This window comes from Dromiciops gliroides, chromosome 4, assembly GCF_019393635.1.
Source record: "Dromiciops gliroides isolate mDroGli1 chromosome 4, mDroGli1.pri, whole genome shotgun sequence".
NCBI lineage: Eukaryota > Metazoa > Chordata > Mammalia > Microbiotheria > Microbiotheriidae > Dromiciops > Dromiciops gliroides.
The window spans coordinates 196,832,390-196,899,046 of record NC_057864.1 but is presented as its reverse complement, the minus strand read 5'-3'; the positions used below and the strand labels follow the sequence as shown (position 1 = coordinate 196,899,046).

The 66,657-nt window shown below is 44.4% G+C and overlaps 2 protein-coding genes across 2 annotated transcripts; one reads left to right on the top strand and one right to left on the bottom strand.

Moving 5' to 3' along the window:
- Positions 1-6,815: 6,815 nt before the first annotated feature.
- Positions 6,816-9,614, top strand: AANAT (aralkylamine N-acetyltransferase). The gene is made up of 3 exons (XM_043964024.1): positions 6,816-7,023; positions 8,553-8,707; positions 9,309-9,614. The coding sequence occupies exons 1-3, from the start codon at positions 6,816-6,818 to the stop codon at positions 9,612-9,614; spliced, it is 669 nt and encodes a 222-aa protein (XP_043819959.1).
- Positions 9,615-10,692: 1,078 nt separating this feature from the next.
- Positions 10,693-37,703, bottom strand: RHBDF2 (rhomboid 5 homolog 2). The gene is made up of 19 exons (XM_044004201.1): positions 37,610-37,703; positions 28,612-28,743; positions 26,426-26,612; positions 25,793-25,920; positions 25,077-25,272; positions 23,383-23,589; positions 22,264-22,392; positions 21,745-21,872; positions 20,952-21,146; positions 19,162-19,273; positions 18,816-18,890; positions 17,921-18,082; positions 17,192-17,301; positions 16,926-16,989; positions 16,587-16,681; positions 16,121-16,196; positions 15,505-15,605; positions 12,947-13,100; positions 10,693-12,265 (listed from the first exon to the last, which is right to left on the bottom strand). The coding sequence occupies exons 3-19, from the start codon at positions 26,567-26,569 to the stop codon at positions 11,846-11,848; spliced, it is 2,496 nt and encodes an 831-aa protein (XP_043860136.1). The 5' UTR covers positions 26,570-26,612; positions 28,612-28,743; positions 37,610-37,703; the 3' UTR covers positions 10,693-11,845.
- Between the last annotated feature and the right edge of the window lie 28,954 nt (positions 37,704-66,657).

Genomic DNA, 66,657 nt, shown 5'->3' with positions numbered 1-66,657 from the left:
CCAAACTGGCTTTTTGGATATTCCTCAGTCATACAAAAACAAACCCAAACTATCCAAACATTAAAAGGAAATTAAGTTTTGATGCTATCCATTAAACAGAACCAGGTAAAGAAGAATGGATTTACATTGAAAATTTCTGTTGAATTGAAATCAGAAACAATTTACTTTTGCTTGTTTTTATGCTAAGTATGGTGAATATCTATATGCAGAGAAAGATGACTCCTTCTGAAAAGCTGTTATTTTCTCTATTATGACTTCTTATCTATAAATTAAAATAATATATAGTTAATGAAATACTTTAAAATGCTTTACCCAAATTCGCTTGCTTGGTTAGCTACATTGATCAAATTTACTAAAGTTACTAAAAACAATTATTATTTACTAATCTGCCCTATGCTTCACGACATCCACAGATTTTGGGGGGGGGACATAATGAAGCATATTCAGTCATATTATTCTGTAGAAAAAAGGTTTTTGTACAATTAATGGAATAAATTTAAAATGTTTCATCTTTATCTCATACTTTTAAACTCCTATTTTGTGTATGTTTTGTAATATACCTGGCATGCTAGTATAATAGTATGTGCTTATTATTTATGAATAAACAAATATATACATGTTAGGAGTATATGCTCAAACATTTTTTACTAAGAGCATGATCTAAACAACTTGGAAGCCGCTGCTCTATAAGACAAGCTGCTTATGGGAGTTCAGAGGAAGAAGAGACCATCTGGATATGGTGATCAGCGAGAGCTTACATGTCACCTCACTGGTAAAAACCAAAAAAATTTTTTTTGCCTTTGTTTTTGTTTTTGTTTTGCAAGGCAATGAGGGCTAAGTAACTTGCCCAGGGTCACACAGCTAGTAAGTGTCAAGTGTCTGAGGCAAGATTTGAACTCAGGTCCTCCTGAATCCAGGGCCAGTGCTTTATCTACTGTGCTACCTTGCTGCCCCCCAAAACCAAAAATTTCAAGCAACTTTATACCTTAATCAATCAACAAGTATTATTTACTATTTATTAAGTATTATTTTAAATTAAGTATTATCATTCGGTCATTTTTTTTAGTTGTGTCTGACTCTTCATGACCCCATTTGGGATTTTCTTGGCAAAGATACTGGAGTGGTTGGCCATTTCCTTCTCCTCATTTTATAGATGAGGAAACTAAGGAAAACACAGTTAAGTGACTTGCCCTGGGTCACACAGCTAGTAAGTGTCTGAATCCAGATTTGAACTCAGGAAGATGAGTCTTCATGACTTCAGGCCCAGCATTCTATCTGCTAAACCACCTAGCTGTCTGTGCTAAGCAATAGGAATATGAAGAAAAATTGAAAATGGTCCCTGCCCTCAGGGAGTTTTCAATATAATGGGGGAGACAACATGTATACATAGATATATATTATATATGTATGCATATATATGCATACATGTGTATCTATGTGAAATACAAGATACATAAAGAGTAGATACCAGGTAACCTTAAAGTTTCTAGAGGAACTCTGAGAATTACAAAAGGCATCCCAAAGAAAGTAGTGTTTGAGCTGAATCTTAAACAAAGCCAAGAGAATGAAGAACACATTCCGGCATGGGAGATAGCCAGGATAAAGGCTCAAAGTTGGGAGATGGGGAGCTCTCGAACTCATGACACGATCGCTCCAAAAACCATCCAAATAACACCATAGGAAAATGCCCAGAGCAGCAAAACTCAGAAGAATGTGCTGAAATCACCTTCTAATCAAAGTTGGGAGATGGGTCATCTTGTATGAGGCCCAGCTAAGCCGTCCATTCTGGACGACAGAGTGTGTGGTAGTGGATTCAAATTATTGAAGAAATGCCCAGTGAATTTCCTAGTAGGGATAGTAGCACCTTGCCCTTTAGCACCTGCCATAAATATCACTGTTACTTTGCGGTTCTTCCCCAGAGAAAATGTAAGCTCTTTGAGGCCAGGGACTGTTTCATTTTTGTCTCTGTATCCCCAGCATTATAAATGCTTGTTGATTGATTTGTTCTGCAGCTTAGAATGCCTTCCTCATCCCTCTACCTCCAATATACCACCTTTAGGGAATTGACTGTAGTCTCCTCTTGCTGAAAGTGAAAGAGGAATCCTGGCAGTATCATTGCTCTGTCCTCCTTCCTAGTCAATGCTCCTTTCTTTCTTTTTTTTTTTTTTTTGGCGGGGCAATGGGGGTTAAGTGACTTGCCCAGGGTCACACAGCTAGTAAGTATCAAGTATCTGAGGCAGGATTTGAACTCAGGTCCTCCTGAATCCAGGGCCAGTGCTTTATCCACTGTTCTACCTAGCTGCCCCCAATGCTCCTTTCTTATCCATTGATCACCCAATCAGCAAGTCTTTATCATGTGCCTACTATGTGCCAGGGACTGGGGATACAAATGCAACAAATGAAATAATCCTTATTCTCCAGGAATTTACGTTCTACTTATTGGAAGAAACAATAAAGACATATACTACATAAGTATTTTTGTTTGGTTGTTTTTTCCTTGTGTCTGACTCTCCGTGATCCCATTGGGGTTTTTTTTCCTTTCTTTTTCTTTCTTTTTTATTTTTGGCAGGGCAATGAGGGTTAAGTGACTTGCCCAGGGTCACTCTGCTAGGAAGTGTCAAGTGTCTGAGACCACATTTGAACTCAGGTCCTCCTGAATCCAGGGCTGGTGCTTTATACACTATACCACCTAGCTGCCCCCATTTTGGGGTTTTCTTGACAAAGATACTGGAATGGTTGCCTCAGTTTCCTCATCTGTAAAATAAGCTGGAGAATGAAATGGCAAAACAGGGTGAAGTGACTTGTACAGGGTCATACAGCTGGTATCTGAGGCTGGATATGAACTCAGGAAGATAAGTCTTCTTGACTCCAGGCCTCTGCCACCTAGCAGCCTGCTTGTGTAAGTAGAAATATACATAGAATAAATATTTTTTAAAAGGTAAAAGGTCAATGGAAATTCTAGAGGGAGGGCACTAGCAGTTGGATAGATGAGGAAATACTTCATGTAAAGGGTAATGCACTGAACCTCAAAGGATTTTAAGAGCGGGTGGAGAGGAGGCAGTGCATTCTAGGCAAGGTCCACGCAAAGGCTATAGTGGTGGGAGATGAAGTATCATGAATGAGAACCAGAAGGAAAATCACTTTGGCAGCAGCATGTAGGATTGACTAGAGTGTTGAGAGATACAAGCCCAAGAGACCAATCAAGAGGCTGTTGCAACAATCTAACAAAGAGGTGGTGACAGCCTGAACTAAGGTGGTAGCTGTGAGAGTAGATGGTAGGGGTCAGATACAAGAGATATTCTGAAGGTAGAAACAGCAAGATTTAGCACTTGGTTGGATACTTCTGATAAAGAAGAGGGAGGGGCCAAGGATAATGCTGAGATTATGGACATGGATGGATGTTTGGAATGATGTTGGTGCCTTTGAAAGAAAGGGAGAAATCTGAAAGGGGAGAATTTGGAGTCAATTTTAACGAGTTGAGTTTTGAGTATGTAGAGTTTAAGGACAGTGGCACAGTGGATAGAGTGCTGGGCATGGAGTCAGGAAGATGTAACTTCCTGAGTTCATATCTGGTCTCAGACACTGACTAGCTGTGTAACCCTGGGCAAGTCACTGTTTGCCTCAGTTCCTTATCTGTAAAGCAAGCCGTAAAATGATCCGGTATTTTTGCCAAGAAAACCCCAAGTGGCATCATGAAGAATCAGATACGACTGAAATGACAATGTTGAATTTGGGATGTCTAACTGAAATTGCCAACAAACAATTGGTGATGTGGAACAGGAGCTAATGAGAGAGACTACGTCTGGAAAGATAGATCTCGGAGGCATCTGAATGGAGATAATAATTGAACCCACGGGAGTTGTGATCATCCAGGGAAAGTGTGTGAACAAGGACTCTGCATCCAAATAGGTAGGACTTAACCAGGGAAAAGAACACAAATGAATGTTCAATCTAAATCCCTCACAAGTGAGTTAAAACCTCTCTCTTTTTCCCTATTATTAGGTTCTTCTCCCCAAGGCTAAAGGATTGCTAATTCCCTCTGATTCTATTCACCTCTGAGTGGAGATTTTAGGAAATGAGAGGAGGATGGACACTGTACCTTCCAGGGAATTACCTCACACTCAACGATTATTACATATAATGGAAAGAGTCTACATATCCCATATCATCCCAATTTCTACTCTAGACACCACTATCTTCCTTTCCCTTACTTCCTCTCTATCCTTCCCTTTCTTAAACCTCCACTTGGAATATTAAAGTCATGTGTTAAGCATTTTCATGGACTTAGAGAACTTTAGCTGGGGAAGAAAAGATCATGTGATCTAAGGTTCTTTTTTTTGTGTGTGTGAGGCAATTGGGGTTAAGTGACTTGCCTAGGGTCACACAGCTAGTAAGTGTTAAGTGTCTGAGGCTGGATTTGAACTCAGGTCCTTCTGACTCTAGGGCCAGTGCTCTATCCAGTGCGCCATCTAGCTGCTCCATGATCTAAGGTTCTTAACCTGGGGTCCTTGAACTTGTTTTTGAAAAATATTGAGTGCTGTATTCCAGTAGTTCGTTTTCTTTGCAATCTTATGCATTTTGTGCATTTAAAGCATTATTCTGAGAAGGGGTCTGTAGGCTTCATCAGACTGCCAAATAGATCTGACACAAAGAAAGGCTAGGAACCCTTGATTCAGTCCAAATACCTAATTTTACAGATGAGGAAATTCAGTCTTAGGGGAAGTGATTTATCAGGACTAGAATGTGGGCCTTCTGAGTTCGGTCTAGCACTAAATTAAGCTGTCCCACTTTAGAATATTCTAACATCCCTTTCTGTGCTCTGAGGAAATAATCACATAAGAAGGTTTTATTCTTCAGCAGGACCTGGCAACGGAAATAAAACCTGTCAGAGCACTTGACTGGAATAACTGGTGTGATGAAAGAAGGCATGGAGGGCAATGAGAATTAAAAACTCATAAAGGGGCAACTGGGTGGCGCAGTAGATAAAGCACTGGCCTTGGATTCAGGAGGACTTAAGTTCAAATGTGACTTCAGACACTTGACACTTCCTAGCTGTGTGACCCTGGGCAAGTCACTTAACCGCAATTGCTTCACTTAAAAAAAAAAAAAAGAAAAATGAAAAAAAAACCTCTTAAAAATCTTGTCAGGCCCCCTGCCCACCACTTGCTTCACTGAATGATATACCATATTTCCTCATTACTCTCTGAAAAAAAAAAGTTGATTTAGCTTCGTAGTAGCAAGTTTTCCAATCCTTTTAGGCTACCTGACAAGTGTTCACATTCTCTCTGGCCCTTAGGCCCCTGATGTTCTGGGGGCAGTAGCCACCACTGCTGCCTGGGCTGGGGGTTCTTTCCTGAGATTTGAAGAGAAAGTACCCAGTGAGGGAGGCTAAAAGTTTGAAGAAACATCAAAAAATTGTTTTTGCTTGGTGCAAGGGCTCCTAACCTTTATTTTTAAAATGTTTATTTCTTGTGCTTTAGACTCATATGTGACTCTGGACTCCTCTGAACACTTTTTTTGTGGGGGGGAGGGCAGGGCAATGAGAATTAAGTGACTTGCTCCGAGTCACACAGCTAGTATCAAGTGTCTGAGGCTGGATTTGAACTCAGGTCCTCCTGAATCCAGGGCAAGTGCTTTATCCAATCACTGCACCACCTAGCTGCCCTCTCCTCTGAATACTTCTAAAGGCATAACATAAAATACATAGAATCACAAAGGAAACCAGCTATATTAAAATTGTTTAAAAAAAAAAGTTTACAGACCCTGGGTTAAGAATCCCACATGATATATTTTCTACCAGACAAGTTAAGTTATTCCCCCTAATATCATACTACTAGAGTTTCCAGGCCATTGCAAAGCATAGTTACTGCCTCCCTGGTTGGAGGAGATGGGGAAGGGATGCAGAAGGTGTCAGTAAGCCTACTGGTTACAGGATAAACACCCAAGTATCCTTGTGCCCAGTTCCCTTGTCCTCTTGATACACAGTCCTCTGTCCCATGTTTCCTGATCTTCTGGGCTCTCTCCATCCCCAGCTCTCCCCTCCCACACTGTCCCCCCCACCCAGGGCCTAGCCCTCCCTCCCAGACATGCACTTCTCAAGAGGCATGGTCTGAACCTCCGTCAGCATTATCAGTAGAAGATACTCCCCCGGGGCTTGGGAAAGCAGCTTTAAGGGGCTCAGCCAGACTAAGTGGCTTTTCTCTGAGAGCTAAGGGATGAGTCTCCCTGAACAAAAGTTTCCTCCACTCACTGGTACTGAAAACCAAGGGTTCTAGCATTCTCATCCTTATCAGGTAAGTGGCTCTGAGACTCCCACACACCTTCCCCCCCCCCAAGTTTTGTTTCTCCCCCATCTGACCACTCGTAGCTTTCTGGGGTCCAGCCTCATAGCAGTAGATATCTAGTTTGTACGTAGTTGTTTGGATCTTGTCTCCTTTACATTGCGAATTCCTTGAAGGCAGGAACTGGTTTTGTCTTTCTTTAAATTTCAGCTATTTTGTGCAGTGCCAGGTATATAGCAAGTACTTAATAAATGCTTCTTCATTTGAATACCAGAAGGGCTTAAGGAGTCCCGGAAAGCAGCTCGCCCTGGGCACACATAGTATCAGCTGCTCTCTGGCCCCAGCTAAGGTCCCACCCCAGTCTCCCACACGACTCCATCAGGCTGAGATTCACTCTGAAGGTTATGGGGCAGGTATTCAATGACCCATCTAAAAGATGAAGAACCTCCTTTGTTCTCTTATCAAAGGTGTTCTGAAAAGTAACCACAGGGGACGTTTCTCTGACCGTGGCCCAGTTGCTTAAGAAGCTCCCTGATGATGGAGATAGTTGCCGCAGGGACCCCCGGGGCAGACAGGATGCCTGCACTCAATGCCTTGCCGGGTCTGAAGCCCAGAATCTTGAGCCCAGCCTGGGGACTTCCAGAATCGCCAGGCCGCCAACGCCGTCACACGCTCCCAGCCAGTGAGTTCCGATGTCTCTCACCAGAAGATGCCATCGGTGTGTTTGAGATTGAGCGAGAAGGTAAGTCACTGACCCTGCAGCGTGGGTTAGCTCTTTTCACTTTGCTCCTCGAATGAGGCTGGGGATTGTGGAGGTCAGGGCAAGTAGAGCCAAGTGGTAGAGACACATCTCAGAATGCTCTTATCCTTGGGCAGAGGATAGGATGCTAAATCGAGAAATAATTGTAGCAATGGTCCAATCGCTTCCTTTTAAAGAGGAAACCGAGGCCCCAAATCACATGACAAGTGAGAGCAGAGCTGGGATAAGTACCTGGATCTCTTTACTAGTGTTTTTTTTTTTGGGGGGGGGCAGGGCAATGAGGGTTAAGTGACTTGCCCAAGGTCATGAAGCTAGTGTTAAGTGTCTGAGGTGGGATTTGAACTCAGGTTCTCCTGAATCCAGGGCCAGTGCTTTATCCACTGTGCCACCTAGCTGCCCTCTTTACTCAGTGCTTTTTGAGAGTGAGAAGTTAAATGAGCTCAGTTTCCATCCCCCCCACATTAGTCATGTTGTGAAAGAAGAATCAGAACAAAAGGGAAAAAACCTCAAAAAAAGAAAAACAAAAAAAGGTAGAAAAAGTATGGCTCAATCTGTATCCAGATTCCAGTTTTTTTTTTCTGGGTGTGGAGAGCATTTTCCATCATGAATCCTTTGGAACTATCTTGGATCATTGCATTGCTGAGAAGAGTTAAGTCTGTCACAGATCACACAATGTTATTGATACTGTGTACAATGTTCTCCTGGTTCTGCTCATTTCACTCAGCATCAGTTCATGTAAGTCTTTCCAGGTTTTTCTGAGAATGAGCCCATTTTTTTTTTTTTTAGTGAGGCAATTGGGGTTAAGTGACTTGCCCAGGGTCACACAGCTAGTAAGTGTTAAGTGTCTGAGGCCGGATTTGAACTCAGGCACTCCTGACTTCAGGGCCGGTGCTCTATCCACTGCACCACCTAGCTGCCCCAGAATGAGCCCATTCTTTTTTTTTTTTTTTCAGGGCAATGGGGGTTAAGTGACTTGCCCAGGGTCATACAGCTAGTAAGTGTCAAGTGTCTGAGGCCGGATTTGAACTCAGGTATTCCTGAATACAGGGCCGGTGCTTTATCCACTTCGCCACCTAGCCGCTCCAAATGAGCCCATTCTTAAGCCCAGGCTCCTTGGTCTTTACTTTTCAGTCGCTTCATAATGAAACATGTTTGAAAAGAGCAGAGAGGGGGGCAGCTAGATAGCACAGTGGATAAAGCACTGGCCCTGGATTCAGGAGTACCTGAGTTCAAATCCGGCCTTGGACACTTGACACTTACTAGCTGTGTGACCCTGGGCAAGTCACTTAACCCCCATTGCCCCACAAAAAAAAAAAAAAGAATTAAAAAATTAAAAAAAAAAAGAAAAGAGCAGAGAGGCTAGGAAAGAATGAAGCATATTCCCCTTCCCTTCCTTCTTCTTGCCCCCACAAATTCACCCTTGTCTGTTTTCTAAGTTGTCCTGGAATTCCAGGTCTGTCAACACAGAAGTGACTAACATATGGCTCTATCTTGTCTCCTCCCCTTTATAGCTTTCATCTCTGTCTCTGGCAACTGTCCCCTGCACATGGATGAGATCCGGCACTTCCTGACCCTGTGCCCAGAGATGTCCCTAGGCTGGTTTGAAGAAGGTCGGCTGGTAGCTTTCATCATTGGCTCTCTCTGGGATCAGGACAGACTGACTCAGGTGAGGTGTTGGGGATGGAGAGTGGGGTGATAGAATGGGAGACACAGAAAGACCCAATTACCTGGGAGAGGCTTCTTCTTGGTCCACCTGGTCCCAGACTTTTTTTTTGGTGAGGCACTTGGGGTTAAGTGACTTGCCCAGGGTCACACAGCTAGTAAGTGTTAAGTGTCCGAGGCCAGACTTGAATTCGGGTCCTCCTGACTTCAGGGCTGGTGCTCTATCCACTGTGCCACCTAGCTGCCCCACCCCAGACTCTTTTAAAGCGATGGTGACCTATGTCAGACATTACCCAGTGAGGAGAAAAACTGGTTTATATGTCTTCTCTCAGCAATGAACCTCTGTTCAAACCCTTCCCTCACCTTCCCATTTCCAAGGCTAAAATAAGGAAACTGGAATTACTTCCTCTAGCTTCAATATTTAGCAGTCCACAAGGATTCCCAAGAGAGCATTCCAGCTACCTCAAATGGGCCTTTAATTTTTTGGGACACCTTGTTTTTCCCCCAACCCAGTGGTCCTGGCCAGATAGGATGCATAACTCTTGGGGCTTGGTGGGGGAAAAGAAGAGTGAGACAGATTTAATTTTTTCCCTTTTGGCTTCCAGGAGTCTTTGACATTACATCGGCCTGGTGGCCACACTGCTCACATTCATGTGCTCGCAGTACACCACATGGTTCGCCAGCAAGGCAAGGGCTCCATCTTGTTGTGGCGCTACCTGCAACACCTATGCTACCAGTCATCTGTTCGCCGGGCTGTGCTTATGTGTGAGGACTTCCTGGTGCCCTTCTATCAAAAGTGTGGCTTCCGGACAGTAGGTCCATGTGCAGTCAGTGTGGGCACCATGTCCTTCACTGAACTCCAGTGCCCAGTGCAAGGTCATGCCTTCCTTCGGAGGAAGAGTGGTTGCTGAGATTTTTCTTCCCTTCCCTGCAATACTTTTCCCTTCCCTCTGAAGCCCAGAATCCTTCTGGATCCTTGTAGGGGAATACAAGGCCCTTTGGGGACTGGGAGGAAGTGGTCTGATGGGCCACTGCTGCCATGACCATTGTTCAGATTTTAGCAGCAGCAAAGCCCAGCCACACAAGTCTGGATTCCCTACTGTTCCCTCCATCCCTCCCCAAGTCCCACCCCAATTTAGCTGGAGTGTTAAAAGAGACATTAATGAATGGGGCTTGGACTAAACTGAGATGGTACTCTCCCTTCTCCCAAGACAGTCCAGCCCAAGTTCAAATGAGAGGCCAATGGGAATAGCAGCATAGAACAGGTAGAGATGGGAAGTTCCCTCCAATATCTGAAAGTATATTCAAGTAGAATTTTCATCAAGAAAATGAGAATGTTCTACGTTCCATGTGAGTATTCCTTCTTCAACCCAAGGCACAATCACCTTGATCCCCTTCTTGTCGACAAAGACTCTGCTAAGAATATATATTTTTCTATCTTTAGGAAAGGAGATGGGATGGGGAGGAACAGTTGGCTCCTCATATCTCAGTCCTGGAAATGGAAGGAAATGCTGCCTCAGCTCAAAGGCAGGAAAAGAGAACTTTCTCATGTGCCATGGCTATGTATGTGGGAGTAGGGAAATAAGAAAAGAACACTACATTCTTAACTAGAACAGAACAGGGATAACCTCTTTTCCCCTAACCTTCTCTCTTGCCAGTCAAAAGAGGGCTCCCCACTTGAACCCTACAACATTCCCCAAACAAAACTTTCCAGGTCCTCTTTCTAGCAATGATCCCACGAGCTGTCTCAACCTCAAGCTTTCGACCTCTTCATTTCACTTCCTAGACAAAATGGCTAAGTTAGAGTCCTTCCTTTCCACTACCACCCCCACACATCCCCACTATGCTATCAAATAAAGCAGTTAAGGCCCCATCAATCCCAGTCATGGTTCATTTTCAGGCCACTAAGTTTCAGCCTTCTCATTTGCTTCAAGTTTCTTGGTTTAAAATAAGCACTCTTCCCAAGCATGAAACTTACACTTTGTTTTCTATAAAGAATATTTAATTAATCAGTGATACTGTCCATCCGTATCACTAAACCACTGTAAGTTTTAAAAACAGCAATTCCAAAATGGACCAATAAAACAAAAAAGTCTCCGAATTTGAATCGGCTCCCCAAAGCTAGCCAGATTCCATCCTCATCACGGGAGTATGTTGTGAGGTAGAAAGCTACTGGGGCTGGCGAGTGTTGCCGAGGAATCTCAGTCAGTTGAAGGGAGAGAATGATGAAGAGGAGGTGAGGGACAGAATCAGAGGAAGCCTCCAATTCCTAGATCCAGCCCATTCCCAGCTAAGCAGTAATTTTCTCTTCTTAATTTCTCCTCCTGTCCTTGTCCCTCCCCTTTTCTCTCTCTTAAGGGCATCCACCCAACTTCCTAGTATGTATTCCATCTAAGAAAAGGCTTACATCCCCAAGACAACTCATCAGAACCCCTCGGGGCGAGGGAGTAAGGCAGGGGAGATGGGGAAGGAGTGATGATCCCATTTACCATTGAGAAGTTTTCTCTGGGAGCCTGGGGATGCTCTGGAAGGTTCGGGAAGGGCATCTGGCCCTTCAGATCTTTCCTTGGTCTAAGGCAGCTGTGGCTGAAGGAGAAACCTTGCACAGAAAAGGCTTCCTTGGGCTGGGAATGAATTACAGGTAGTGAAGAGAGGGAGAGAAGGCACCAAGACAGACCATGGCTAAGCATAACCAGAGGCCTGGCAGGGAAAGATTTCCTGACCTCCTAATGATGGTGGAGGGGAGGCAAGAGGACCTGAGCTTGTGTGAACTGAACTGCCTAGGAGTAGGCTACCTGGGCCTCCCTTAAGAGGCTTCAGTCAAGAACATGAGGGTTGAAGAAAGAGTGGGGCCCCCACTTCCCAAAATGCCCCTGGGAACCTGAGGAGCCTCCTCTTGCCTGACCTATCTATGACAAGTGGATGCTGCCCCAACCTTCTTCTAGGAGGTGCCAGTGAGCAAATGTCCTCTGACTCCAGGATGCTGCACATTCACGTAGCCTCCCGACTGAGGGAAAGGAGTTTCATGGCGCTCCCCTTCTCCTTTAAGGGCCCAAACTTTGGTGGCACCAGACACCCACCTGGGGGCATCTTGTGGCTTCCCATCCTTTAGCAGGCCTGGAGCCCGGATCAGGGAAAGGCATCAGTGTAGCACCTGATCCAGCTCGTATTTCTCACAGAATCGGCTGGTGAAGGGGAAGCAGGTGAGGTATTCAATCCAACGCCAGTTGATGGGGTAGACATACAGCCAGATGACGAGGGAAGCAAAAAGCCCTGCAAAGATGAGCAGGGACACCAGGATCATGGCTCGCTTGCGATACTTGTCTCCTGTGCCAAAGGTGATATAGGGCAGGAAAGCGAAAGAGAGTAGCAGGCCACTCAGGAAACCGAAGATGTGGGCAATGTTGTCGATCCAGGGTAGAAGGCCACAGATGAAGAGGAAGAGTACAATGCCCGACAGGTTCAGGAAGGCCTTCCAGGGATTTTCCAGGAGCTGCCAACTCTGGATGAGCTCGACAAAGAGGCAGGCAAGGACGCCAAACTGGGAGCCCGCAGGACCCACCTAAGGAGAGGAGGGGCACAGTGGTATCACTCAACTCCACGAAAGGCTCAGGGGCCACAGCAGCCAGGAATGCTGGGCTAAAGACTGGGGCCATTCCTAGGCAGCCAGGGAGCAAATCAAGGACTAGGATAACGAGTCAATAAAGGTTCTCTGGTGAGTCAGCATCATCTGTTGCTGCTCCCTCCCTCATCCATGGGGATTATAGAGGGCCAGTCAGCTAAACCTACAGGATTAGGCATCAGCCTGCTAAACCCTGGTAGGGGAGACCAAGGAGGGGAGGAATATGGGTGTCATCCTGGCACATATAGAGGACAAGCCAGGGCAGAAAGCAAAGCTTTCTAGTAAGAAGTAAGATCCTCTTGAGTAAATACAGCTGGTATGAGAAGCAAAGATATGAAGTATTCCCTGACCTCAAACCCTGGTAGTCGTAGGGGACTTTTTCTGCCTCCCCTGAAGCCAAAGTGTTTAGAGTTCATCACCTGTCTTGAGATACTGGGTAACGGACAGCCCTTCAACCACATGCCTAACCCACATCAGACACCCACAGGAATCAAGGGGTCAGAAGATCCCTTCATGCCCAATTTCTACTCTATCCTTCTCCTCCCCCCAACAAAGAATCTTTGTTCTTTCCAAGGGCAAGATTGTAGAATTCACACTGGACAATGTCTCTGAGTCTCCTACCTCTGCTCTATATGGCAGGAAGATGGCGCTGGCTAGGTTGCCTGTGATGCCACTGAGGATAAAGATGATGGCGATTCGGTGCCAGCCTGCCAATTTTTCCAGGTCCCGGAGGATGGTCATTTGGAAAAGCACAGACACGAAGCAGTGCCCCAACCTAAGACAGGAACAGAGTGTCCTTCTTCATCATTGTGGGCCTAAAAAACACTAGAGGTTGAGATCCTATGCAGGCCTGGTCTCCCAAAGGTCAGCATTCTACATTCTATTTAGAACTTTGGGGCCAGGCAATTTCATGGCTAACCTGGTTTCCCAATCTACCTCTCATCATACTGGATTCTCTAAGCTATTTTCTCCAATCCCACAGTAGCTGAAAGCTGCACATCCCTCCTATAGCCTTCTGACTCCTCCTTTCTATTTTGACCAGCCTAATTCCTCCCTCCTCAGACCCACTTCACCTGGGTTTACCCCAATCCTAGTCCATTCCACTGTGTCCTCCAGAACGTCAGCTCTCTTCTCAACAAATGCATTACACCCTCTTGAATTTTCACTTTTTCAAGACCCAATTCCACTGCCCTCTCCTTATACAAATCCTTTTTCTGCTATCCTCAGTTTATGTTCTCATTCGTGTCTCCAAATCCCTTTGTATTTACACATCTGTGTGCATGTTGTATTCCCACCCATGCCTACCCCCTCAAAATAGACTATAAATCCTTGGAAGCAAAGGGCAGTTTTTGTCTTTGTATCTCCAGACCCTACCATTGTAACCCGATCACAGGAAGACTTAATAAATGCTTGATGAAAATCACCTCCTCAAAGCTATAAGAATATAAAGAATAACCTCCACCCTTTCCCATTAGAGAGGGGGAGGAAGCAGGGAGTATGGTTAGGGTCTTGGGCCAAAGTCTTTCCCTTCACTCTTCTACTCCATGTATCTAACTACTGCATTTTTCTTCTCCCCATGTGATGCTAAACTTTTTTGAAAAAAAAAAAATGCTTATATCTAAGAACTCTAATTAATGTAATAACCACCCATGACCCTAGAAGAATGATAATGCAAATATGCTTCCTGACAGAAGAGTGAGAGACTCCAGAATTCATATGTTTTTAGATATGACAAATGTGTGGATTGGTTTTGCTTGACTATGATTCCTTGTTAAAAGGATTATGGTTTTTTTTTCCTACTGCAGGAGATGCATTGAAAGGAAGACAGGAGTTGAGTTGCTCAGAAAAGAAAGTTATTGATGCATTTTTTTTAATGCCCACAAAAAAAAAAACAAAAACAGAAGGAAGTACAGAAGGAAACAGAGACAAGCAGGATAGCTTTGAAAGTAACAGATTAAATTTATTATGTGATTTTTTTTCAAAAAGCAATTTGCATGTAATAGAGACTCACAGTTACATATATAACTCTCTCTTTCTGTTCTACCTTGTATAGGGGAATAGTCTTTTTTGGGGGGGCGGGCGGGTATCAAGTTCACAATAAAACTAAAATTAAAAATTGTTTATATCTAATGTCTCCACTTATTCATGACCTCTCTTCGCAACCCCTTAAAGTCCTGGTTTCCTTATCACTCTATGTAAAGTATTCTTCTACAAATCATCAATAACACCCTTGTTAAAAAACAAAACAAAACACATTCTCATGGAGAAATCTAGTCGCTTTTTTCAATCCTTATCCCCTTTTGACCTCTCTTCAGCATTTGGCATTGTTGATGATTCTCTCCCCATGGATCCTACTCCTCCCTAGATTTCAGAGATGTCACCTTTTGTTGTTCTCCTATCCCTGTTTTGCCTCCATGTCCCCCAGAGGATTCTCATCACCTTCCCAAACCCTTAGCGTGAGAGGCAATTCCAAGTCCTGCCCATGGCCTTCTTTGCTTCCCTCTCCATTCTATCTTTTCCTTTTCTGTCAATCTCATTTGATCCAGTGACTGCAACCAATACTTCTATGCAGATAACTCCTAAATTTCGACCTCTCTCTCAAGTTCTGGTCCTGGATCTCTAACTTCCTACAGGACATCTCTTCTAAATGTCCCATTCCCATTCCAAGCTCAATAAGGGATGAGTTTATCATCTTTTCCCCACAAAAAATCTGCTCTTCCTTTTCACTTCTCAATTATCAATGGCAACCCCAATTACCTAGTCATCCATATTTGATGGTTTGATATTAACTATGACTCTTCCATCTCCCTCAACTCTCATACCCAATCACAATAACCAACTCACGCCAATTCTATCACTGACATAATGCTTCCACCCGTCCCCTGACTTCTATTTCCATTGCCACCAGCCTTGTAGAGGTTCTTATTACTACATGCCTGTAAGGTTGGTAAAGCCTTCTAAATGCTCCTCCCACCTCGACTCTCTCCCCCAGCGTCCAGTCCACCTCTCATACATTCCCCCAATGTACAGATTTGATTATGTCATTTTTTGTGCTCAAATCCCTTCAGTGTTTCCCTGTTGCCTAGCAAAATCACTTACCCCAGAGAAGGAACCCTCAAAGAGGAGCTCATTGTCTTGGGCTCAGTGCCTAACCTACAAGTGGGGGAAGAGACTCTTACCCAGCATGAAGGAACAAAGACAACCAAAGTCTGTAGAACTGATCAGGGACCTCAGGATTCAGGAATGGCAGAAGCCCACACACTTTGTCCAAGCAGTGTACCTGAGAAGGGAGAATTGGGCAGAAGGTGGTGGGGAGAATGAAAGAATAGTGGTCAGAGTCTTAAAGAATATTATGGTCCAGCTGGGCCACTGGTTTTGTCTGCAACTCTGGGGAGACCTTAAGTGAGGGACGGGAAGGAAAAAGAAAGGGGACAGCAGAGTTAGATCTGGGCTGTGCTAGGGGTACCAGCCCAAGGGAAGTGACTAGGCTTTTGGCTGCTGGAGGGCCATGGATGTTAGCCCTTCATTCCCTGATCAAAATACTCTAGTTGGGGCAGCTAGGTGGTATAGTGGATAAAGCAATGGCCCTGGATTCAGGCGTACCTGAGTTCAAATCCGGCCCCAGACACTTGACACTTACTAGCTGTGTGACCCTGGGCAAGTCACTTAACACTCATTACCCCGCAAACAAAAACAAAAACAAAAAACCCTCATTGCCCAGCCAAAAAAAAAAAAATACCTTAGTCCCCTTTAGGAGGGCTCAAAGCACTTAGTTCTTACCGGTCCTTAGCTCACCTGAGAACAGAGTGTTGCTTCTTCATGGAAATAGCCATGCATGAACTCACAGTATTCCCGGGTTGTGATCTCACAGCTAGATGAGATTAGAAGGCATTAAGACCCTGGTATCATCTTTGCTTCCCTAACTTTCCAAGAACCTTTCTTCCCCACCCCATCTTCACTCCCCAAGACTTCAACTAGCAGCTCAGAGCAGATAGGAAGCTGCCTCTATAGCCAAGTGTTCTGGCAACCCTGTCAAGGCAAAGATTTCTCCGATCCATCCTCCTGGACCTGGAAAAGTGCCAGGAACAGAAAAGGGAGAAGGGAAAGGAAGCAATTTTGAGGGATGGGGGTAGGAGAGCTTCAAAATCCTGGGAGGAAAATAGTTATCTCAGAGGACTCAGGAGATAGACCTGGGATGAAACCCCTTAAAAGTATGGCCACTCTCCCCAGGGTATGGGGAGAGAATGGTCACTGTCCTCACCTGCCCTTAGTGCCAATGCAACACGGTCGACCCTTGATCTGGCAATCCATGTGAAGGAAGCCAGTGTGGTTATTCTTGGCCTGGTCCGTGCAGATCTAAGAAGTACATGTGGGAGGTTGTTGGTGTACATGTGCCATCTGTCTGTCTCTGTCACACACTCACACTCACACTCACACACACACACACACACACACACACACACACACACACACACACACACACACACACACACACACACTTTCTCCCTCCCCCTCAATCTCTCTCTCTCTCTCTCTCTCTCTCTTCCTTCCTCCCTCCCTTCCTTTCTCTCTCTCCACTGAAGCACAAGAAGTTACTCACTGGCCACTTGGTGATATCATCTGGCCAAATATGGGCACCACTGGAGGCTGGCTCCTCACATGTCCTATGAGGGAGGGAGAAAAGAAGCCAGAATAGAATGACCACAGTGTTGTCTTGTCAATGCCTGAGGGCAGGCAGGAACCAAAGCCACATGAGAAACAGAGAGAACATTTAGGGTCCCATCTCTGTTCCTTTACTACTACTTAGAAAACATGCTAGAACCCACATGCTCAGGGCCTCAGTTCTGAGGGTTGGTCCAATCGTACCTGGGGTCCTGGTGGCAAACGGCCCCTGATGTTCGCCTCAAGCTTGGGTCAGACTTGTCCATGGGGGGACCAGTGTCTTCTTGCCATTTAGTGAAAGTAGCCAAAGTCTCCTAGAAAGTGAGAGAGGGGCAGTCATAGTTTTGCCTAAGAAATAGGGTTCCCATCTTTCCTCTCCTAAAGGTTCATGTCCATAAAAGGTCTTGAAAACCAGGTACAACTATGGGTTCTTTGGAATCTGGGAGAATTTATCAAAACTGATGGATGAAAGATCCCTCCATGCACAGAAAGCTCTAGCATGATGGAGAAGAAAGAGGGAAGTGCTCTCAGATTGAGGAAAAGCCTAATCTGATGAGGAAACACAACCAGAAAGACATGAAAAATGTTTACAAAGAAACAAAGGGCAGTTCAAATTGATACTGCTAATGACATGAGTTCAAATCTTGCCCCTAACATTTGCTACCTGAGGGACCCTAGTCCCTCTTAACTTCTTAACTTCTCCAGGCCTTATTTTACCTGTAAAAAATGAGGAGGTGGAATGAGATGGCCTCTCAGGTTCCATCCAACTCAAAAGCAATAATTCTGCCTTACATATACTAAGGGGGAAAGGACCACCAAGGATGCCCCAACAGCCTCTGCTTCCCAGGTCCCACTTCTCTTTCCTTCCCACCAGCCCTGGCTCACAAAGGCACACCCTCCCCACCACCTTCCCCTTTCTTTCCATCGCCATACTGAGCAGTCTGCCCGCTGAGTCTGGATGCAGCCTGAGTTGTCATTCTGGACACAACAGCCCGAGTCACGTTCTTGGTCTCTTTCACGCTGGATCAACCGCTCAACCTGTTGATCTTTCCGGATGCATGGGGAGAACTTGGCTCCCAGATGGATCAAATCAATCTGGGGTTGGAAACATGAGTAAAAAAGAACTAAGTCTGGAGGAAAGGACGGGGCCACCCCTGCCTGCATCCTCACCCTTGAGGAACCTAGGATGAGATGTCTTTCTGGAAGGGGAGGGACCTGGATCCCTTGACTGAGTATCTCTAAGGCCAATACTAGACTCAGGAGAGGGGGAAATCTGAATTTGAATCCTGCCTCAGATGCTTGCTAGATGGGTGACCATAGGCAAGTCACTTCATCTCTCTCAGCCTCAGTTGTAAAATGGGAATAATAACTTCATCTGCCTCTCAGGGCAGCTGTGAGAATTAAATGATATATTCATAAAGTACTTTGCAAACCTCAAAATGCTATGTAAATTCTAGACATTATTATTGCTATAGCTGTTGGGTAATAGATGGGCAAAGGATTCCCTTGGCAGAGAGATGACTTTAAAGATCTAAGGTCCCTTCAGGTGCAGCCCAGTCACAGCACCTGCACTATATCTGGCCACACACCTGCTGCTTCCAGGAAGAGTACAACAGGTCTCTGCTTGGGCTGGGAGGGACCCTGCTTCCCACAATGCACCAAGGAACCTAGCTGGGAGGAGAGGCAGTCTTGGGGAAAAAAAAAAAGCTCAAGATAATCAGTGGCAGAATGTAGCTCCCCAGTGACTAACACACAACCACTTCATAAGGGGTCCCTTGAATGTGAAAGTGAATTTCAGTAACTGACTAGTGGGTTCTGAATTTCATACCGAGCTTGGGCCAATCCAGAAGTTCTCTTGTTGGATGTACTTTACGCTCTCATATACGCCTTTATTCCTTAGCACCTGCAGAGGGAAGGTATGAGAAGAGCTATCACCCTGCCAGAGACCCCAGGGAAGATCCTGGATGGGATGACTAGCTGTGTTAGTACCCTACTGTCAAAGCAAGGGCAAGGCTGAAGGGACCTTCGGGGGAAGTCTCTCTCCTGGCTTGGGTGATGCAGTAAGATACAACAGGAAAATTCAGGGCATCCAAGGGCAAAAACTAAAACTGTCAACCCAGATCACTTTTCCTATTGGGGGCACTGCCTAAACCTGGACCCCAGCCCCAACTCACCAGCTGGGTGGTGACATGCTGAGCGAACCCGATAGGGGCGATGCCATAAGTGCCGATCACCAGGAGCGTGATCAGGATGTGGACAACGGTTAGCCAGTAAGTAAAGTATGGCCTGGGAGCAGAAGAGTGTGTGGTCAGTAGAAGTCACTGGATGAGAGACTCCAAAAAGCACTGAGGAACCCCATGATCACTATTTTTGCTTTTGTTTGTTTGGGGTTTTTTTGCGGGGCAATGAGGGTTAAGGTCACACAGCTAGTAAGTGTCAAGTGTCTGAGGCTGAATTTGAACTGAGGTCCTCCTGAATCCAGGGCTGGTGCTTTATCCACTGAGCCACCTAGCTGCCCCCAATGATCACTATTTTTGACCCTTGTTCTAGATCAAGGTTAAAGGACACACACAGAAGCCATAGATGAGTACAAATAAGGGACAGAGAATAAAACGGAGGTCTTTTTTTTTTTTTTAAAGTAAGGCAATTGGGGTTAAGTGACTTGCCCAGGGTCACACAGCTAGTAAGTGTTAAGGGTCTGAGACGGATTTGAACTCAGGTACTCCTGACTCCAGGGCCGGTGCTCTATCTACTATGCCACCTAACTGCCCACAAGGGGTAGTCTTCAAAAAAAATTTTTTTTTTTTACCTAAAACAGCCTGATTTTTATTACAGGTTATCAATTTATTTCAATGTAGAATATTATTATATTTCCATCTCTAATTAATAATGAGTACCAAAAAAATTCACCAATTAGTGAGCTTTTAATACTTTACTTCTTTTATATGTATATTATACTGGAAATTTTAAAATACACTACAGTCTTAAATTAAGGTGGTGAGTATTTTAGTGAAAAGCATATGGAGGGGCAGCTAGGTGGCACAGTGGATAAAGCACCAGCCCTGGATTCAGGAGGACCTGAGTTCAAATTCAGCCTCAGACACTTGACACTTACTAGCTGTGTGACCCTGGGCAAGTCACTTAACCCCCATTGCCCCCCCCAAATTAATTAAATAGATATATAGATAGATAAATAAATAAATCACATTAAATTTAAGAGAAGCATATAGAGACAGCTAAGTGTTGCTGTGGATAGAGTACCAGCCCTGGAGTTCTCCTGGACCTGAGTTCAATTTGACCTCAGACACTTATTGGCTATGATGCTAGGCAAGTCACTTAACCCTAATTGCCTTAAAAAAAAAAAAGGCAAAAGCATATGACCTCCCATTAGATGGGGACAAAAGGAAAGTGTATAATAACAGTAGTTAGAAGGCATTTAACTTACTCTAGGAAATTTGATATTAATTCTATCATATCAATTTCACTTAGGATCAAGAATAGTAGAAGGAAAAGGAAGAATGTAAAATCTTCAGCCTTATATATAGGTTTTACATAAATATTTATTGAACAAAGGAGCTGCCATCTCTCCTGGCGTCCTTATCTATCTTGATCCAAGTACCAATCCAGGCTGGCACTCCAGTGCCCCCAGGAAATCCTGGTCAGTCCAGTACTACCCTTCCAACATATAGTTCTGAATGGTAAAGATTTGTTATGTTCAATGTTTTGCTTCGGTCTTGGGTAGCTTCTGCATGTATATGCCCTCCTGCCTTTCCTAGAAAACAGAGTTACCTGAGATTGGAGTCTGGCTTTCCTCTATTTTCTTCCTCCTTAGAGTGCCCCAAATTGGGTCTCTGCTCTAAGGGACATTTGCTCAATTTATGCTGACTACGGAATGCTGGTAGGCAGTGGCATCAAGGACCGTGATGTTCTTACAAGGCTATACCCACCCCTCAACCCCTCTCACCGGTGGCTGCTAAAGTTCTCTAGCTGGTGCTGTATGGTACTGCTGATACTACGCCGGTAGCTCCGATTCAGCCAGCTCCCTACCACTCCCAGCCCATAGTGTCGCTTTTTCCGGTCAAAGGCAAAGTGTTTAACCTTGGAGGCGATGCGCTGGCCTCGCTTGGTGGCTGAAGTGGGAACCTGCGTGTAATCCTTCCTGGGATGGAGAGGGAAGGATGACAATCAGCTCTAGAAGGCTCCCCCACCCCAAGCCCAGTTGTTCAGAGATAGCCAATAGCGGTTAGAAGGTATTTCAGGGTCAGTATAGGGATCTAATGCATCCCCTTTTTTTCCTGGCTGAACTCTATTTGGTAAAAGGTTAAGGGACCTGGGTAACTGCCCCGGACATATGGGGAAATCCTACCAATTTTTCCCTACATCATATATACTCTGTGCATCTTCTCTGGCTGTCCCCCACACCTGGAGCGCTCTCTTTCTTCGTCTCCGTCTCTTGGCTTCTTTCAAGTCTTTGTTAACATCCCACCTTCCACAGGAAGCTTTTCCCAATCCCTTTTCATTCTAATGCCTCCCCTCCACTGATTTTATTTCCAGTTTATCCTGTATATAGTTTGTTGGTACAAAGTTGTTTACATGTTGTCACATAGTAGGCACTTAATAAATATTTACTGACTGACTACAGCATCCAAAGCAATAGAAGCATGGAGGTTTCTGAGCAAGAGGCTATGGTGACTCCACCAACCCTTCTGCAGTCTCATCCCTCTCACTTTCATGAGAACTCTAGGATTTATACTCACATGGGAATGTGTAACCCCTCAGGGGACTGGGGGGAGGCAGAGTGTGGGATCCCTCGGAAGTAGCTGGCAGAGAGTGGGGGCGACTCAAAGACATCATCAGGCATAGAACACATCTCCTGCATGTCGATCTGGAGGGGGGAGCACAGAGAAGTGAGACAGGCTAAGGAGCCACTTCATACTCTTTTCAAGGCAAATTCAGGACTAGGACACAGCTGGGGAAAGAAAGCAGGAGGTCAAGGGGCAATACCCCTGCCCATTCTGTGTACAGGGATGGGCAGAGGATCACATTAAGAACAAAGCTAAAAAAAGAAGAAAAAAAAAAGGAACAACGCTCAGGGCTCAACAGTTAGGAGGGGCCTTGTTGACATGCTGACCCAATCACTGGCTCTCTCTCAGGCACTTTAGTACCAGGGAAGGAAATCCTTAAACTACAAGACTGCTTCTTCAAGTCTATTCCACAGCCTCCCCCACCCCCTTATCTCAGGCCAGAGACAAGAGGGGCCCAGACCCCATGCTTGCCTTACTAAAAAATGAGGAGTCAAACGTGTCTGCTCCATCCACCACATCCTCCTCATGGAAACTGGGGCAGGCAAAGCTCCGTTTGATCACCCGTCGTTTCTGGCCCGTGGGCTCCAGCACAGATCGGCCCTGGTCAGGGGAAAGAACGAGAGTCAGCACACAAGCCTCCAAGCATTCCCCCATTGCTACCTGCTCCCCAATGACATCTGGGCTCTTCCTAGTCACTCCCCTCCCAACCCTGCTTCCACCTGCAGCCCTCCTCTCTCATCCTGCCTAAGGATCTGATTGCCATCCTCTGACAATTAACCAGTGGCAACACCTTAGTGGGTGAAATATGGTTGAAAGGGTAAAATAAAGAGGGAGGTGGAGGGAGGGTTCCAGCATAACCCTCAGATACAGCTATACAATGGAAATCTCGGGGAGGTGGGGGAAGACAAGGACCATTAACATTGACACTCATTCTCCTCTCCCCATCCCTCCACCCTTTCCCAGGTCTCGCTTTCTCCTCCAAGAATTTGACTGGGTAGCTGGGTATCACTATTGATGACACATGCTATGGAATCCCCAAAGACTGAGGGTCCTATATACATTCATCCCCAGGGTTCTAGCCTACCTTTCCCCCAGTTAACAGCTGTCTTTCTCTGGATTTTGTTGAAAGCATGGAAAGTAATTATGGGAGCCAGAAAGAGGGGGCACCAACCATGTGGTTGAGTAGAAAAGGAGAGGCAGAGCTGGGAGTAAAAGTTAAAGGGGAAGGGTCCAGTTGCAAGATACTAGTACCTCACTGTTGCTGTCTAGGGAATTGATCACATGCCCAGAGGCCAGTGGAGTGAGTAAGCAACCAGACATTAGGCTAGAGAAAGAGAACAGGGCAGAAGAGAACATGGAAAAGATGTTGGCCTGAGAAAGGAAGCAGATTTTGCCTGCAGAAATTTAGAGCTGGAAGGGACCCTCATCTCATTTAACCTACACATGAGGAAATTGACATGGTTCAGAAGTAAAATCACTAGGAAGAGAAAGAACCAGAATTAGAACCCAGATCTTCTAACTAAAATCCAGGGCTCTTTCTACCACACCACAGAGAATCAAGGGCCTGGGAGAAGGCTGTGAACAACTCACCTTGAGGATAGCAGCTGCAGCATGAAAGCTCATTTTGGCCACAGACATCCTCTTTCGACGGGGGAGGTGTGAGTAGCCTGATCGGACACTAGTGAAGGAGCTGAGGGACAACATGCCTGGGGTCAGTGGTGGCATTGGGGGGTGGTGCCTGCTGTCCACCTCATCTGGGTGTCGGAATGCCCGGCCCCGGGCAAGTGGATCCACAATCTGGAAGTGCAGAGAGACCAAATTTAGGCAATTACACAGGTTCTTGGTATAAAGGCATCACTAGAATCCCCAAAACAGTCACCAACATACATCCACATCCACTCAAGTTCTTTTTCCATCTGGCACCTAACCCGACAATTCCCTTGAACAAACACTGTTCTCTCATACTCCATGATGAATTGTTACTCCTTGATAAATTTCAGCCCAGTTCAAATGCAACTTCTGCCAAGAAGCCTGCCCTGATCTTTCCAAATCTCACATAGTATTGTGTTTTGCACTTCTCTATTGCATGATCATGTAATATTGTATATTAAGCTATCTGTATCTTTCCCCTCATGAGTGGCTCCCTATTGCCTCTCAGGTAAGAGACAACCTCATCTATGACATTTAAGACCTTTTACAATAAGGTTCCAATCTCTCTTTCCAGCCTGGTTGATTACATATTAATCCCCTTCATGTATTCTCTGTTCTGGCTAAACTAGCCCACTCGATGGTCCTTGTACATGAAATCTGATCTCCTATCTATACCTTTGCACATGCTGTCTCATCTCCCTCCTCACCCCTGCCTCTTGGGTTCTCTTCAAACTTCAACTCAAGTGCTATCTCCTGCAAGAGACTTTTCCCAGTTCCCCCTGTTGTTAGTGCCTCAACCCAATTACTTTATATACAGCCTTTAATTCTTCATTATCGTCATGAATTTAGAACTGGAAGGGATCTTAGAGATTATCCTTTCCAATCCCCTCATTCTGCAGATGATGAAACTGAGGTACACAGATAGTAAGTGGAAGAGCTAAGATTCAAATCCAGGTTTTCTGACTCCTAATCCCTTTCCACTGCAATGTGCTTATCTAGGTACATGTTACCTTCCCCCAGTAGAATGCAAACTCCTTGAGGTCAGGCACTATCTTTTGCCTCTTTTTATGTCCTTGGCACTCAGCACAGTGTCTGCTGGCACATGGTATGTGCTTAATTAATGCTCATTCTTTAATTAATAGAGTATTTTTTTTTCCGTTACATGTAAAAATAGTTCTCAATTTTTGTTTATACAACCTTTACAATTTCAGATTTTTCTCCCTCCCTCCCCCCTCCCCTAGACAGCAGGTAATCTGATATAGGTTATATATATATACACATAATAACATTAATCCTATTTCTGCATTAGTCATGTTATAGGAGAAAAAAATCAGAGCAATGATGAAAAACCTCAAAATAGAAAAAAAACAACAGCATCAAAAACAAAAGAAATAGTATGGTTCATTCAGCATCTATACTCCACAGTTCTTTTTTTTTTTTAATGCTCATTCTTTAAGGACAGATGCTTTTTATTTTTGTCCTTGTCTCTGTATGCTCAGAACCAAATACTGCTTGGTAAACAGAAAGTGCTTAATAAGTGCTTTTCAAAAAACTCTGTATTTTGTATCTGGTGTCTAGCACAATGATCTACATACACAAGAAGCTTGATAAATGTTTGTCATACTGGATCATACCTTGGGCATCTTGCAGGCTTTGGGGGACTCAATGCCCTGGAAAGAAGGCACCTCCTGGCTGGGGAGCTCCAGGTCTCTTTGACAGGAGGCTTTCAGCTTCCCATAGCGTACACTGCAGTGGTGGAGGCTCTTCCGATGCCAGTTCTGTCTCTTTCCATCCCAATCTTCACTGACACCAAACCACTGTGCAGTGCCCCTGCAGGAACAAACACAGACCTGGACTATGTGTATCAAGGAACCTCAGAGTCCCTTCCAACTGAGGGCTTAGAGCCTCACTGACCCAGTTAGAAGGGTCTAAAGTAAAAAGAGGAGAGAGGGGATGCATGTGGATATGTTTGTGTGTGTGCCCACGTGCATGCACAGGGGGGATGAATCCCTCGACATAAGTTCTCTAATAAAAGGCTTGTTCTTTCTCCTTGAGCCTATGACCTCATTGCAGGTTCTAATCCTGGCATGCTGGGAGACTTTAGGGAGGTCACTTATGCTCCCTGGGCTTCGGTTTTCCCATATGTAGAGTGAAGCTAAAAATTCTTGCCCTTATCTCCTTCAGGAGAATGTCCGAAGGATCAAATGAAATGATGTACAGAAGTACTTGGGAAGTGAGTGATATATAAAAACAAGGGATTATTAATGCTTGCCCCCAAACGGGCTTACTTAGGGGCTTTAGGACCCTAGAGAGATGGGTCCTAAGAGAGAGATTAAAGCCCCGTGCTCACCTTCGGATGCTCTGGGACAGGGAGGCCTGGCGTCGAAAGGCAGGACGACGATCGGAGCTGTTTTCGTGCCATCGTCCCCGGGGCTCCTGCATACTCACACTCTTCATATAGGCCGGGTTCCTAGGCCTCTGGAAGGGGCAAGGAGGAAGTGAAGTGGACAGGGAAAGGATTTTTAGTTCTCTAACTTGAATAGCTTCTAGAACTCAGAGTTCCTTTCCTGTTCCTTTCCTGTACCCAAATGGCAAGGATATCACGAAAGTGGGCAATGGGGTGGGGATATGAAGGAATGAGCTTCAGTCTCAGACTAGACCACTTTGCTGTGGCCTGTGGCACCATGGTAGGGGAAGAGGCTACTACCTCTACCCAGAGTCCTGAACACTGTTGGGAAATGAAGTAAAGGACCCTGAGCTTGAGGTCCTAGCATGTAAAATGCTAACAAGAGAGCAATATATCTTCCTTTAGCCAGCCTCATGCCTGCTTGTTTTCTATGAACGCACTTATTGGGCACTAGGAGGCAGTTCTCTATCTATATATAACATGGCGTCAGACAGGTTAGGCTGGGGTCACAAGCTCTTGGTAACAACTCCTCGACCTGCTGTCCCCCACTCCCTTCATAGCCCTCTCCCCCTTGACCTCGGGCTGTAGCACGCTGTCCTGTTCGCCTGTGGCCGAGACCTCTGGGGGCGGGATCGTGATGGAGAGGTTGGGAGGCTTTCGGCTCTGTAGACGGCTACTGGAAGAAGAGACACTTCCACCATTCTGGTCGTTGGAGGCCATTGTAGGACAGAAGAAAGAGGATTCGTAGACCTTAGTGGGCTCTCTAAAGAAGAGATAATGGAAGTGAACGTTGACTGAGGTCAGATTGGATAGGGTAGATAACCCCAATTGCCTCACTAAAAAAAAAAAAGAGTTGCCAGCCAGGTTAAGTGACTTGCCCAGGGTCACACAGCTCGTAAGTGTTAAGTGTCTGAGGCTGGATTTGAACTCAGGTACTCCTGACTCCAGGGCTGGTGCTCTATCCACTGCACCACCTAGCTGTCCCCTGGCAACTCTTTAGGACAGGTCCAGATAGGGACATCCAAGATGCCCAAGAGGCAGCTAGGTGGCACAGTAGATATGCTGGGAGTCAGGAAGACCAGAGTTCAAATCTAGCCTTGGACACTTACTAGCTGTGTGACCCTGGGCAAGTCACTTAACCTCAGTCTCAGTTTCTTCAACTGGGGAATCCCTGAAAATTGGGATCATAATACCTCCCAGGGTTGTTGAGAGGATCAAATAGCACAGTGTCTGGCACATAGTAAGCATTTAATAAATGCTGGTTTGCTACCCTTCCCTCTCTTCAGATGCTTACTAGCACCTGGGCAAGTCACTTGACTCTGTCTTCCTTAGTTTCCTCAATTACAAAGAGGATAATAACCGCACCTACTTCCCAGGGTTGTTGTGAAGATCAAATGAGATAATATGTATAAAGTACCTGGCACAATCAAGGAAGGACCATGAATCTAATCCCAGGGATTAAGGTGGAGATTAAAGTATACAGCAGGAGTTGGGGATATGGGGTGAAGATGAGGAGCAGGGATAGTTGTCTTTCTGTGACCTTCAACAAGGGGAAGCTGGTAATAAATATTTGTTTTTGCTTCTTTTTGTGTATGCCTATTGCTTAGCATAGTGCTTGCTATATAGTAAGTGCTTAATAAATGCTTATTGATCGATGGACTTGGACCGGCAAGGCCTCTTCCCCACTGCACTCTCCCACTGACTTGGCTCCTGGTCACTCTTCCCTGAGCAAAGACCAATTATGGAGTGGAAAAGGGGGACCAACTGTACTACCCCCATCCTCTGGTCAGAGCCTTGGCAACAGTTCAAGCAGCGGGGGCAGACTTCTGATTCTGCGGGCAAAAGAAGGACTTTTGCAGGAGCCTCAAGGGCGAAGGTGGGGGTGGGGGAGGCTGGCAGTGCAGAGTGGGAGGAGGGTCATGGAAGGGGAGGGAGGACAAAAGGGGAAAGGAATCCTGGGTGACCCAAACACAAAAAGCTTCTGTGGCTGGGTCCAGGATCTGGCTGGAGGTTCCCTGGGCCAGGCTGATGTGCAGGGAGAACACAGCTGGCTCCCCTAACAGGGTTTCCTGCTCTGTGCTAGGAAGTGGTGGCTCAGTTCTAATTCCTGGGGGACATAAGACTCAACTCAATTCATTTGTCTCTGACCTCCCAGTTCCTATTTCAAGTTGGACTGAAACCGTCATCTGTCCAAGGCTTTTTGACTCTGTCACCCCAGCACACTCTCTTGTTTCATCATGGCTGATTTCCCCTTCATCCTTTTTGCCCTCCCCTGATGATTTTGCCCCTCAGGACTAGTTAGTTCCTCTTTGCCATATCCTGAGAGAGAGGAAGCAGACTCACTAGGCCAAGGGTGGAGCGCCTGGCTATGAAAACGGAGCAGATGCAGATTTAATCAGGTCAAAAACCTGTTCCCTTTCTTCCCCAAGCCGTTGAGCTGGGGCAGCTTTGGAACAGAAGCAGTGAGCCAAGCTGGACCGAGCTTGGTCTAGCCTCTCCTAAGACAGCAGCCGGGTTTTGTCTTCTCTGCTCTCCTATAAGTGCAAACTGAAGTCTTGGCAGGGCAATCTATCCACTAAAGAGTGTGCCACGCCTGGTTTCCAAGTGTGCCCCTCTAGATTGGCACAGATGGGAAGGTGTGCCCCTATTAGGTTCTGGGATACAATAGTGGTACAGAACAGAGTGGGAGGAGGGTATACTATGGGGAAAGAGAGAGGAAAGGGATCTCAGGGCTAAAGGTCACCTTGCTCCCTTGGTCTCACCATGAAAATGGGGGCCGGTCCAACAAGCAGCTTCTTGGGAAGCAGGTGTTCTCCTCAAACTGGGTGAAGCTGGCTTTGGAACATTCTGTAGCCTTCCTCCGCACTCAGAACTGGTGACACGAAGATGAGACCCTGGAGAAGAGACAGACAGACAGGCCAATGCCAGGTCAAACTAGGGTAAGCTTCCTTGTGTTTGAGTTACAAAGCACTCCTGAGAAAGAAAAAATTGCGGGTGGGAGGGATGGAGGGAAGGAGAGAGGGAGGGAGGGAGAGGGAGAGGGGGCGGGGGAGAGAGAGAGAGGGAGGGAGGGAGAGAGAGAGAGAGAGAGAGAGAGAGAGAGAGAAAGGGTGGGTGTGGGAAAGAGGGGAAAAAGCCAGATTGAGCACACAGCCACAAAGCCACAGGGGCAACTAGTCAGTAAAGGGGTTAGCCCAAGACCTAGTTAATCTTCACACCTCCTCCAATTTCTAGCTAGTACAGTGCTCTGCACATTGAAAATGCGTATAAGTGCTTGTTGAGTTGGAGCCCAGAAGGGTTAATAGAGGAGTTTGCTTAGACCTTGAGAAAAGAGTTTGTTCTTCAAGCCAAAATACTGTGCTGTACAGTGAATAGAGACAGTCAGATAGAGCACACATCACCTGTACCTTTCGGGTTGGTTGGTTTGTATTTTAAAGGCAGCTGGGGAATCTGGGAGGGAATACATCTATGGTTGTTACCCCAGGAAGCATAAACAGTGCTAGGGACTTTCTCAGAGAGGGAGTAAGGGAACAAGGAACCAAGCAGACAGAATCCTTCTCTCCCCACAGAATATTTCTTTCTTTCTTTTTATCTTTTATCTTTTTTTTTTTTTTTGCAGGGAAATGAGGGTTAAGTGACTTGTCCAGGGTCACACAGCTAGTAAATGTCAAGTGTCTGAGGCCGCATTTGAACTCAGGTCCTCCTGAATCCAGGGCTGGTGCTTTATCCAGTTCGCCACCTGGCTGCCCCCCACAGAATATTTCTGTCTTTCTCATTAGAATGTAAGTTCCCTGAGGTCAGGGACTGTTTTTGCCTTTGTCTTCCAAGTGCTTAGCAAAGTGTTAGGTACTAATAGACACTTAATAAATGCTTATTGATGAACCATGTTACCCATCTTGCCAGAGAGGCGATGGATTCAACATGCCAAATGAGACATATATTTTTGGACATGGCCAATGTGGGAATCTCTCCACTGGAAACAAAAAAGAGCCACCCTGTTACCTTGTATCCCTTGAAACTAAACCATCTCAACTCCTCTCCTTGGTCCAATGTCTTACTCCTTTATTCACTTTGTTCCTGAACTCATCTACTTAAAAAGACCCAGACCCCTTCCTCCCCTCCCCCCACCCCAAACCCTTCTAAACCACAGACACCAAATTTATGCCCTTCAATCAGATCACACTAAGGAGCAAGCACAGGAAAACATGAGCCAGCAGCTCCAGAAAACACTTCTGTGTATAATTGATATCATATTGCTTGCCTTCTCAAGAGATGGAGGAAGGAAGGGAAAGAATTTAGAACTCAAAATTTTTAAAAAGTGTTAAAATTTTTTTAAAAAATGTATTTGTAATAATATACTAAGCACCAAAACCAAACACTCCAGTGCTGGCAAGGAACTTTTCCAATGCTAGACCCAAGGACTGACTTCCTTCTGGTACTTGCTGTTGGGGGTACAAAAAAGGAAGGCAGCATGGTATAGAGAAAGGACAACCAGGAGTCAGGGGGCCCAGACTGCCCTGTCTGGGCCTATTTCTTCATCTATAAAACACACACATTGGGGTGATTGATTTAAAACGTTCCTTCCAAGTCTAAAAATGCTGTAATTCTTTTACTCTGTTACTGTTACTCAAAATCTACCAGTGAGCCCCAGAGCTTGAAGAGTGGCTGGCTGGGACTGAGAGACCTCCTCCAACAACTTGCCTGGCAGCTGTCAGGCTCAGCAGCTGGAGTCTGATGAAACCTGGGAGGAGAGGCAGGTGGTGATGCTGACACAGAATTCGGAAAGCACCCCAGGGTCAAGTTCACTTTCTGTTTGCCCTGGACCCAGAGCATGCAAATCTTGATCCCAAAGACCCCGTGGCATTACTTCTGTGGTTGTTGTTGCTCAGTCCTGTCCTACTCTTCGTGACCACATTTGGGGTTTTCTCAGCAGATACTGGAGTGGTTTGCCATTTCCTTCTCCAGCTCATTTTACAGATGAGGAAACTGAGACAAACTGGGTTAATCAACTTCCCCAGAGTCACACAGCAAGTAAGCATCTGGGGCCAGATTTGAACTCAGGAAGATGAGTCTTCCAGACTCCAGACTCAGCATTCTATCCACTATTGCCACCTAGCTGCCCAGAGGCAATTTACTCTGAAGACAAACTGGCCTGTTGCCTATTCTTCCGTGATAACCCATATACTGTTTCTGTGCCTGGGATATTCTCCCACCTCACCTTTATCTCTTGGAACCTCCCAAATCGTTAAGGATCAATTCAAGAGCTCTTTCCTGATTCCCCCAATACTGTATATTTATTGTGTATATATCCTATACATACTAATCTGTGAACATATTGAATTCCTCTAGTAAAATAGAAGCTTCCTGAGGACAGGGCCTATTGAGTATTTTAAGACTTGGTTCCTCCCCCCACCAAAAAGGGGGCTGGTCTCCCCATTTCCTCCAGGCTAAAAGCATAGGGGTTACTTATGGTCAGATCCCACCACAGATAGGTGCCTTGACTTTTTCTATCTCCAGCCTGGGCAAGTTCACCCCTCCTTAGGCAACTTGGTAGCTACTCCACCCTCCTTCCCTGGAGCTCAAGACCCGGATGCCTGACGACTTAATGCAGACACTCCTATCAGCATAGCCCACTGCATCTCAGAACTGTCAAATGATCCATCAGCTTCAACTTCTCTCAGAGCTGGAATTACAGGTATATGCCACCAGGCCTGGCCTGTTTAGTTTCTGTATTTGTATGCTCTATACCTGGCACACAGTAGGCTATAAATAATGACTTGGCAATCAAATGACTGACAATCAGCTCGAGGTCTTACCTGTTTCATTAAGAACAAAATGACAGACTCGAGCAGTTCCTTTAGCTGACACCATATGCTTCTGACCCAGATGAGACAGAGTAGTTTTGGGGCAGTGAACTCAGATACTCCCTCTGAACTGGTTCATGTGCTCACTGGCTCCTAGAAGTCGAGTGGGAAAGCTGTTCTGTGCCCCCAGTACTGCCTGCCTCCCTCCTTTCTTCCTTCCTCCCCTCTGGCTTGCTCACTCTAACTTACCCTGGGGGTAGCTCTAAGACAGTATCACTAAGTAGGCCCTCTTCATGGAAAATTTCTTGGCTTGGCAGGGCTTTCTCAGGGGCTGAGCTGCAGAAGGAGGGCAGCAGCAGGCGGGTAGGGCATGGGAGGGCGGCACAGGCGGGCAGGGCACAGAAGCTACCATTGTGTGGGCACACACTGCCCCCAGTCCAGTGAGGTCAGGCAGATCAGGGTAGTGAGGCATTCTGGGTAGCCCCCACCTATTCCCCTTGGGCTCTGTTGCACACACAAGGCAGCTAGGAGTGAGGATGGGGAAACCCTCTATGTAAGTGGGTAACCATCTGTGCACTCCCAGTGATTTTTTATTTTTTGCCGGATGGTAATGAAATGGATTCCAGTGGGGTACAAACAGAAAGAGACCTAGATTTAGAGTCCAGGGTACCCACATTCAAATCCTACTATTCAAGCCCTACTATTTCCCAGGTGTGTGAATTTGGGCAAGACACCTAGAATCACAGGATTTTAGATGGAAAAGAACTAAGAAACCGTCCAAGGGGCAGCTAGGTGGGTTAAGTGACTTGTCCAGGGTCACACAGCTAGTAAATGTCAAGTGTCTGAGGCTGCATTTGAACTCAGGTCCTCCTGAATCCAGGGATGGTGCTTTATCCAGTGCGCCACCTGGCTGCCCCCCACAGAATATTTCTGTCTTTCTAGGTGGCGCAGTGAACAAAGCACTGGCCCTGGATTCAGGAGGACCTGAGTTCAAATCCGACCTCAGACACTTGACACTAGCTGTATGACTCTGAACGAGTCACTTAACCCTCATTGTCCCACAAAAAAAAAAAGGAAAAAAAAACATTCAAGTTATGTCCTTTTTTTTTTTGTAGGTAAGGACTAGAAAAGTTAAATGCTTGCCCAAGGTTAAGAAGGTAGTTAAATGCCAAGACTTAAATCTGACTCCAAATCTCACAGCATCATTTAAACCATGCCCCCATGCCTCTGTTTCCCTATCTATAAAATGAGGCTAATATCTGTACCACCTACCTCACAGGATTGTTATAGGGATTCAAAGGAGAATAATAAGAGCTAGAAGGGACCTACTAGGTCCTTTCTTGGTTACAGATCCAGCCCCTGATCCCAGTCCTGACTGCCAACAGTATGTCACTGCAGATTTTCCAGTCAGCGCCCCCAGCTTACCCTATCCCTCTTACTGGTCTTCTAGACTCACCTTTTCTCTCTGCTGCCTAGGCTCACTAGACCTTTATCTCCTCAAAGAATCCTGATCTCTCTGCTACCAGGATGGAGCATGATAACAAAGAAATAACAGTTTAGAGAGTCTGAGGATTTGGGTTGATAGCCTACCTTTAATGCTTACTGTGGATAGAGTGCTGGGCCTGGAGTCAGGAAGACTCATTTTCCTGAGTTCAAATATGGCCTCAGACACTTGACACTAGATGTGTGACCCTGGGCAAATCACTTAACACTCATTGCCCAGCCAAAAAAAGAAAAGAAAAGAAAAGAATTTATAGAGATGAAAATAAAAAGAATGCTGGACTTGAAGCAATGGAACCTGGGTTTGAATCCTGCCTCTCAAAGATATTACTTGCATGACCTTAAGCCTGACAGTTCACTACTCTGGGGCTCAGCTTTCTCATTTGTAAAATGAGAGTTGGGAGGGACTGACTCTAAGCTCCCTTCTATCTCAAAATCAGTGATCTGATGGTTTATAAAGGCAGAAAACATTTAATTTACACTTACATTCTTTCTCTCCCTCAACTCCCCTTCCCCAAAATGAAGAGAAGAAAAGGCTGAAGTCAAGAGATTTGGATTCTTATCCTAATCCTGTCAGAAATTGTGTGAGACTGAAAAGGTCATTGACTACATTTCTCTAAACTTCATTTTCCTTTATCTATAAAATTAGGAGAGGGCATCTAGGCGGCATAGTGAATAAAATGCTGGGTTTGGAGTCAGGAAGACCTGAATTCAAATCCAGTCTCAGACACATACTAGCAGTGTGAAGCAAGTCAGTTCACTCTAGTTGCCTCAGTTGCCTCATCTGTAAAATGAGCTGGAGAAGGAAATGGCAAACCACTCCAATATCTTTGCCAAGAAAATCCCAAAACAGATCACGAAGAGTCAGACACAACTGAATACGACTAAACAACAATGAGAAAAGTTGAGTAGCTCTCTTAAGGTGGCTTCCCGATGTGAAATCTGGGGAAGGTACTATTTAAAGTAAAATAGTCGATTCTTTTCTCTGGTCATGAGTTGTATGGGCATTGAGGGGCTGCCCAGGAGGCCGCATATAAATTCTGCAAAATAAAAGGAACCAGGGACAGCTAGGTGGCGCAGTGGATAGAGCACTGGCCCTGGAGTCAGGAATACCTGAGTTCAAATCCGGCCTCAGACACTTAACACTAGCTGTGTGACCCTGGGCAAGTCACTTAACCCCAATCGCCTCACTAAAATAAATAAACAAATAAATAAATAAAATAAAATAAAATAAAAGGGACCACCAGTGGGATGGAGTTCTGGGTGCAGGAAGGCTACCTCCTGATCCTTTCCAGATGGGGAGACTCAGAAATCGGTCCAGCTGGAGGCTGCAATGACTGACACTCCCTGAAAGATGGCAAAAGGTGCCTCACCTCCTGAGCACAAGGTCTGGAGAAGACCAGATGGCAGAGACAAAGCAAAAGAAAGTACCGGGGTGGCTGGGGTACAAGTCCCTGCCCTGAATTTATCTCTCTTACCAGAGAAGCTATTGCTCACTGCAGAGGAAATTGCAACATCCTGGGACCAGGTCTCCACCAGTCAGTCGTGTATGGCCAAACAGGTTCTCCGTATGACTAACCAGGCAGTCAGAACAGCCAGAACAAGGGACCAGGCAGGAAAAGAACCTGTTTCTCTCCCTCACCATCCCTATCCTAACCTAGGAAACAGCTTCCTTTTCTTTCCCTCCTTCCCCTTCCTCTTCCTCTCCTCTCCCTCACCCCCTTCTACCTTTTCCTCTCCCTTCCTTGTATTCCTTCTTTCCTTCCATGGTCTTCAAGCTTGATGACTTTATTTGAACAACTCTGAATCTCCCCCCAGAAAGAGTTGTGGGCTCAAGCCACGGAATAGGTAGGGCTGAGCTGAAGGGTTTTGGATTGGGAAGGAACATTAGGAGTCCACGAGTCCAGAGAAGTGACTTTCCCATGGGTGAACAGCTAGGGAAGCAGAGAGTGAGAGTGGGGATTATCGTGGACAGTCCTCCCTATACTCACCATGGGGCTCACTCTGGGAAAAGTCCTGATGACTTGACACTTACTAGCTGTGTGACCCTGGGCAAGTCACTTAACCCTCATTACCCCGACCAAAAAAAAACAACAAAAAAAACTCCTGATGGATGGAAGAGGAAGAGCCACAGAGAGGATGTAAACTAGATATCAAATCACCTGGAGGGGGCTACTCCATGCCCCTTTATAAGCCTTTTCATGTTTTCCCCTTCTTTTCCCTCAATCCCCTCATCCTCCTTCAAAACCCCCAAAGCAAAACAAGCCACACTGGCCCTGCTTCAAAGACCAAACATGACAGCCACACTCTTCTCAGGCTGTGACCCCAGTAGGAAAATGGGCAGGGAAGAAGTAGACAGGTATAAGAACTACCCACTTGGGGAAGCAGGTTTTCCAGGAAAGGGTGAGGCCGGGACAGCACTCCCAGCCCAGTCAATCTCAATATCTTCAGGCCACCAGGAATAGCTAGGCAGGCCCTGCTTCTGCTAAGTCAGGCACTGTTTTCTCTTGTGCATTCAGATTTCCCATTCAATTCTTACCACAGACATCCTAAGTGGGCAACCAGTGGGTAGGGGAGGGGCACAGAGAAGCCTTAGTATGACCTGACCTGGTCTTGGATCATATATGGATGTTTTCCTGTCTATTATCAGGAAAAAAATCCCTCCCAAGTCTTTCTCAGATACACATTTTAAAAAAGTGATTGACTAAAAGAGAAAATTGTTTCTAAAAAATTGCTAATTATACAGATAATATAATACCAATTCCAGATACCCCAAATCGAAGTGATTTGTGTCAAAGCAATTCTTAGAGGCAAATGCATAACACTGACTGCTTATTATTAGTAAAAGGAAGTTAATAGTCAGTACTTAATGGTAGAACAGCAACAAAGCATTATACCAATAGAATACAGAAAAAATGAAATAACCAAAACCAGAACAGAGATCAATACAATTGAAAAAGTCTCTTTTTCATCGTAGTTTTCACTGTCCCTGACAATGTTTGGCCTTTTTCAACAAGCTTCATGGCCCACCCTGTCCAGGATATGTTTCCTTGATTGCAGAAAAAGCACAGAATTGAGCCTAACACAAGATAGGATACCAAAGTGGGGATGAAATGAATGGAGAATGGACAGGCTGTGGAAAGAGATTTGAATGAGGGGTTTCCTCTCCCTCATGCAAGCGATATGATCAGGAACCCAAGAAGTCCATGGTGGGAATGAAAAAGGGTGTTGGGGTGGGGTTGGTGATTCGGCTCCTCTGAAATCCAGTCACCTGAAACCAGAAAGTGAAACTACTTCTTACTTCCAGGTCAACTTCAGAGCTGGGGGGATGAGAATGAGTCAGCTAAACTCCTCTGGGAGAGTGGCCTGCCTGGAGTGGATAAGGAGCACCAACATCAACTCTGGGGATGGCCAGGGAACCTAAACTGGCTGAATCACAGGATGAGACAGGAGCCCTAAAACAGGTTCTGTCCCAAAGGTAAACATGACTCCCTGGCTGATTCCCCACCACGGAAACCGAAACCCGACTCCCTCTAACTCCCAGTGGCCTTTCTGGGAACCCAGGCCGTTTTTAGAAAGCTGCAAAGAGGAAGCAGGAGCCACAACAGCACACACCCACTGTGCATTCAGCAGCCAAGCTCAGTTATGCTGACCTCATGGAGTGGATCCCAGGACCTCCCCTCAGGTTTCCCCCACCCCCACAGAAAAAGCAGCTTCAGTCATATGACCACCCAACCCAGTACCCATGACATCCAGTCACTCCGCAAGTGAACATCCTTTCAGCCTAAGTGGGTTGGGGGGTGGGAAGAGAAGCTGGGATGGAGGAAAAGAAGGGCAGGAGGGAATCTGTCTGTCTGTCTGCTAGTGCTTGTTAACTAGTAGGGAAGGGAACGATTTGGGGAAAAGAAAAAACCTAAGCCTAGGGACTGGAGGTGGAGGGAGACAAGAGAGAAGGTGGCAAGGATTTCCACTTAAGGACTGAACTCAACCAGTTTGGAGATTATAAAAAGGAGAAGAAAAAAAAGCATCGAGGATGGTTTTTAAAAAAAAAAACCCACAAAAACCCAACCAAACAAAAAACCCCAACGCTGGTCTTGCTTCCAGGACCAAACAGCAGCTCTCCCTCCCCCAGACTCACATCTACCTTCCCAAGAAAACCCAAGAGACCTGGCAGGTCTGTGCGGTTGTGAAATAAACACATCACACACCTCTGCTAACTCTCCCTGGGCCAGACACCCCAAGAAGACTGGAACAAGCCCTGTGTACAGAGGTCCATACCTTCTCCTCCCCAAACCATGAGGGGGATGTTCCTCTAAAAAGAGGGCCTCCCTGCTTGCCTCAAGAGTTCCAGGCTCTCAAAGGCTCCCACAAACCTCTGCTTGTCCCAGAAACAGGGTCAAGAGGGCAACGGTGCCCGTGTGACCAGTTCAGAGAGATGCCCCAGACCCTGACCCACCTCATTCTTCTAGCCTGACTCAGGTTCCTCTGCTCCATATCCCACCAGATGTAGGCCTATATAGGGTCTGGGACTCTCCTGAACCCAATTCACGGAGCCTTCATAGAATGCTCTGCAAACCACATGTTGCAACTGAAGACTAGAAGGTGGAGGAAACGGGTTAGATGTCAATCTCCCAAAGAGTCCCAGTAAACAGGGTGAAGGGGGAGGGGAAAAGCTGTCACCTACTTTTCACATTGCCCCTTCATTCTTAGCCATGGGCCAGGGAGGTCCCACCTCTGCCTCTATCCCAGTTTGAGGCTGGATATTAATCAGGGTGGCTCCCCTCCATTAGATTGTGAGTTCTTAAAAGGGGGAGGGAGGAGAGAACAATGACTGTTTTTACTTTTCTTTGGATCTCCAGTGCTTAGCATACAGTAGGCACTTAATAAATGCTTACAGACTTTACTGGGCAGTATTATAGATAAGTAAATCTGGGTGACTGGAAGGTGATGAAATTTAGGACAAACCTCCTCCCCATGCCTCAGACGCAAATCGAGTCAAGTGCAGCCACCCTGGCCTCCAGTGGGTTCTCCAGCTCCCAAATCTGCCCAGACTGCAGCCACCATCAAGAAAATGCAGGCTGCAAATTGACTTATAGAACCACAAATTATTATCTATGTTGCATTTGTGTTTTTATTTTGTGAAACATTTCCCAATTATAATCTGATCTGGAATCCAGTTTTTAATCACAGAAGCGTAATTGTCAAGTACCTTCGAAAAGTTTTAGGGATACTGTCCACTGGGGTATCTTTTTTTTTTTTTTTAGGCAATGGGGGTTAAGTGACTTGCCCACGGTCACACAGCTAGTAAGTGTCAAGTGTCTGAAGCCAGATTTGAACTCAGGTACTCCTGAATCCAGGGCCGGTGCTTTAACCACTGCGCCATCTAGCTGCCCCACACTGGGGTATCTTGATGCCTAAACTCCATCCTCCACCTCTAGGTAGTTGAGCCCCTATTTAGAATCCTTGCTACTATAGAATCTCCCCCCCCCAATATAAAATCAGCATTAAATTAAATAAATATATAAAATATATTCCAGGGGGCAGCCAGGTGGTGCAGTGGATTAAGCACTGGTACTGAAGTCAGGAGGAGCTAAGCTTAAATCCACCCTTAGACATTTACCAGCTGTGTGACCTTGGGAAAGTCACTTAACCCTGACTGCCTCTAAAAAAAAGAAAAAGAAATATTCCATGAAATATAATTTCCACCTCATCTCCCTCCCCCAACCCCAACATCTTGGAGCCGGAGAGGGGCTGCAGTTTACATTATTTCTCTTCTTATTGCCAACAGAGGTCACATCCTCAAGAAGCTATCTGGTTTGGCATATGACCCAGGGGAGGAGCCTTCAGGATCTCTGGGCAGGAAAATCCTTCAAACTCAACCCGGACAGCTCCATTCCTCTTATCAGAGTCAAACTCCTAGGACAGAAACTCTACAGCCTTCTTGTCTCCTGGTACAACTCCAATGTGTGACCCCACCCCCCACCAGGTTGTGGGAGAAATGAAAACCTGGGCTCAACAGCTCTTGTAGCCTACTAGCTGTGTGACCTTAACCTTAATTAACTTTACCTCTTCTGGCTTCACTTTCCTTTTTCTGTAAAATGGATATAATATGGCCCTAGCTAACTCAGAGGGTAAATTAATGACTTATCAAATGGGTTAACCTGGGAAAGTGCTTTGAAATGCCAAAGGTGTCATAAAAATGTAAGATGAGATTACTAACCTAATTAAGACACCTGTTAACCACAGCAAAGACAGGTGGTCACTGTCAGTCAACAAGCACTTATTAAGTGCTTCCTATGTGTGTGTGTGTGTGTGGGGGGGGGGCGGCGCGGCACTGGGCTAAGGGATGGGGATACAAAGAAAAGGCAAACACTCATGGTGCTCCCATTCAAATGAGGTCACGGCCCAGGGAAAGGTCAAATGGAAGGGCCTGCTTGCAAATGCAAGTGAGGTCACCTCTCTGGGCCTCAGTTCTCTCATCTGCAAAGTAGGGGAATGGTCCAAGAATCCCTGCAGTTCCTCCCACTTCCTAAATCCCAGCACCCCATCCCGTGCCCTTAAAAACTCTCAGCTGTCTCTCCTCCCTGTGAAATGATCCCTGTTCCTTCCCACCTGAGTTGTGGGAACTTGTTTTGCTTGATTGTTGCAAGGGTTTTATTTTGCTTTTTGCTTTTTTGGTGAATGGGAGGGAGAAAAAAATAGATTTTTATTAATTGAAAAAAAAATTAAATTTACCTTCTTCCTACTGAAATAAAACTTCTCTAATGGAAAGAATCCTAGATGGATGGAGACTGAGTTCTACACAGTCTTGCTCTCTTTCTACCCACTCTATCAAGCTGGCCTCAGGCCAGCTATCTTCTGCTATCTGCCCCTTTGTCAACTGACTCCCCCAGTCCACCATTTGCTCAGAGAACATTAATCAACACTACCATAGCTTCTAGTAAGGGCAAATCAATAAACTGCCCCATTGCTCCCCTCACCTTTCCTAAGACTTTCAAGACCTCAAACAACCTCCTAGCAGACCACCACTACTAACAAAAGTAGTCTCTCAATTAGAATAGAAGCTCCCTGAGGGTAGGGCCTGCTTGGCTCTAGCACTGGTGTCTCTGCAGTTTAGTGCACTTTGTCAAGTACAGTAAGGAGAAGTGGATCGAGGGCCAGGTCTGGAGTCTCTTTGGAAGACTCCTCTTCTTCAGTTCAAAACTGGCCTGGTCAAGTCACTTGATCCTGTCTGCCTCAGTTTCCTCATCTGCCAAATGAACTGGAGAAGGAAATGCAAGCCACTCCAGTATCTTTACCAAGAAAACCCCAAATGGGGTCACAAACAGTCAGATGTGACTGAAAAATGACTGAACACCACCAACAACAAAAAAACCCTCAAGGGCATAAAATGCTTTGTCATCCATTCATTTCTTCCCTTAAAAAGAATCCTGCCAGACAAACACATGCATTAAAAAGCTTGTAAAGCAGACTTCCCAGAATACCTCCTGGGGCCAGTTGTTTCCCAGAATAAGTCTTAACAATGACAAAACCGTCTAGCTGAGTGCTAGAGCAACAGAGAACAAACACAATGGTTCCCACCCTGTTTTCCCCAAGCAGCTGGGGGTGGGTATGGGTGGAAGGGGAACTGGACTTGGAATTGACTCTTACTAGTTTCTACACTTATATGGGGTTTTTTGTTGTTGTTGGTTTTTGCAGGGCAACAGGGTTAAGTGACTTGCCCAGGGTCACACAGCTAGTAAGTGTTAAGTGTCTGAGGCTGGATTTGAACTCGGGTACTCTTGACTCCAGGGCGGGTGCTCTATCCACTGCGCCACCTAGCTGCCCCCATTATATGGTTTTTAAAAGTGTTAAAGTCAGCTATGACTGGGTGAATAGAGCGCTAGGCTTGCAGACAGGAAGACAGACCCAAGTTCAAATCTGACCTTAGACACTGACTAGCTATGTGACCCTGGGCCTGTTTGCCTCAGTTTCCTCATCTGTAAAATGAGCTGGAGAAGGGAATGGCAAACCACTCCAGTATCTCTACCAAGAAAACCCCAAATGGGGTCACAAAACAACCGAAACGAAATTCTTGGTTACTGAAAAAAAAAAAAAAAACCTGGTAGATATGATTTCCCTTTCTCCTCTCTCTAACATTTCATTTCCCTTTTATATGTTGTATCCCCCATTAGAATGTAAGCTCCCGGGGGCAGCTAGGTGGCGCAGTGGATAAAGCACCAGCCCTGGATTCAGGAGTACCTGAGTTCAAATCCGGCCTCGGACACTTGACACTTACTAGCTGTGTGACCCTGGGCAAGTCACTTAACCCCCATTGCCCTGCAAAAAAAAAAAAAAAAAAAGAATGTAAGCTCCCTTGATGATGAGTGAGATGAGCAGAACCAGAAGAACACTGTACACAGTATCATCAACATTGAGTGTTGATCTACTGTGATGGACTATATTCTTCTCACCAATGCAATGGTACAGAAGAGTTCCAGGGAACTCATGATAGAAGAGGATCTCCAAATCCAAGGAAAAAAAAAAAAGGACTGTGGAGTATAGATGCTGAATGAACCATACTATTTCTTTTGTTTTTGGTGCTGTTGTTTTTTTTTTTTTCTATTTTGAGGTTTTTCATCATTGCTCTGATTTTTTCTCTTATAACAGGACTAATGCAGAAATAGGATTAATGTTATTATGTGTGTGTGTATAGATATATATCTATATCTGTATGTATATGTATATAGATATATAGATATAACCTATATCAGTTTACCTGCTGTCTAGGGGAGGGGGGGAGGGAGGGAGAAAAATCTGAAATTGTAAAGCTTGTATAAACAAAAGTTGAGAACTATCTTTACATGTAACGGAAAAAATAAAATACCTTATATGTAAAAAAAAAAAAGAATGTAAGCTCCTTGGGGTAGCTCCATGGCGCAGTGGATAGAGCACCGGCCCTGGATTCCGGAGGACCTGATTTCAAATCTGACCTCAGACACTGAACACTTACTAGCTGTGTGACTCCAGGCAAGTCACTTAACTCTCATTGCCTCGCAAACAACAACAACAACAAAATAAAACCCCCCAACAACAAGAATGTAAATTCCTTGAGGACAGGGACCATCTTTCTGCTGGCATTTATATTCCCAAGGCTTAACACAGTGTCTAGCACAAGAGACACGTAATAAATGTTTGTTGAGCTTGTAAGCCACTATCAGAGATATCTGAAAGACTACATAAAATGTGAAAGGTACTATAGGACCAGAGAAAAGACATTTTTCAAAAAAGGGAAGAGAATAGAATTTGCAAACTTAGTTTGTTTCTGGTTCCTGGGAAAATCCTAGAATATTTCATTAAAGAGATGGTTGGCAAACTTCTACAAATGGAAGTGGTGATTCCAAAAAACCAGCCTGGCTTTATCACGCAAAACTAACCTTATTTCCTTTTTTGTCGGGATTATTTAACTGGTAGATCAGGGGAATGATGCATATTTCAGGAAAACATTTTATAAAGAGTTTCATAATATTCTTCTGGGAAAGATGGAGATTTGTGGACTATATGATAATACAGTTAGATTGATTTGAAACTAGTTGAATGGTCAGCCTCATAGTAGCTCTTAATGGTTTAATGTCAACTTGACAGGAAGTCCCAAGTGGAGTACCAGGATGATCTGTGGAGGGTACTGTTCTGTCAAATATCTTTATCAATGACTTTTACAAAGGCATTGATGTATTCTGATTTAAATTTACATATGAAAATAATAATAATAAATAATGATAACAGCTAATAATAATTAACATTTACATAGTACTTACTACATGTCAGGCACTGTACTAAGCATTTTATAATTATTTGTTTGTGTGTTTGTTTTTGTGGGGCAATGAGGGTTAAGTGACTTGCCCAGGGTCAAACAGTTTAGTAAGTGTCAAGTGTCTGAGGCTGGATCTGAACTCAGGTCTTCTTGAACCCAGGGCTGGGGCTTTATCTACTGTGCCACCTAGTTGCCCCCTTTACAAGTATTTTATTTGATCTTCACAACAACTCTGGGAGGTAGAAACTATCATTTTCCCCATTTTACAGGTGGGAAAACTGAGTCAGAGTTGTTTTTTAAAAAATGATTTGTCCAGGATTACATAGCTACTAAGTGTCTGACGCTGTATTTGAACTCAGATCTTCTTGACTCCAGGCTCAGTACTCTACCCAGTGCCATTAAATGGACAAAATTATATATATAAAATAAAATAAGGCATAGTTACTATACAGGATGATAGTCAAAATACAAAAAGGCCAGAGCAGGCAAAATCTAAAGAAATGAATTTCAATATGGACATAGTTTTATGCTTGGGTTAAAAAAATAAATTTCACAAGTACGTGATTGGAGAGACACGATTCAGCAGCATTTTGTCTGAAAAGGAATCGGGAATGGTGGTTGTACTACAAACTCAGTGATTCAGTGATAAAAGGTGGCATCCAAGAAATGCTAATGTGATCTAGAGCTATATAGCTTTCTGGAAGAAAAAGGTGAAGAGATTGATAAGATGGACAACCTTGAGTCCACATCATAAGAGAACCAACTGAAGAAACCAGGGATGTTCGGTGTAGAAGACTGGGGAACAGGGGAAAACATGACCACTATTCAAGTATTTTGGAAGGTCACTGGGTGAGAGAGGAATAAAGCTTGTTCTGTTTCTCCCCAGAGAAATGAGTAGAAGTTGCAAAGTGGTAAACACAAATTTCTTAACAATTTGTTGTTGTTGAGTCATTTCAGTTGTCTAACTCTTTGTGACCCCACTTGGGTTTTTCTCAGCAAAGATACTGGAGTGGTTTGCCATTTCCTTTTACAGATGAGGAAATTGAGGCAAACAGGGTTAAGTGACTTGCCCAGGGTCACACAGCTAGTAAGTGTCTGAGGCTGGATCAAAACTCTGATCTTCCTAACTCTAGGCTTGGTGCTCTAGCCACCACAACACCTAGCTGCCTCTTAACTATTAGAGAGGTCCAAAAGTGAAATGGGCTGCCTCAAGAGGTGATGAGTTTTCCATCTCCTTGAAGCTGAAGATGAAAGGACCCCACCCCCCAAGTATGTTATAGTGGAAAATCCTTTCAGGTATAGATTGGCTTAATTGCTAAGGTCCTTCCACCTCTCAAATTCTGTGATTCTGACAGAGGTAACGGCCATGTATATAGATTTTGGAGTCATGTGGAAAAAAATGAGAGTTCAGTGCATGGGAGTTGATGAGACCAAGAAAATTATAACAAATGTATCAAGAAAAAGCAAATAGAGGGGGCAGCTAGGTGGCTCAGTAGATAAAGCACTGGTCCTGGATTCAGGAGGACCTGAGTTCAAATTTGACTTCAGACACTTGACACTTACTAGCTGTGTGACCCTGGGCAAGTCATTTAATCCTCACTGCCCTGCAAAAAAAAAAAAAAAAAAGAAAGAAAGAAAGAAAAAGAAAAATAGAGAGAAAAGGGTCTGGGGAGCCAGAGCCAAGATGGAATGGTAAATAGTAGTGCAGTGAACTTTGCTCCAAAAGATTCCTCTAAACAGATCTAAAAATTCACTAGACCAAAATCATGGCAGGGAAATAAATTAAAAAATCACAGAGAGTCACTTGTTCAGCCCAGCTTGGCACAGGAAGACAGAGAGGTCTTCAGACACTAGGGAAGGGTCAGGTCAGGAGCAGGATGCTTGTAGGAACACTGTAGCAGCACTCTGAGATCCTGGACCATATATATCCTAGGGCACCATGACTGGGACAGGTGCCAAATGGTAGCTTTGTCCCCTACCACTCAATTCCAAGGCAGAGTGAGATGGGAACTTGCACAGGGAGGGGAATGGCACCCCTGGATGGGGAGACTCTGGTCTGTATATGGCAGAAGGAAGTTCAAAAGCAAGGAATAACGGTGTACTTCAGAGCCTGAGCTCACAGCAGGATCTCAGTTCCAACATCTTGTCCAGTCTACAGAAGGCAGGAATCCCAGACCAAAAGAAAGGCTACACTGCTGTCTCTCTGAATTAATAAAGCTTTCCAGTTAGCTGACAGGGTCTGAGTTCAAGTCAAAAACTTGCAGAGCTCAAACAGAGGGGGAAGAGTTAGGGGAACAGGGGAAGCAATTGGATTTTGCTCTTTGACTTGTCTAGGGTCACACAGCTACTAAGTGTCAAGTGTCTGAGGCTGGATTTGAACTCAGGTCCTCCTGAATCTCCAGGGCTGGTGCTCTATCCACTGTGCCATCTAGCTGCCCCCGGATTTTGCTCTTGATCAGACTACTTTGAAGCACCGAAAACTTGCAGGGCTCCAACCTGTTCCTAAGATTCTGGAACAATACAATACACAATCCTACAGAAAGCAGCAACTGGAACAGTTATTTCCTCCTGAAGTGTGGCAGAATCTAGCCCTAACAAGTCTGAGTCAGGAAGTGGGCTTGGTAAATGAAAAAACTTAAAAAAAAACCCAAAACGACAAAAACTCACCATAGTGAACTATTTTAGTGGCAGGGATCTCAAAACACAAATGCAGAAGAGAATGACTCCAAAACATCTATTAGCAATGCCTCAGAAAAAGACAACAACATAACTTGGACTCAAATTCAACAAGAATTCCTGGAAGAAATGAAGAGTTAAAAAAAAAAAGTTTAAAATGGTTTTTGTAAATGGAATGAGAGTGTTTGAGGAAAAATTTGGAAAAGATATGAGAGATGACAGAAAAAACTTGGAAAGGGAATTAACAGCCTGGTAAAAAGATAGAAAACACTTTTTTCTGAAAATTCAATGGACAAAATAGAAGTCAATGACTTAATAAGGCAACAAGAAATATGAAAACAAAGTTAAAAGCCTGAAAAAATAGAAGAAAATGTAATATATCTCAAAGAAAAAAACACACCAAGTGAACTGGGAAACAGATTAAAGAGAAAAAATTTAGGAATCACTGGATTGAGGGCAGCTGGTGGCACAGTGGATAGAAGGCCGGGCCTGAAATAACTGAACAGAAAATTGTGTTTGCCTGTTTGCAACTTCTCGTTTCTCTTGGCTCCTGCCTCACTGGAGAAACAGAACAGGCTTTATCCCTCTCTTATCCAAACACTTTCCCAAAGACTCATCTTCCTGAGTTTAAATCTGGCCTCAGACATTTACTAGCTGTGACCCTCTTTTGCCTCAGTTTCCTTATCTGTAAAATTAGCTAGAGAAGGAAATGGCAAACTACTCCAGTATCTTTGCAAATAGGGTGAGAGTCAGACACAACTGAAAAATGACTCATCAATGGACTATCAGAACACCACCAAAAAGAGAGCCTAGACATTCTATTTAAAGAAACCTTAAAAGAAAACTGCTTAGATCTCTTAGAATAAGAGAGAACAGGGAAAAGGGAAAGAATTCTTCTGTCTACTCCTGAAAGAAACCCCAAAATGAAAATTTCCAGGAACCTTACAGTGAAAATCCAGAGTGAACAGGTCATAGAAAAAATACGGCAAGCAGCCAGAAAGAAAGAATTCAAGCACTGAGGAGCCACAGCCAGGATCACACCCTATTTAGCTGCCATATAAAGAATCAGAGAACTTGGAATACAATATTCCAGAAGGTAAGGGATATGGCCTTAAGAATAATGTACCCGGGGGACAGCTAGGTGGCGCAGTGGATAGAGCACTGGCCCTGGAGTCAGGAGTACCTGAGTTCAAATCCAGCCTCAGACACTTGACACTTACAAACTGTGTGACCCTGGGCAAGTCACTTAACCCCAATTGCCTCACAAAAACAAAACAAAACAAAACAAAAAAAGAATAATGTACCGGGGCAGTTAGGTGGCATGGTGGATAGAGCACCCGCCCTGGAGTCAGGAGTACCTGAGTTCAAATCCGGCCTCAGACACTTAACACTTACTAGCTGTGTGACCCTGGGCAAGTCACTTAACCCCAATTGCCTCACTAAAAAAAAAAAAAAAAAGCAAACAAGAATAATGTACCCAGTGACAGCTAGGTGGTGCAGTGGATAAAACACCGGCCCTGGATTCAGGAAGACCTGAGTTCAAATGTGACCTCAGACACTTAGACACTTACTAGCTGTGTGACCCTGGGCAAGTCAGTTAACCCTCATTGCCCTGGAAAAAAAAAAAGAATAATGTACCCAGCAAAACTGAGTATATTGCTACTGGGGAAAGAAATGGAATGAAATATAAGGCTTTAATGAAACAGAAGGCTTCCAAGTATTCTTGGTGAGAAGAGCAGAATTGTGCAGAAACTTTGATGTTCAAACACAAGAAAGAAAAGAAGCCTTTTTAAGGTAAACACAAATGAACAATAATAAAGGACCAAAGGACAAACTGCTGACATTCAACTACGGGAAGATGACGCATGCATCCCTTCTGAGGTCTATCATCATCAGGATTCATACAGAGAGTCCAATTAAAGAAGGCCTGGGAGGGGTTCTGTTATGTTTTGATGATCTTAATCATGGGAAGAATACACTGGTGAGGAAGGGAGAGGAAGGTTAGGGAAAATTATCTCATGTAATCAGGACAAACAAGTAGACAGCTATACAAACAAGGAAGAGGGGGTGAGGGGAGCAGCTGATACTTGAACCTCACTCTTGTCTGGACTGGTTAAAGGAAGGAAGAGCGCGCACACACACACACACACACACACACACACACACACACACACACACACACAGAAATACATTTCACTCAACAGGGAAATAAGAAGGAAAGGGGAAAAGGGAGAGGTGGATCTGGAGGGTAGGTAGATTAAGGGAGGGACTAGTGTTATGTAAAATAAACAAAAATATTTATAGCTCTTTTTGAGGTGGCAAAGAATGGGAAACTGAAGGGGTGTCCATAAACTGGAAAATGGATAAAGAAATTATGTTATATAAATCTGATGGAATGCTATTGTGCTGAACTCTTCCCCACATAACGATCAACCAGGATAGGACTGCAGAGGATGAGTGATGAATAAAGCTACCTAGCTCCTAAGAGGTAGACTCAGAATGCATAAAGAGTCAAATATTTTTTGGACTTGGGCAATGTGGAAATTTGTTTTGATTGACTCTACGTATTTTTTTTTTTAATTAAAATTTTTTTTTTGCTGGGCAATGAGGGTTAAGTGACTTGCCCAGGATCATACAGCTAGTAAGTGTCAAGTGTCTGAGGCTGGATTTGAACTCAGGTCCTCCTGAATCCAGGGCCGGTGCTCTATCTACTGCACCACCTAGCTGCCCCCGACTCTACATATTTTTTTTTTGTTTTTTTTTGTTTTTAGTGAGGCAATTGGGATTAAGTGACTTGCCCAGGGTCACACAGCTAGTAAGTGTTAAGTGTCTGAGGCCGGATTTGAACTCAGGTACTCCTGACTCCAGGGCCAGTGCTCTATCCACTGCGCCATCTAGCTGCCCCCCGACTCTACATATTTTTAAGGGGCTTTGTTTTTGTGTTTTCAGTTGGGGTGAATGATAAGGCAGATTTTGGATGATTAAAACAAATAAAATATTAAAAAAGAAAGCAAGCTGGCTTTAGAGTCAGGAAGGCTTGTTTCAGCTCTGCCTCTAACACAACATGACTGTGGACAAGTCACTTAACCTCTCAGTGGCCCAGGCAACTTTCCAAGGCTGTAAGAGAAAAACCAGGTGCCAATCTGCCTTAGTAGATGGCATTCTTCACCAGTAACTCCTTCATCTGATGGGGGGGGGGGAGAGAGAAGTACTATAGAAGTGTAGGGCATCATTACAAAGAATTTTAATGGATTTCTTTTAAGTTTATATTAATAATGATTATAATAATACCTTACATTTCTATGTCATCTTACTTTAATAGCTTTATTTTAATATTATAATTACTACTGATCACTTTTAATAGCTTACATTTCTATAGCTCTTATTGTTATTACATATCTTTAGCGTAAGTTTAATTTCTTGTATTTATATCTCCAGCAACTTTCTTGACACATTGTAGGTATTTAATAAATACTCATTGATTAAATGGGGGGAATAAAAGGGTCCAGGATATCACTCTAGGCAGTGAGACATGGAAAATGACCCTGAAAATGATACCAAAGACCGATCCAATAAGTAGAAAAGAAAATGATGACAGGACGGCATCACAAAGACGCAGGGAGGAAAGGGTGGTGAACATGTTAAATGCTGCAGTGAAGTCAAGAAGGGTAAGGACTGAGAAGATTATGGGATTTAGCAATACAGGGATCATTGGTGAGCCTGGGGAGAGAGGTTTTAGTTGAGTGATGGGGATGGAAGCCAAACTGCAAGTGGTTGAAAAGTAAATATATGAAAGAAGCGACATGTGTAGACAGCTTTTTCTAGGACTCTGGCTATGAAAGGGAAGAAAGAAAGAAAGAAAGTGATAGCTTGACAGTATGGAAGGGTCTGGTGCTGCTGTTGAGAACTCCCTTCTGTGGAAAAAACAAAAGTTTAAACAACTCAATGAGCCACCAGGAAAATATACTGCTATGTTCCGGAAAAAGTTCCAGTATTCTTCTCCAAGGGACCAGGTGGCAGACCTTCTCCCAGGGGCCTAGGCCACTATGATTTATCTGTTTAGAGATGGATGGGTTTTCCTGTATTCCCTAGTTTCAATGTTCTCATCTTTTTAGGAGGAAGCCAGCCTGTAAGACAGAGGCTGTGGGAGGTCACTGTGAATTCTAGTAGCCAATAACCTTTCCTCTTCACCTCTAGCTAAACCCAGATGAGCAGGAAACTGGGAAATGCTTTTCTCCAATCTGGGCATGAGCTCATTCTGGAAATCCCCAGCCTGTGACCAGGGCAACATTGACTTCTTAAAAGGATGTGGGTGCTGCTTAAGCCTTAGGTATGTGGGTAGCAAAGGGGATGGAATCCCACCCAATCCTGTGCCATGGATAATAGGGGGAGAAGTCCTTTCCTTTCTTTCTTATAGCTAGGCATCAGTAATCAAAGGAAATAGTCATCATATTGTTCTAAATCACTGTGTATGGCTGCCCTCTGCTGCCACCCCACCCCCACTCAAACTGATTTCTGACAACCTGGCAGGACACTAGGACAGGAAACCCTCTATGAGGCAAACAAGAATGATACCGGGACAGCTAGGTGGCACAGTGGATAGAGCACCAGATAGAGCACTGGCCCTGGAGTCAGGAGGACCTAAGTTCAAATCTGACCTCAGACACTTGACACTTACTAGCTGTGTGACCCTGGGCAAGTCACTTAACCCCAACTGCCCCCCCCTCCCCCCCCCACACACAAAGAATGATACTGACACTGCCAGACTGATGGCCAGGGTAAGCAGGGGTTCAGGCCATTGCTGTTCCCTTTCCTCTCAGCCTCCGTCCCCGAAAATGCAAACAGCTCTGGTGACCGCCCCCATACCCCTCTGAAAATGCCCCCATGCCCTCTGAAGGAGTTCCTCTTTTGGAGGTGGGGGTGGGGCAATGAAGGTTAAGTGACTTGCCCAAGGTCACACAGCTAGTAAGTGTCAAGTGTCTGAGGCTGGATTTGAACTCAGGTCCTCCTGAATCCAGGGCCAGTGCCTTATCTACTGTGCCACCTAGCTGCCCTCCTAAGGAGTTCCTCTTTGGCAGAATTTACTTATCTTTCCTCTCGAAGGAAAAGGCCAACCTTTTGGTGGCAGAGGCTATCCCAATGTGGAATTATCGTTCTGGCTCATTTCTTTTAACTGAATCTTGTTTAGAACCAAACTCTCCGCACATTTAAAGGCTCCTCATTCTTCTGCCCTTGGAGGATAGTGGGCCAAGGTAGCATTATGCCAGGCTGCTGGGTAACCTTAGTAGCTACGGTGCTGGACTCAGGAGTCAAAGAGACCTGAATTCAAAATGCTGCTTTGGACACTTGTGTCCACATTAGCTGTGTGTTTGTGGATAAGCCACTGTTATTTGACCCTCAGATAACAGCACCTACCTCACAGGGTTGTTGTGAGGATCAAATGAGATTACATATGTAACAACATGTAACACGTCACACTAGCTGGGTGAGCACTGACAAATCACTTTCAACTTCAGCTTCCTCGTCTGCAAAGTGGGGATAACAATAGCATCTACCTCACAAGATTCTGCTGTGAGGATCCAATGAGGTGACATGTAAAGTGCTTTGCAAACCTTTAAGTCAGGGAGCTAGATGGTATAGAGGATTGAGTGCTGCGTCTGGAGTCAAAAGGACCCAAGTTCAAATTTGACCTCATACACTTACCGGCTATGTGCCCTTGGGCAAGTCCCATAACCTTGTTTGCCTCAGTTTCCTTATCTGTAAAATGAGCTGGAGAAGGAAAAGGCAACCCACTCCAGTATCTTTGCAAAGAAAACTCCAAATGGGGTGGTAAACAGTTGGACAAGACTAGCCACTGCCACCTTAAAGTACTAAAGAAGTGCTAACTATTATTATGTGAGGGGAGAGGGAGGAGCAGAGTTCTGACTCCCAGGTATTAAACTCAAGTAGAAACAGCCATTAAACCTTATCTAAGGATCCCTACAGCCCCATATTGACTTAGAAAACCACATATTAACATTATCTATGCTCTATTGTATTTTAACTTATTTTGTTAAATATATATTTTTTGTTTTGTTTTTTTTGTTTTTGTTTTGGCAGGGCAATGAGGGTTAAGTGACTTGCCCAGGGTCAAACAGCTAGTAAGTGTCAAGTGTCTGAGGCCAGATTTGAATTTAGGTCCTCCTGAAAAATATTTTCTAATTCTATTTTAATCTGGTTCCACCCACTCTGAAGTGTTGTGGTCAGTGTATGACACTTCTGAGCTAGATCAAGCATTTCCAGAAAATGGGGAGGGAGTGAGCCTAGACCTGAACACCTAACAAAGTCACTCAGGAATGATTTGTTTAGCCAGTTTTGTTCAGAAATGGTGAGTGGGGGGTTGGGGCAGCTAGATGGCGCAGTGGATAAAGCACCAACCCTGGATTCAGGAAGACCTGAGTTCAAATCAGGCCTCAGACACTTGACACTTACTAGCTGTGTGACCTTGGGCAAGTCACTTAACCCTCACTGCCCCACAAAAATAAAAAAACCCCAAACAAACAGAAATGATGAGTTGATAAATGTTTATTAAGTGCCTACTATGTGTTAGGCACTAAGCTAAGCACTGGGTATGCAAAAAGAGGTAAAAGGCAGTCCCTGACCTCAAGGAGCTTACCATCTAAGGAGGGAACAAGCAAACAAATATGTACAATTCAAACTACATTCTATTTATCATAGAAAACAATTAAAAGACAGAGGCACTAGAATTAAGAGGCCCTGTGAAAAGCTTCCAGTAGTAAAGGGGAGTTGTAGGGATTTGAAGGAAGCCAGAAGGTAAAGATAGGAAAAGAAACAGGGGCAGCTAGGTGGCACAGTAGATAAAGCACTGGCCCTGGATTCAGGAGGAATTCAAATCCAGCCTCAGACACTTGACACTAGCTGTGTGACCCTGGACAAATCACTTAACCCCAATTGCCTCACTAAAAAAAAAAAGAAAAGGAAAGGAAAAAAAAAGAAAAGAAGCATCCCAGGCAAGGGGGTCAGCCAGAGAAAACAGGCAGAACTGTGAGATGGAGTGTCTTGTTCATGGAACAGCAAGGAGGCCAGTGTCACTGGACTGAAGAGTATTCAGGGGTGGAGGTGCAAGAAGACTGAAAATGTTGAGGGGGGTGGTGTTTAGGTTTTAAAGAGCATTGAGCACCAAACAGAGACCTTGACAAAGACTGGATTGGGGGAGGGAGGTGAGAGATAGTGAGGAGTCGAGAATGACATCTAGATTTTGAGCCGGAGGAACCTGGAGGATGGTGACAGTACTAGGAAAGGTTAAAGGGATCTAGGGATAAAGATGAGTTCTGTTTTGGACATCAAATATAAGATATCTCCTGGACATCCAGGTTCAGATGTCTGAAAGGCAGTTAAGGAACTAGGTGTGAAATTGGAGCTAGAGATAGCTCTGTCCCTCAACCTGCCCCCCACCCACCCCCAGCTGTGGGGAAGATTCCATGACCCCAATCTAAATAATCTTGAGTCATACTTCTTAGAGGAGATCCCACTAGCTTTGGTTTCATTCTTTTTCCACCCACTAACAAACAACACACCAAACTAGAACCCCCACAAGCAGGAGGTATGACTAAATGTGCGGCTGTCTTTACCCTGGACCAATAACTCACTTCTGGACCAGTCTATGTGGGCCTACAGTTTACACAGAGAGCATGAGGTTTTTCCTAATAGGCTAAAAGCATTAAGAAGACTAAGACCCATGTTGATAAAAGGCTAAGGGGCAGCTAGGTGGCGCAGTGGATAAAGCACTGGCCCTGGGTTCAGAAGGACCTGAGTTCAAATCTGACCTCAGACACATGACGCTTACTAGCTGTGTGACCCTGGGCAAGTCACTTAACCCCAATTACCCCGAAAAAAAAAATATCCAATTCAGAGCAAGTCATGACATCACGACAAAGTCACAGTCCTCTTCAAGAATTAAGGACTAAGAACGAACAACTACAATGGACCAGAACAGAGAGAGTACCAGGTTGCCTTTGGGAGGGCTCAGTTTCTCACATTTTCACCAGACAGGTTCATTTGCAAAATAAGTTAAAGCTCCGGAAGAAACCAGGGAGAATTTCAGGAAGAGGAGAATTTTGGAGTTTTACAAAATAATCAGAAACTGGAATATAATGTTGGGTCAGCCCCAAACAATTCATTCCTAGGCTGGGAATGGAGACCAGGTCAGATCAGTCAGTTCTTAGGAAATTGTGTTTTTCATACACAAATAAAATGTATACAAGAAAAACTGGAGATAATCAAGATAGAGAAGGCACTAGTATTAGTGGGGATATTGAAATGTTTCTTGTAGAAGGTAGGATTTTAGCTGGGATTTGATCTTGTATAAGATTTAAGAGAGAGGATAGCTATGTTCCAGAAATGGAAATTTCCAATGGGTTATGGGGGCTGCTAGGTGGTACGGTGGATAGATCACTGGCCCTGGAGTCAGGAGGTCCTCCAGGAGGGCCCAAGTTCAAACCTGACCTCAGACACTTATTAGTTGTGTGACCCTGGACAAGTACTTAACTCTGTCTTATTTTTCCTCATCTGTAAAATGAGCTGGAGAAGGAAATGGCAAACCACTCTAGTATCTCTCCCAAAATTAGGTCAGTGAAGAGCCTGATTCAATGAAAAATGACAACGGGTTACAAAGTAATCTTCCACTGTCATTGCCCTCCAATGCCTTATCATGGAGGAAAATGACCCTAGATTCACAGGTTCACATTTAGAGTTCCAAGAGGCCTGCAGACATCATCTTGTCTGGCTCCCCCCAACCCCCACTTTACATATAGGAAAACCAAAGTCACCCATGTGGCACAACTGGAATTCAGTCCCCACTCTCAGGGAATTTACATTCTATCTTTCTTTTTTTTTTTTTGTGAGGCAATTGGAGTTAAGTGACTTGCTCGGGGTCACACAGCTAGTAAGTGCCAAGTGTCTGAGGCCAGATTTGAACTCATGTCCTCCTCACTTCCAGGACCGATGTTCTATCCACTGCACCACCTAGCTGCCCTGACACAACTGGAATTCAAACCCAGGGCTTTTCCTCTTCTGTCAGTAGGGCAGGTCCTATAATGTTGAAAACATCTGGAAATGTGCTATATTTTTGTCCTGTAAGGACCTCCATGCATTGAGAGGCTCATCATCAGATTACTGGTCAACAGGTGATACATTTTTCTGTTTTGTTGGCTCAAGTAGTGGTATTAAACTCAAACAGAAAGGGGGGGGGGGCTCGAAATAATTTGTATATAAGGATGCCTGAGAGGTATGTACTATTATCTATGCTTTATTGCATTATTAATTTTGTTCAATATTTCCCAATTACATTTTAATCTGATTCCAGTCTTACTCACTCAAGAATGATGTGGGTGGGCAGCCTGCAGCAAGTAGAAAGCTGTCATTCAAATCTAGAATATACTCTTTCTTACCAATGTGGCCTTGGGCAATCGTTAAATCTCACCTTAAAAAGTGAGGAGGTGGGGCTAGATGAAATGTGAGGTCCCTAGCATTGCTCAATCATACTAAGAAGAGGAGGGGTTTCAATATGTGTGTAGGTGGAGTGAATACAAAAACTGATAAAACTTCAGATCTCTAAAGGTATTGAAAAAAAAGCACACAGCAATAGGCATCCCTACCAGCCCAGGCAGGCTGGTTCTGAGAATGTCTTTGGAGATACAGACCTGCCTACTGTTCTGTATAAACTCCATATAAACCCCACAAATTCTCTCAGTGAAGTTCAGAGCTGGAAGTCTGACTGCAGGGCAATCAGTCAATCAATAAACATTTACGAAGTGTCTACTATTTTCTAGGCACAGTGCTAAATGCTGACAGATGTTAAATATCTCTTGAACTGTTTTGGTATCCCTGGCCTCTCAGTTTTTCTAAGGCTTTTTGTTTGTTTGTTTTGGTTTTTGCAGGGCAAAGAGGGTTAAGTGACTTGCCCAAGGTCACACAACTAGTGTCAAGTGTCTGCGGCTGGATTTGAACTCAGGTCCTCCGGAATCTGAGGCCAGTGCTTTATCTACTGTTCCCTCTCTCAGTTTTTCTGATGGAATATAACCCATATTCTTTCAGGGCTCATGGTGAGAACTGAGGAAGAAGACAATCTATAATAACATGGATGAGTGAACATCTCTAGAAGAATAACTGTCATCTCAACCAGAAATTTGATACATCTTACATGTTATTCTTACTTGCCATTACCACAACCTTTATTTACTAACCAATGAGGAAACTGAGGCAATCTGAGAGAAGGGGGGTTGTGCCAAGTCACAGGAAGAATCACTATAACATTAATCTGAGTGACTGGAAGAATGATGGTACCCTAAATGGAAATAATAAAGTTAAGAAGAGAAGAGAGTTTGACAGGAAAGATACTGTTCTGTTTTGGACATGTCAAGTTTGAGATAACTATAGGACAGACAGTTGGAAAATTCTAATAGATTGTTGGTAATGAAAGACTGGAGCTCAGTTAAGAGTTTTCATTTTGATGAGAATTGAACCCATGGCAACTGACGAGGTCTCTAAGGGAGTACAGGGAAAGGAGAAGGTTTTGGTCTTGGTCCTGGAGGTACAATCATGTAGAGAATATATGATGTGGTTGATGAACCAGCAAGAGATTGAGGAAAGAGAAGCAGGGCAAGGAAAATCCAGAGAGGAGAGAATATCTAGAAGAAAGGAATGGTCAACAAGGTCAAATGCTGCAGAGAAATCAAGACTGATGGGACCTGGGAAAAGGATACGTGATTTGGTCAGTTCAGCAAGTCAGAAACTGGACTGCAAAGGGTGGAGAAGTGAGAGGAAAAGGAAGTTTAGTTTGTGAAAAGAAAGTGACACAGGAAGATAGCTGGAGGGAATGGATAGTAAGATCAAATGAAGAATATAAAAGGAATGTTACAAGATACTAATACTTTATAGTACTAGTATATAAAGTACACGTATAATAGTATACCACATACTATATATAATAAAGTATACTGTGTAAAATATATAAATGTATAGAACATTATTTACACATATACACATGTATGTACACATGTGTATATATACACATGCATAATGCATATACAGATCTAGCTAAAAAACTATGTAGACAATCCCAATCATAGGTACACCCTCCACCCCCAACTACAAAACAGCTTCCAGCAAAGATACTAGGTGCTGGGAGACAACACTTAGACCAGGTCCTCTTAGTACCTTTTGGGTGGCTAGGGCAGACATCCAAACCCTCTAACCAGGTAACCCCTCCCCACCATTAACTTTATCTCAATCATCCAGGATTCTTTTACTCCCCATTCTGCCAAACTCCTGAATTATTTTGAAAGAGCAAGCTGATTACCAGCAAGATGGAGGATGAATTGAGGAATCTTCCTATCCCCAGGCATGGTCCATGGTATGGGAGAGCATACTCTAACACTGTATCTTGAAGAACAATGCCTCTCCCACCAATCCCACTCTCAGTGTCTAAGAACAAGAGTAACCCTTGAGGTAGCCAGAGAAAATAACTGTTCCTATGTGTGTGGATAATTTTCAAAGGGAGGCTTAGAAAGTTTAAGGCACAAGAAGGCATGGGAATCGCTGGAGTACTGTACCTAGAAAGGGGGGTCAAGGTTTCTGAATTTTATTCTTAAATTCTGCTCCCAGCTTAATTCCTCTTCGTAAGGTTCAATTTACGGTCCCAGACTGCTCTGAAAGCCAATGAGGTTGACTAGAGAGGTGAAAAGATTTGGAGCCAAGGATCTGAGTTCAAATCGTAGCTTTTCCAATTTTATTATTTTTGCGACTTTAGGTAAATTACTTATCATCTCTGGGCCCAAGCTTCCTCAGTAGTAAACCGAAAGTGGCTGAGCTAGATGACCCTTAAAGGACTTTTTCAACTTTAAAGCTATTTTCTTGTTCGAGCTGTGATTCTGTGAACCCAAGAAAGATAAGAAAAAGCATGTCTGAGTTCAAGGAGGGTTTCCCCACCCCTTTTCTTTTCAAAATCAACCTATTAACCTCTATACCCTCTTCCAAGAGTTTTAACTTCTGCCCCGTTGCTTTTTCACCCCACACTGTTTTCTACCACAAAGTTTCCTACCAGTTGTAGGAGGAGGCAGGGGCCTGCATAGGGCACAATTCCTCAATTAGTCGGCTTTTAGGCCCCAGGGGCACTCCTTCCACCAGCTCGGCAGAGCGAAAGGACCATCTTTGGAGACCCAGCCTCCTTCCGCCCTCGGCGCAGTTCCTCACCCCCTGCACCCAGGCTCCGGTCCCGGCCTGCTTCCACGTGGGACCCAAGGGTTCTGGGGGGCGAAAACACTCGCACACCACATCTGCAGGGCACGCAACCTGAGACCCCCTCCCCCCTTTCAGTCTCGGACACTTTCCTTCCGGACCAAGAGCCCTCCTCCACCCCCTTGTCCCTAGCCCCTCGCTTGAGCTCGCCCCAGTGCCTACCCCTCGCCTACCGCGGACGCTTCACCATCCAACACCGGATCCCGAGCACTTTGGGGCGGCGGCCAGCCCGGGCTGGCGGGCGGGGTCACAAGGCTCTTCCCCGCCCTCTACCTGTGTGTGGGCGGGGCCGAGGCCAGGGGGGGGCGGGGTCTTGGGGCCCTAGGGGAAGGCGGGGTTGGAATGGGCGTGAGGGACCGCCCCAGTCTGGGAAAAATGCCTCTTATAATAATTCTTTTCGCAATAACCCCACACACTTTCAAATCACTCGTACATTCACCAAGCATTTATTAAGCACCTGCTATGTGCCTATTTTAAAAAAAAAATTTTAGTGTCTTTAAGATTCCCACTAGCATCGCCCACTCCTATTTAGGAAAGAAAAAAAAACCGCTTACTCTCCACGTTTCTTATCAAAAAGACTCCAGCGCCAACGAGCGCGTAAGGAGTCTGGGGCGTCAGTTTGGGTATAGACGGAAAAGCTGCTTTACGGAAAGGACCTTGTTTTGCTTCTTTAGAAACTAAAGCACCCTTAAAACAAAACAATAGACCAGATAGCTCAGTGGTGATCAAACAGCCCTGGAGAGGATTCTTTCTTTCTTCCTTACTTAACCAAACCAGGATCGCCCGGGCGGGTGCCTAGAACGTATATCGCCTGTCTTAGGCATCTCCCAAAGTCCTGGAATTAACATAGCCCGGCTCAGACCAAAGATAGTACCATTCTACTTTCCGACTGTCTCCTCTGACTTCTAGTCCCACCAGCCCGATCCTTTGGTCTCCTCCTCCCTGCCCTTCTCCATGAGCTTCTGTGGCCTCCCCACCCCGCTCCCTTCGGGGCTTTGGGGCGCTTTGCCAATCCCTCGTGGGGCGCCCTCACCTGCCCGTTCTGGCGACTGCCTGATTTACTTCATTAGTGCTCCACAAGGCCCTGAGATGGGACCAGAAGCACGGCTCGGGCGCTGAACTCTATCGGTCCGCGGGGAGACTGAAGTTATCAGGCGCTCTGCCCCAACCTTGACAACCCACGTAGGCGGCGGAGGGACACAGCTTCCGGGCCCTGTAGGAGTGGAGAAGGTAGCAGAGTCTCAGAGGGCTAGGACGCAGCGCTGCTGCTACTATTTCCCTAGCACAACTTTGGGGGCCTTTAGACCTGACGCGTTTCGGAAGGCGGAACTTCTGGGTGAAGACTCCCAACCAACATATGCCTTCTCTTCCTCCACCCAGCCCCAGCGGTTTCTTAAGTCGAGTTGCTCTGATGTCCGCAACTGGCTCCTATGCTTTACTGCGTGCCTCCTCTCCTGAGTGGGTCATTCCTTGATCAGTTTCTCAGACTGGCTCAAGGCAAACAGAGCACTAGAGTGGGAGTTGACTGAGGCTGCGCGACAGGCGAACCTCTCCTGCCCCGAGAGCCCAACTAGCCTCCTCATTGTATTTCTTCCGGCCAGATGGACCTAGAAAGTGTCAGGGGAAGTGTAAAACGGGAAAGAAAGCATTCATACTTGGATTACGCACTCTCAGAGGAAGTAACCAGTACCCAGGGGGCAGATCCTATGAGTCTTGAAAAAACTGAATCTGAAACCAAGAGACAGGTAGCAGTGAGTACCAGCAAAGAAATGGGGTCGGGACCCTTTGAGTTTGTGATGGATTTCAAACTAGATGCCTGTTTCTGAAGCCTAGACAGTCAACTGATCGACATCTTGCTTACCGCCCGGCCATTCTGGGCCACTGAAAGGATCGAGATATCGACCTCATCTCTAGCGCTTAGATTAGAAGATTATAAAGCAGTTCATGCGCAGGAAGGGGGATGTATGATATGATTATGGATTTGAGTCAGATTAAACTCTGAGGATGGGGTCTGGAAGGTACCCAGCCCTGACCCAATATAGTTAGTTTAGGTCAAATTCTCACTGTCTCCTTTAAGTTTAATTGCCAATTATTTCTTTGACTTCCCAACATAGCCGAAGATAAATTTTAACCCTGTCATCCTTATCTTTAGAGACAGGGACCTGGAGAGGGGAGTCAGTGGGAACTGTGAGATTTGAAACATCTGACTCTCACTCCCCTGTTTCCTTTTCCTTTGGTTTGACCTTGTTCCCCCTCCCCTTTTCCCCCTTGCTCCTGGAACACGTATGCATGTCTCCATACATTGATCACGAGCTGAACACGCACCTTGGATGAGACAGGATTGGATGTTAGATTGTGAGCTCATCCACCCTAGGTGTACGTGGGGACAGTCCTTTTCAAGATTACTATAAAAACCTAGAGGATTGGGCATATCTTTGCAAGACTTCAATGTGTAATTGGGTTTTGCCCGTCCTCATGAGGATGTAATAAATCTGTCTCTGCTTGACTTGGTGGTCTCCTCGAGTTATTTGGGTAAACTGAGGCAGTTTGCTCCATACAGGGAGGAGTAGAATCAGCACAAAAATGAAGAGGGCACATACAATGTATGAGGGATAAAGAGAAAGCCTATTATGTTTGGATTGAGAAGTTCCTGAGAAGGAGTAATGGCTAATGAGGTTGCAAAGATAGGTTTGGGGCCAGGTTGTAAAGGGTTTTAAAAACAGAAGAGCTTATGTTTTATCCCAGAGCTATTGGAATTTATTGAGGAGGAGGATGGTATGCCTGGCCAATGAGGGTCTGGTCCTTGAAGCATGTGCAGAAAGTCTCTACCTGGTTTCAGTCCTTGAAGCATGTGCAGATATTTCTTTACCCAGTTTCAATCCAAGTCACAACATGGAAACTTGGAGAACTGTTTTCCACCCATGATGACTCAGGAGTTGGTACTGTTTGATGACCAAAAAAAAAAAAAAAGTTTTCTAATTGGCTGCAGAGCCAGGTGTGAGGAATTGCTGAGCCAGAACTGAGTGTGCCTACAAATTTGTGTCCTGCCTGACTACTGTCTCTTTCTTCCTAGGTATTTAGTAAGAGCTTCTCCTCTTACCTTGCCTCTCAAAGCAGCCCTGCGGGGCAGCTAGGTGGCCTTGGAGTCAGGAGGACCTGAGTTCAAATCCTTCCTCAGACACTTGACACCTACTAGCTGTGTGACCCTGGGCAAGTCACTTAACCCCAATTGCCTCACCAAAAACAAACAAAATGAATAAAAAGAGAAAGCAGTCCTGCTAGCATGTGTCCATGAGCACATGGCATCTCATATTCTTTTGTGTTTATTCTTTCTTCATCTCAAATTAATGAATATTCCGCTATTGGAATGCCCAGCTGATGAAGTGCATTCAGATGATCTACATGTTCTATTAGAAGTTTCAGTGCCAATAAGAAGATGTAGCAGTGACCACCAGAGCAGGACATACCTGTGTATGGATGTTGAAGGATAGCAACCTGACAATGGCAGAAGCTTAAGGGATTTTGAGCTTTCAGGAGCAAGAGAAGTTCCGGCTCTGGACTCTAGAAAGATAACCAACAGAGATCTTGTGCCTATGGAGAACTTTATGAGAATACCACAAAGAAAGAAAAGAACTTTCAGGGCTAAGAGTTGGGAGGTACTTCTTAGCCACACATATTCTCTACACTTGTGTCTATTACCTTTATATTTAAGTTTGAGCCTTCTCTCCCCATAGACCTTGTGTGTGCAAGGAAAGAGTGCATACACTGGTTTGGGTGAAATGTTGTGACAACTACTCTTGAAGTATTTTTTTTTTCAGTAAATCTCTTTTCTAAAAATCTGATTGGGGGGGGGCAGCTAGGTGGTACAGTGGATAAAGCACTGGTCCTGGATTAAGAAGGAGCTGAGTTCAAATCTGACCTCAGACACTTGACACTTACTAGCTGTGTGACCCTGGGCAAGTCACTTAACCCCCATTGCCCCGCAACCCCCCCCCCCAAAACCAAACCAAAACAAAAAGAAATGTGTGATTAGGGGTCCTTCTCCTCCATCCTTGGCATCACTAGAGTATGTTTAAGAGGTATTTGTTAACCCATATGGAGAGAACAGAGGGGAAACTGAAAGGGAGGGATCTTCTCAGAAGTGGGCTGGGAATGCATGGGAATACCTGTTCAGTAATAATGGTGCAGAGTCTCCACCTAGTGGTTCACTGTGGTTTCACATCTAGTGAAAACTAGGCATGCTGCCCCTTTAGTTGAACTCAATTTAACAAAAATTAAGCCCCTACTAAGCGCCAGACTTCCTGTGCCAGAAATCCGATGAAATTTAAAATGTAGATAAGACACAGTAGCTCTCCTCATGGAACCAACAGTCTAGAAGGGGTGACTTTTGTTGTTTTTTTGGATCAGGCCTGTGATTTTATTGGTATTATATGAGATTTCATTGCAATTTAATTCAAATCAAACCAACATTTATCAAGCACCTACTTGGCACTGTGCTAGGCACTAGATTAACTACAAAGAGAGATATGATGCAGAACCTGCTCTCAATAATTTTACAATGTAAAATGGAAGAAAGAAATGTAAAAAAACATTTAAGATCACTGGAGAATCTGATCAGTCTAAAGAGATAGCTGCCCCCTACCTCAGTTTTCTTAACTGTAAAGTGGGGATTAAAAATAGCACCCATCTCTTTGGGTTCTGAGGATTAAATGAGATACTAGGGGGGCAGCTAGGTGGCATAGTGGATAAAGTACCAGCCCTGGATTCAGAAGGACCTGAGTTCAAATCCGACCTCAGACACTTGACACTTACTAGCTGTATGACCCTGGGCAAGTCACTTAACCTTCTTTGCCCTGTAAAAAAAAGAGAGAGAGAGAGAGCGAGATACTGTTTGTTGTTAGCCCAGTATCTGACACAAAGTAGGTGCTTAACTAATGCTTATTTCTTTCCTTCTTACTTCCTTGCTGCTTCTCAGCTTTGGGGTCAGGTACTTGTCCCTCTTTTCTCCAGAAGGCTGAGTCTAGGAGCTCTTGACTCTACCCTACCACTACTACCACCATGTTAGGAGATATGGGGAAGGGGAGAGTCACTGGTTCTCTCTTCCCATTGACCTCTCAGCCACTACCATTTTTCTGGGATTGTTTCTGAAACTCAGGGTCCAAGAACTCTTGTCATTATATTCTTTTCTTCTCTCCAGATGAGATAACCTGATATACTTAGGCCCTCTTAGACTATGCTTGGGGCACTTCCACCTCTTAGAGTGAGGTCAACCCAATAACATTAGATTGCTTAGAGATAGCACAGAACCATACAAAGCTCAGGCAGTACCTTCTACCCACTCAGGTATCAGAGGCCCTACGAGTTCTGGAAATGGAGATCTCTTTTCTGCCAGGTCTAACCACTGGTCCATATTATGAAAAGCTGTACCTGAAATAGCACCTGATCCCCCAGAATGCTAGCACTCCCTATCCCGGATTTATCCTGTCTATATCTTGTTCGTATGTGGTTGTCTCTCCTATTAGATTGAATGCCTTGACTGTCCTTTGTCTTTCTTTATATCCCAGAGCTGAGCATAGTACCTGGCACATAGTCGGTGTTTAATAAATATTGTGATTGACTAGAATCATTATAAAGAGATATTTGGTGACTTGGAGCTATGAGTGCTTGAAAGTATGAAGTAGGGGCAGCTAGATGGCACAGTGGATAGAGCACCAGCCCTGGATTCAGGAGGACCTGAGTTTAAATCCAGCCTCAGACACTTGACACTTACTAGATGTGTGATCCTGGGCAAGTCACTTAATCCCCATGGCCCCGCAAAAAAAGAAAGAAAGAAAGAAAGAAAGAAGTACTTCAATTGTGTTTTGGTAACCTGTTCTTCCCAGGTTTGGGGAGGGGAACTCGAGACAAGAAGGTAACCTATGCCCTTTAAATACCTGTGGCACACAGATAACACATATAACAACGGATAGATAAAATATACAATGGAACAGAACAAAGTTCCAAGACATAGATATAGACATACACTGTACACAGACATACCACACATACATACATATGTACGTATTATATGTATGAATGTACATGTATCCATCTATCTGTCTATATCTATCTATCTATCTGTCTATCTATCTATCTATCATCTATCTACCTACCTCTCTATCATCTATCTATCCATCCATCCATCATCTATCTACCTACCTACCTATCATTTATCCATCTATCCATCCATCATCTATCTACCTACCTGCCTACCTACCTATCATCTATCTACCTATCTATTATCTATCTATCCATCCATGCATCCATCATCTATCTACTTACCTACCTACCTATCATCTATCTATCTATCATCTTTTTCCATGTATTTTGTCCCAACCTACCTTTCTCACTTTCTCCTGTCTCTTCCTCCCTAAAGTAGGATGTAAGCTCCTAGAAGGTTGAATCCATTTTAGATTTGTGTCTTCGAATTCCTGGTGCCTGGTACCAAGTAGTTACATCAAAAATACTTATAAAATTCAACAGAATGGACCTTCTGCTCTGGCATACTGGTCTATTCACTATCACCAGGATAGACCTTGTGTTTTTAGACCTTTGCGAGTCTTATGTATACTTTCAAGCCCCTTTTCACTCATAATCTTTACTAAATCAAAGCCTGCCCCTTCTTTAAGACCTAGCTCAAAACTCCTTTTCCTCTGTGAAACCTTCCATGCCCATCCCAACCAGAAGTTATCTCTCCTTCGTCTGAACTGCTTTAGCATTAATTATCCATGCTTTTCATTTAGCTTTAGCAATAAGAAAAGAAAAAGAAATTAAAGGAATAAGAATAGGCAATGAGGAAACAAAACTATCACTTTGCAGATGATATGATGATATATTTAGAGAACCCAAGAGAGTTAATTAAAAAACTAGTTGAAACAATTAACTTTAGCAAAATTACAGGATACAAAATAAATCCACATTAATCATCAGTATTTTTATATGCCAACAAAACCCAGCAGGAATAGATAGAAAGAGAAATTTCATTTAAAATAACTGCAGATGGTATAAAATACTTGGGAGTCTATCTGCTAAGATACACAGAAACTATATGAACACAATTACAAAATATTTTTCTTACACAAAAAAGATAGAACTAAACTTTGAAGAAATATTAATTGTTCATAGGTAGACAGAGGCAATATAATAAAAATGATAATACTACCTAAATTAATTTGCTTATTCAGTTTCATACCAATCAAACTACCAAAAAAATTTTATAGAGCTAGAAAAAATATAGCAAAATTCATTTGGAAGAGCAAAATGCAAAGACTGTCAAGGGAATCATGGGGTGGGGGGAATAAAGGAAGGTAGCCTAACAGTATCAGATCTCAAACTTTACAACAAAGCAGTAATTGTGAAGACAATCTGGAACTGGATACTAAATAGAGGGACTGATCAGTGCAATAGATTAGGTAGTAATTATACAAAAATGACCACAATAATCTAGTGTTTGATAAACCCAAAGATCTAAGCTTTGAGGGTAAGAACTCACTACCTGACAAAAACTGCTGGGAAAACTGGAAAGGTGTCTGGCAGAAACTAGGCATAAACAGCATTTCACATCATATATCGAGACAAAGTCAATGTGATTTAGCCATAAAGGGTGATATCATAAGCAAATTAGGGGAGTATGAGGAGGAATACCTGTTAGATTTATGGATAAGGGAAGAGTTTATGATAAAATAAGAAATAGAAAGGATGATAGGAGGTAAAATGGATAATTTTTTTACATTAAATTAAAAAGAGTTTGTGCAAACAAAACTAATGCAGCCAAAATTAGATGGAAAACAGGACACTGAGGAAAAAAAAGTTTATTTGATAAAGGTCTAATATCTCAAATATATAGGGAACTGAGCCAGATTTATAAAAATAGTAGTCATTCCCCAATTGATAAGTGGTCAAAGGATATAAACTGGCAGTTTTCAGAAGAAGAAATAATACCAAGTCATATAAAATATTATGTCACTCTTTTTTCTTATTTTTAGTGAGGCAATGGGGGTTAAGTGACTTGCCCAGGGTCACACAGCTAGTAAGTGTTAAGTGTCTGAGGCCGGATTTGAACTCAGGTACTCTTGACTCCAGGGCCGGTGCTCTATCCACTTCGCCATCTAGCTGCCCCATGTCACTCTTGATTAAAGACATTCAAATTAAAGCAATTATGTGGTACTACTTCACACCTATTAAGTTGACTAACATGACAGAAAAGGAAAATGACAAATGCTAGAGAGGATTGGTATGCTAATGCACTATTGGTGGAGTTGTGAACTAGTCCAACCATTCTTGCAGAACAATCTGGAACTATGCCCAAAGCATTCTAAAACTATGCATATCCTTTAACCTAGCAATACCATTACTAGGTCTATATGCCAAAGAGGTCAAAAGAAAAGGACCCACATGTATGAAAATATTTATAGCTGCTCTTTTTGTGGTGGAAATTAAGGGGATACCTATCAATTAGAGAATGGCTGAATAAGTTATAGTATATGATTGTGGTGGAATACTGTTATGATGTAATAAGAAATGACAAAGGAAATAGATTCAGAAAATGCCTGGGAAGACTTATATGAACTGATACAAAGTGAAGTAAGCAGAAGCAGAAGAACATTGTACACTGTGAGAAAATAATGGGATTTGGCAGATACTCAAAGTCCCATCTGGAGATTAATCTAAACTGATTGAATTAAGTGAGAGTGATTGAC

Bases quoted from the DNA above. Each gene is read 5' to 3' on its own strand.
- RHBDF2 (XM_044004201.1), bottom strand. From the start codon at position 26,569: ATGGCCTCCAACGACCAGAATGGTGGAAGTGTCTCTTCTTCCAGTAGC. The intron at 22,393-23,382 runs GTGAGTTGTTCA...TCCCCTGACCAG, and splicing joins CTGCAGCTGCTATCCTCAAG to GGCCGATCTGTGCTGGAGCC. The intron at 18,891-19,161 runs GTGAGTTGGGGC...TTCCCTCTGCAG, and splicing joins AGCATGTCACCACCCAGCTG to GTGCTAAGGAATAAAGGCGT.
- AANAT (XM_043964024.1), top strand. From the start codon at position 6,816: ATGATGGAGATAGTTGCCGCAGGGACCCCCGGGGCAGACAGGATGCCT. The intron at 7,024-8,552 runs GTAAGTCACTGA...TCCCCTTTATAG, and splicing joins GTTTGAGATTGAGCGAGAAG to CTTTCATCTCTGTCTCTGGC. The intron at 8,708-9,308 runs GTGAGGTGTTGG...TTTGGCTTCCAG, and splicing joins ATCAGGACAGACTGACTCAG to GAGTCTTTGACATTACATCG.